Below are 72,089 nucleotides of genomic sequence, written 5' to 3' on the forward strand. Positions count from 1 at the left end.
AAATATAAAAACAAATAAAAATAAACACCCAATTTAATCCCTAAATTTGTAACCTTATGTTACTTCAGTATTTAGAATTAATGAAATTAAAAAAAAAATCCTCGAAATTGATCTGCATTCCTCAATTTAGTCCTCAAACGGATCTATATGTTACTTAACACCGTTAGCAATGCTTACTTGACCACATCACAGGCCCAAAACGAAAGGAAAAGAAAATGGTTGTTGAACCTCTTCAAGTCCATGACGACCCAACCATGAAAACCATCAACAAGGTTTGGAAGACTGTTGCTAGCAACCACACCCACAACACTGACAACTATGACAACAAATTGCATATTAGTTCTAATTAGGGAAAGTTTTACTTGTGCATGTTATTCACCATAAACCTTGGACCCTAGTTAGTGTGGGTTTGATTCGATGATGATAATCCTATTAGTACCTTAAATAACTTATAAAAGTAGTTCTCTTTTTTATGTTTCTCCATTTTGGATTTTACAATTCATTGTATAACCTGTGTTGGAGGAGGTGGCATGATAGTTTGAAAAATTGAAAGCAAATAATTTGTTTCAATTGAATAATGGTTTCTTTGTGTATGTTTGTGGATTGCATGATTTTTACAATTCATTGTATAAGTCAATCTCCGTCCCTAATACTAGTATCACTTAACAAAGGGATTAAACACTAAATTAGATATCATTTCGTATTTTCCGTTGATATTTCACGTCATATATATATATATATATATATATATATATATATATTATTGTTAATACAAGGTAATCATTGTCATAGTCCTTTTTATTTTATCTACAACTTGAAAAAGAAAAGAACAAAAGCAAATTAAAATAGGAATAATCAACGTTGAGTTAAGAAATAGCTAACCAAGTCATGAAAAGAAAATTTAGAAAATTTATTTTTGCTTAATATTTTTGTTCTTACCTTATTACGATTTTTAGTGATGGGTTATGTAGCTTTTGTGAGAATGTTAAAAAATTACAAGCTAGAAGCAACCTTCTATGGCACTTGTTGCCCAAAAATCAATTTGGGAGAAGGGGTCTAAAATACCTGAACTAGCTAGAGGACAGTTGATGAGGCTAAGGAACTAGAAGTTATGGCCTTCAATGAACATCAAGTAGATAATCGGAGGAATAATACCATCTAATTAAAAAAGTCTTAGAGTGTGTTTGATGATAAATTTAAATAGAGTAATTCATTCGTTTGAAGAATTTCAAATTCTTTAAGATGAAATACTTTGTTTGAATGAAGAATTTACAAAGAATTTGAAATCCAAGCATTTGTGAAATTTCTTGAAATAGTAAAATTTTAAATTCTTCCAAAAAAGTATGAATTTGAAATTTCTCATATATTTTTTCTTATTTCACTTATATATTTTATCTTATCTCTTATCTCTTCATGTTTTCAATTATTGAATATTCAAAAATACTTTTAAAATTATTAAATATTATCTAATATTAATTTTTAAAATTATTAAATATTTAAAAATTGGTTAATATTTATTTTTATAAAATTTTATTTAAAAATCTCAACATACAAATATATTTTTAAAATCAATTTTACCATGGTAGATTCAAATTATCATATCCAAACTAATAATTTAAAATTTAAGAAATTTGAATTGACTTATCCAAACAAACATTTTAATAATGATAGAAATTGAAATTAAAGTAATTCAAATACCAAGAATTTCAAATTTCTTGAATTTGTAAAATTTCTCATCCAAACACACCATTAATTTAAACCACAAAATGCCTTGCTTGCTTATAACAAGTTGATCCAAAATCAAGTAGAAACTCTCACTACATAGATGAACATTAATCTGCAACAAATTTCATTCATGCCCCTAACAAATATTCATCAAGTGTAGTTTATGTGGTGGCTATGTAATGGTCGATGTTAGGTTTCCCACAAAATAATGAGTGAATAAATTATATGAGAAATTTTATTAGACAATGAGGTAGGACTTGTTCTAATAATTATGAATTAATCTCTCTTGGAAGCAAGATGGATATGAATTCAATACTTGAGCTTAACCACCAACTCCACAAATGTCTAGTTAGAAACTACGTACCCTAAACTAATTAATCCAATTTACTTTCAAAAATCATGAAGCACCCATTAAAGACATGGAAAATTAAATAGAATAGTTTTCGAAGAGATTATTGTTGACATAGGAGAGGGATCATTTCTTGTAATAGCATTGATGATAATCCTAGAGAGACACTTTTTCTCACTCAATCTTCTTGAACATCAAAAAGTGAAACCCTATTTGAGAGGAAACCCATAGGTCATCTCAAAATTTGCAATACACATTGAAATTGTCAAATTGAGTTGACTCATCCCGTAGGAATTCCTTTTCTTAGGAACTTCAGTTTTTTGCTAGGATAGTTAATAAGTATGGATAATTACTTTAAATATTAAAAACAAACATTATGAACAAAAGAGATAAACAAAAACAAGCGAGCATGGGCTTTTAATTCATGATATGCCGATTGTCTCTTTACAATCAAAACCAGGCAATTTGTGAAGAAAAAAAAATGTGACATTGTACCACAACAAATAAGCGTGTAGCATAATGGCTAAAGTTGCATGCCAACGTGAGATGATGTGTTATGGAAAGACTTGAAAGTATTTTGAATTTGCTAACATTGCCCCCCATGATTTCTTATATTGCCCATATAAAAAAGAAAAAAAAAAGGATTAGATTAATTTATCTTAGTTCACGGGCTAGTAAATACTAAGCCCAAAAGAAATTGAGTCTATTTAGTTTGAGTTTTTTGCCCCTTTAAATTACAAGTTAAAGTTATTTTAAAAATAAGGTAATCCAATCTGACCAATACGTCAAAATACTAAATAACACGAGAAAGAAAAAAAAAAAGCTAGTGTAAAAAATAGTAGATAAACTCATTTCTCACAATTGACTGATGCTAATTTTCAACTCCAAAACATTTGCAGCTAGTCGTGGTTAACATTAAGGATGTGTTTGGAAATCAGTTGAGTTTGATTTAATTGAGATTGAAAAAAAGATAATACTTACAAATTTGTACTTTTTATTTATTTATTGGAATATGTGCTTTTCGTTGAATGTGATTTTAAACCAATATTCAAACATATATTAAATAATTAGCACTTAGTAGTAATGTAGGGATCCAAATGATCAAAGGAAAACACTTTTTAAGGTCATTTTCACCCATATCCATAGAGGCTGAAATGATCGATTCTAACACTTTGATTCATAGATCAAAATGATAGTTCATGCGAGGGGAAAACACTGTAAGATAAGATTAAACCTTCTATCAAATTCAGCATATCTATTTTTCTTTTAAATAATACAAGGAAACAATACTTAAAATGTGAAACGATTTTCATCATGTTGCAAAACCATATTATATACAAAAGTCAGTAAATTCCCAAAAATCATGGATGCAAACTAGACTAGGGTTTGAGACGCCTTCAATTCTCAAGCCGATGAGCAATTGTGTCAAGAGATGACGCAAGATAACATTGGGAGCTTAGCTTACGACAGAATAAAGAAGAGAAAAAAGAGCAAAAGTAAAAATACCAATACCATACAATATATGTTCATTCCAAACCTGAAAGAAATAACAAAGTACAAACAAATGCTGCATGTGAAAATGAAGCAGGAAGCAAAAGCTAAACACTTTCCATGAACTCTTTCTTTCTTTCTTTCCCTTGCACTCATTTTGTTTGTATGAAACTATGTCATTCAATCATCAGTATTCATCTAAGTAACTGTATAGCATGTCATCCTTCTTAGACTTGCGCCTGCTTAGCAAGGACTTGAGAAGACGCTTACTTTTACTGGGGTGGTGCTGTTCTACGTCTCTCTCAGCAGGTAATCGCATTGAAGCTGATTTCCGCGGCTCTGAAGCGTACTGATAATATATGGACAGAAACCATAAGTATTGGTGAAGTATACGAGAATATCAATGTCATATAAGATTTTCATAGTAGATATAAAAGTTTAGATACTTCATCGACATGTATCAGTGAAGTATCTTTGAGTATTAATATTGGATATAGATACTGAATTGCATTGGTGAAGTATCTAAGAGTACTGGTATTAGATGCAGTCTTATAGATAGGTGAAGTAAATTGAAGTATCAATTGTTCCATAGTTGGCATCATATTGCAAAAAGTGAATTGAATTCAGCTTAATAAATTAATTACCCTTAATCTTTCATCAGAAGGACTTGGTGTGGTGGGTCTCCTGGCTGAGTTTGGAGTAGTTGGTCTACTACTAGTCTTGGGTGTTGTAGGCCTACTTGATAGAGATCCAGTGCGTAAAAGTGGAAATCTGTATGGTGAAACTGTTCGCTTCTCTGCAAATTGCAGTTCAAATGCTAATAAGAACACACATAGATCTTTAACTTTCATGTTAAAATGGCAAAGAAATATTTGGTAGACCACATAATAGTTGAATGAATAATAAGATATCAAATGATTATTGAAGTTATTCCAAACCCCGCCTTAGTAGAAGCCTCTTTGAGACTATCTTAATTGCATACTTGATTCATGAAAAGTTGAACTTAGAATAAAAATTGAACTCAGTTTGATAAATGAGTTGAACTTAACAATGTATAATTCAAGTTGATATTAGACATGTTTAGTCTCATAAATTAAAGATACCATGAATGTTTATAAGCCATGGACAGTCATTTCCTTTTATGTTACCTAAATCTTTTTTTGTCATGGTTGAAGTGAATGAAAATGCTCCTGCTCTCTGAGGTTGCAAAGAAGGTGATGGGGAACTCCCTTTGCTGCATCAACATAAAGAGTTGTGTGAACATGATTTTGTGGCTAAGGAAACCTATGTTATCCTAGAATGTTACGCAGAATATGTAATCACCTCTCTGTAGATGTTGGCGTTTCTCGTATGGTGGCTCGAACAGCTTTGGTATGCAAATCAGAATAATATATATAAATATGTTAACTTATGTTTAAGATTTTAGAGTGAAAATAGGGGAGAGAAAAATGAGATACCATTTCTGAAGTGATGCCAGTCATCTTCATCATCTAGGCTGCATCCCATGTATTTTGATTTTGTTAAATTGGCACCACGTAGTGTCTCCCCAGCTGAAATGGGGTCAATATACATCACACACAAACACAAATTATATGAATAAATATCTTAGAGAGAAAATTATGTGGGGCTCATAATTTTTGTTATAACTTTCAAGAAATTTTAACCAAGAGGATAAATTATTAGATGGTCTCGGACGACATAATTTTTAATTAATCTTTACATGACATATAATTAAGTTTAATTAATTTTTTTCATAAATTTAAAAATAATAAAATGACACATAATGATTGATTGAGACTATGATCACTTGCTGATTCTAAATTACTTAATAATTTCTAAGACAAGAGGGTGTATTAGAAAAAAGTGTGTTAGATATTGTATTAATAGTATAAAGGGAGAAAAATAAAAGCTTTTCCTTAAGTGATCTTTGGATTGATGGAAAGGTTGGAATGGAGTGTAGTGGAATGAAATGGCACTAGGTTCTATTATTTGGATTGTTCAAAATAGGATAAAATAGAATGGAAGCCAATGACATGCATTTTATTCCATTTGAGGAACCAAATTTTTTTTTTTTTTTCTGTTTCATCATACAGATATCCAAAAAGAATTGTAATTAACTTTCATCCATTTCATTTTCAAATATAGCTTAAAATTTGAAGAGAGGTGAGGATAATGTTTTATAATCTTGCCTGGCAAAATATAACGTTTATGATATTTTGGAGCATCAATCACCGATGATTGCTGGGTACACCCCTCATGATCCATGAATGCTTGGCACGTCCTTATTCTCTAATAATGTTCCACATTAAGGAAAAACAATGTTAACAAGATTTGTTCCCCCGATTTGTGGATGATTCAAAGCTCTTCTATAACTATATTATGCTGAAATACTTCATAAATAAAATGTTCTCATTGATGAAGTACAACACGACTTACTGAAATTAAGATGTTTAGTAAACATGCTGTCACATAGTATTAGTCAACGAAAAAGATAAGATCATCCAAGTTTGTTGATGATTTCATTCAATAACTTGGTAGTAAATTAATCAATCGTTAATATTTGCAATTATATTATTTTCCTGAAGCGGAATGAAAAGGGTAAGTATACCTGTTGAATACATGATAAACGTAGCTCTGTCTCAGAAACTTCAACAATCTTTTCATCTAACAAGTCATTCACCTTATAGGTCACAGACCCTAAATGATCCACCGTATTTATAAGAGCTTTGATGGCATAATCCTTCAATGTTTCAATCACTCTGCAAACATGACAGAAAATTAAAAGTAATGAAGGGTATAAATGATCTATAATAATGTCAAAATAAGGTCCAGTTCAGCTAAATTTCTCTTAATAAGTGGAAAAAACAAGAAAGTTACATGAATTAAACTTGACCCATAAGTATGTGTACCTTTAAATATCATAAAACTAGAGATGTTTAAACTAATTAGGATCAGATGTAATCATGCTGGGATATTTAAAAATTATCTCCAAAAGAATATGAGATTTTAATACATCCAAATACATGTAAATAACCTCTTCCTAGTATTAAGAGGCCATAATTTATACATATTGAGTATTCTAATTCTAAACATAAATAATCTCTAGTTTTAAATGTTTTCCATCCCAGAATAATATGCATAAGTTAAAATTAACTTTTAAAGAAACTAAATAAGACAATATTTATAAATTAACTTATGGGTAAACTACTATAAATTTAATTCATCTTATCTTACTATTTTCTTCTCATGCTAATTGTAATTGAAAAATTTGTCTGAACAGGACCTAAATATAGACTAACTGAAGCAAAGAAGGTAACTCACATCTGTTTCTGGTCATCATTGGCGTAAGAGAGTTCAAAATATTCAGCTGCTGAGTATAATTGTGTTCTCAGATTTTTCAAATCCTTGTAATATATATGGAATATGGATATATCAAAAATACAACTTGAGAATTCTATCAGGTACAGAATATTAAAACAAAATAAAATGAGGCAATGTACCGAAGTTACCTTTAGACTATCATCAAAGAGCAAGCTCTGTTGCATGAAAACTTCATCATAATTTGAAGCCTCTCGAGATAAAGGTTGCATTGCGATCTTCCCCATGAATGAAAAAGATGGAAAATGGTACCTAGTTTTATCATAAATAAATAAAAAAAACAAAACAATTGATGCTTAAGAAAAATAGACACAATATGAATGACAATTTTGAAGAAACAAGAGAGTAAGGACTAATAAGATGATGAAAACACCAAAACTGATATTCTTTTCAAAACCATGCACTGCATTAAGAAATAATTAAGCAGAATATATGCAATATAACACAAAAAAAAAAAAAAACTCAAACAGATTCCATAACTTTGTCTGAATCTTGAGTCATGTATTGTAGTACAAAAACTTGAATCTCAAAAGTGAAACAAACATGACCCTAAACTACATCAAAAGTTGTAAAATTATAATCCCACTTAGAAAAAACAATAAGGAAAAGATGGTGATTACTGAATTAACAAGAGACTCTCACCCTTAACTACTTGTTGAGCTAAGTTGGAAATGAAATGTTATGAGAGAGATGAAATCAGTTGGCATTTGAAAATGTCAAAAAGAGAGTGAGAGAGCACGTTGTGGACCCTTTCTTTCACTCCAACACTTACCACTGTGGTTTGGTACCTAATTTTTTTCTAAGGTTGAGGAAAGTGATAGGTGAGACATTTTTTTTTTAACTACATTTGCGGAATCAAGAGAAGTAGAGATAACGACAACAGTACGAGAACTGAGAGCAAATCACGCTCGGATAGATCCTCGGAAACCAGAATGTCTGTTCCATTTTTTTCTTTTTTTTAATCATTCGAAAGATTTACAACAGTTCATGCAACTGAGTTAGACTTTTTTTGGTATATTCAATTTTGCTTAATAATCAATAAGTTTATTGGTGTATAAGTATGAGTTAGAATCTCATATTGAAAATAACTGAATAATGATAGCTTTAGATTAAAATGCAATGTTGATTTACTTGTGTATTATACTCATGATCAATGTAAATTGTGTGGTGAGAGCATACTATACATAAGAGATTCGCATATGATAAAAAGATTGTTGGTGTATGAATGAGAGATTTAAACCCAAAATAAACTATATAAGAATTCTCTATACACAACAAAAGTTAGTGACATTTTATCTTTTTTTTTTTTTCATTTCTTCAAATTTATTATTTGCTAATTTGGCCTTCCACTTTTTAATTAAGAAATTGTAATGCATTTATTAGTTTAATATTTAATATCTAACAAAAAAATATTGACATTACACTATTTTTTATTTATTAATTCATGAGAATCAAACTCAATATAAAAAATAATAATAATAACACTGAAGATACCAAAGGAAAAAAAAAAAAAACAGAAGAAGAAGAAAGAAACTTACCTCCAAATTATACTTTTAATATGGCCGATCTGATGACATGGAATTAATTAACTTTCTATTTATTCGCATTACCATGTAAAATCAGTGTCTTATTGAGTTAAATGACGAGTAGGGAGTCAAGAATCACAAAGAAAATGAGAAACGAAATTGAGCAAAATAAAAGGACAAAAGTGAAGCTAAGGATAATTAATAATTATAATTAATATAGGAACAAAGTTGTCTCGAGAGGCAAAAAGTAGGCACTTGTAATCATTGACCTCTTGTGGGTCTTGTTTTTCTAATGGCTTGTTTGATTTCTGAAAACGGAATGACGAATGAGTAGAATACACTAGTGTTTGCTTTTTACCTTTTTTGACTTCTTTTCAACAAGAGTGGAATGGGCAAAAGGGGCAACAATCATTCAAATAATAAATTATTTACATAAAGAAGAAAACTTGAAATTTGTTTACCCGCGTATTATTATTAATTTTTTTTAAAAAAATTAATCACTAAAAAAGTAGTTTATTTTCTTAAAATATCATTATGTTAATCTTTATGAAGTAATAATTGTTGGTACAAGGGATACCGATTAATTGTCCAGTTCTTGTTGATAAAAAAAAAAATAGAAGAAAAAAAAACGTCATCGTTTCATAATGTCGTTTTTCGTATTAATTAAAAATAAAAAAGATAATCAACAAAACAAATTAGAAGAGTAATTTGAGAATTAATCAAATTCTTGAGGAGCTGATTTCATAACAAGTTTTTTGAAAAGTCTATGTGATGATGATACTTATAATTTTAAATGATAGGCTTCAAGTTTACTCAAAATAAAAAAAGCAAAATATATTTTCTTCATAACATGTTTATTTCAAATATAGTCAAATTTTAAAAAATAAAAATACTAAAATTTAAGATAATAAAAAATGTAAGTATACTTTACTTAATATTTAAATATATTTTTAGTATTTTCAGACATTTTTCTATTGAACCTCTGTTTATGAAGTTTCTTCTTCTTCTTCTTTTTAATCCTTGGAATCTGCAATGCTCTTTTAAAATTAAATCTCAATCCACAATAAGAGATCACAATTTGGGCGACTTGTGACTGGCAATTTTTTTTCTTCTATTTTATATTTAAAAGTACAATTTCCTTGGAATAAAAAGAATCAAGTCAATTAAAAAAATTAAAAACCCATTAACCGCTTAATTTTTTTTTTTTTTGGAGTTGATTCTAACGATTTAAAATAACAAGAAATCATACTTTAAGATTTAAGATAGAAAATCAGTCACAAATTTTATGTCCTGTTTGGCTCCCACTGTGAGGAGGGACTAAAAGGAGCTTTCTATATATTTCATGAATAAAAAAAAACTTCAAATTTGAGACTAGAACATTGAAAAGACTAGAACATTGGTTGAACCCATTTTGCCACCTTTAAATAAAATAATATTTGAAATTAGAACATAACTATTTTTCAATTCTTAACAAGCATATGATAAAATACTAATTCCTCATCTAATAATAAAAATGTAATCTAAATTAAAGTAGCAAAGTTCGTTTTCAGAAGTCATGGAAAAGCATGAGAGCATCATCGAGTTTCATCAATGATGCTCCTAGGAGCAACCAGACATTTTGCAGCCGTTTGTATTTCTTCTGCAGTGGTCCTGGCTCCTTTAGCTTGTCTTTAGGAACATTTAAAAGCTGAAACAATTAGCAATAACATTTTAGTATGCAACAGTCCACAGATAATGAAACTCAAGGCAGCAAATGTAATCAAGAGAGAGAATCATTAAATACAGTATGAGACCCATTAAATTTTATGTTTTCCAATAGATTTTAATCAAGCAATGTGTGTTTGAAAGAGTGTGTAACAGAGTATTTTGCTAGCATTTCTCTTTGCAAGACATTAAAGACCAACAAACATACAATGATGATGACAAATCAATATACATATAAAACCCCATTAGAGGAAGGGGAACCACAACCACATCCTTGCCACATTGAGGATTGCACAACAAGCATAAGATATTATAAGCTAATCTTGCAAACCTATTTTAATTTGACGGAGGTCAATTTATAAACTTATATTACAAACCTCTTCATTCTTTTCCTGTTCATAAGCCATTCTTATGCTCAAATTTAAGGCAGCATGGTACATCTCGTCCAGTACATTTATCCAAAGCAGAGGCTGATTAACTTTCCACAAAAAAATATTTGATGGCTTGCCGACCATAACACTTGTCACTGTCTGCACGAACAATTAAGTTGTGGAAATATTAAATATCAAGACACAAATATCAACTGATTCCTAAAGTGTCTGTAAATATTGATAAGATTGCTCAACCTCCTTATGCAAGTAGTTATCATTCCATAACTGGTGTAGAAACTTTGAAGCTTTCTTTGGCTCAACGAGAGTACATGCTGCTATCTACAAATAAAAGAGAAGCACTTAAAGGTCATAACGTTCATATAGAATTTGAGTCCATTGACTTCCTTTATTCTTAGTTTTAGAAAAATGGAGGAATGTGTAATCATGAAATATCAGTTTAGCAATCTCCTTTATTAGATTTTGGAACATGTGAAGCATCATGGAGAACTGCCAATCTCTTAATAATAATCCATACTTCAGTTTCTCTTTGTCGCATGTTTCTCTGTTTTCTAATACACCATATCTTATTAGTCAAACTCAAGTTGCAAACAATTTTTAAAAAATTGTTGTACCTTAAAAAATCAACTTATAAGGTGAAGATTACTTCTCACATATATATATATATATACTATTATAATCTTATTTATATAAGATGTGGAATATCCAACACATACCCCTCACATCAAGGACTAGACATCTCAAACGTTAAGTTTGTTAGACTGGACATTCGTATATGGTCCAATAGCCGCCCAATAATGGATGACACAATAGATCTAACAATAATCAATAATCACTAGAATATAAACTCTGAAATGTTCTAATACCATCTTAAGAAAGTAGTTTGGAATGTAACTCAACCTTACAAAATTAGCTTGTAAGAGAAAGATTACTCTCCACTTATACAAACTATTATGGTTTTATCCCTAGTCGACGTGTGATCTCCAACAAAGTTATACATTCATTTCTTAAATTTTCAAAAATAAAAAATACACCAGTCAATTTTTCACTGCTTAAACTTTCACTTTTATGAAACGTACACTAAAATGTCATTAATAGTTTATTAGACTAGAATCTCAAACTGCCAACATGGGGTTAGTGTAGTGAACAATAACCCCATAGCATCGGAAGTTAATTAAACTAGAATCTCAAATTGCCAACATCAATGAACCAAGATTGATAGATAGAATGGAATCATTAGCAAAACTAATTTTTTACAACTTCATTGACCAGAATATATCACCTTATCTGTGTCGAGAAAACTACTATCCTTTGACAGTAGCCTGAACATTCTGTAGGCATCCTTTCCATACCTTTTCAACATAATTGACTCAACCTGCAACATACAAGTCAACACCAAACCAGAAAATTCTACACTAGTAAAATATGAATATGTGTGTGTATATGTTTGTGTGTGGTTTAATGACCATGCACCATAAGTGTAAAAAAATTTACACAGTCAACCAATAAGAAATCAAAATTGTACGACTTTTAAAGTAATTATTGTAAAAGTCAACAAAGTTACATTTATATAGAATTATAATTGGATGACAATGTAAAACTATTTTACACTGTTAATGCATGACTTGACTCATATATATATGATGTATCTATCATATAACCTCTTCATTTCGAGCCTGTTCAATAATTTTCTTCAAATCTGGAATAAAAAAGAGTTCTAAATTACAAACCATTATAGGAATCATAAACCAGAACTATGGAGGAGTAGTACAACATTTACAAATAAAAAAATAAAAATGGTGAATTTTTAAATCATAAGAATAGATATGAATTTTACCAATACTATATGAATCATCAATAATCGAAGAACCCGAACAACCCAACTGGCTAAGAGAGGCTCTAATACGATCTATGGTAAATGCTCGACCTATATCAGTCTTCATCACCTCCGTGGTAATTGTATCCAGTGACAAGGGAACTGAAACATAGGATAATATAGTACAAGTCAATAGAGAATGATGAGATAACAGTTGTGTCGTGGTGGAGGTCTTTCAATTCTTTTATGATGAAATACAAAATTCATTATTGTTGAGATATAATCAAAGTCTTACATCAATAGAATAAGAAGAAAAATAAGAGTTTATACAACACACTCATACTATATTATTCTATTGGTAAGAGACCTTTTGAATGATGATTAAAAGTAAAACCATGCTGATGTAAGTTCAAAGTGGACAATGTGGAGAGATATGTGTGAATACCAGACCCACAACAAGATAATAATGTTCCTCTTGAATAAAATATATTCCTCATACAAATAAAAACCCAATAACCCCATGAATTACAACAGAAAAATTGCAAAAGAGAAAGGAGGATAAGCATCCTTCTTAGGGAAAGAACAAATCAGAGAACCAGATAGAGAATCAATGGAACAAGCTGGCTGCACAATCCAATATATCTTTACTCCAAGGTCTTTCATGGTCTCCCTCTACCCTTTTTCATGACATAAAAAACCATCCTATTCCTATCTATTCTCCGTACTGGAGCCTTCAACTAGGAGTGGATTGATTATTAATAGGACACACCCAACTTTCACCAAAATGCTGAATAAGGAATTCTCTAGTCCTATGGTTGTTTGAATGTAAATAAAGAGGAAGGAAATGAGGAGGAATGAGATAAATTGAAAATACCAAATTTTCATTGCAAATTTTAGAGGAGAAATAGGAATTTTCTGATGAGTCTCATATTAAAGAATTTCCCCACCATAAAGTAGGGGGACCTGTTGCATTTGATAATTTTGTTTCTCTTTCTAGAAAAGTAAACAAATTATAACATAAAAAGAATAAATAATTTTAAGTTAAGAAAAAATAATATAGTAAAAACTTTAAATTTTTTAGCTAAATTTATTTATTTTTATTTAGTATATTTTCAGTCATCCTTACAAGTGCGAAGAAATTTCTTCACTTTTTCTCTTATTATATATCCAAAATAACATCTTTTCTATCTATTTCTTTTACTTCTATCTTTCCTATTTCTCTTCTCATTATTTCACTTATAATCCATACAGACCATAAAAAACCACAACAAAACAGTGTAATAACGGGTAAGGAACTGATTCTAACAAAGCATCATATATTACACATATCAAGGGAAGGAGCTGTATACATCATATGAACCAGAAATATGTCGGTATCTATTAAGTAATGCAGTCAAAATAAAAGACTTGACTAGTTTTGGATTTCTACAAAGGTTTATCAAGAAGAAAAGAAGCTTATTCAAAGAATGAGAAATTGGACAAAGGAGACTATGCTATTGCTAGGTCACCAATTGATACTTCCCTATGTTCCTCTTTAATTATTGGTTCTTAAGTAAAATTGTCTTCTTACATTTCTTGGTTTGCGTATAGAAATCTTAATTGAATATTAAAAAGGAATGGAGATAGTAGAAGATTAACCACTGGGTATTGCACTTCTCTTAGGAAAATCTCAGAACTTGGGGGACTATAAAATAAAATGTGGCAGCACAATCTAGTGCATATGCAGAATTTATAGCATTAGCTCAAGGTGAATGTGGACAAGTTTGGTTAAAAATCATTCTCAAAGATTTGAGGATCAAGTTGTTAGATAATCTTAAATTTTAGAGATATTCGAGTTAGTTATTCGGAATTATTTGTTTAGTCTGTTTTATCTTTTGAGTTATTTGTTTCAGTTTAGATAAGATAGTTTTTGATAAGTTTTGTTTAGATAAGATAGTTTTTGATAAGATTTGTTTTGATAAGATATTTTATTATCTTTTTGTTAATTCGGTACGTTGTACAATGGCTATTTAAAGGCCATCCCTTATTCAATGAAAAACACAGTGAGTTGCTACGTTCACCCACAACATTAGTATTACCTCGTCTCTCTTAGTTTTTCTACAAATTGGTATCAGAGCTTTATGCTCTGAGTGCCGAGTGTGAGAGGAAAATAGTGTGCGCCTGTGAAGGGGAGGAAAGAAGAAAGAGAGAGTAATGGCGAAGGTTGTTAATGGAATGACGGTACCACAACTGTCAAAGAAAACCAATTATGATAATTGGTGTTTACAGATGAAGACCCTGTTGGGTTCCCAAAGTCTATGGGATATAGTGGAGAAAGGGTTTCAAGAACCCGAGGAGGACGAAGACCAATCTGTGGCTCAGATTGCCGCATTGGAAAAGACACGAGTAAAGGACAAATCGGCTTTGTATTTTTTGTACAATGCCGTGGATGAGTCAGGCTTCGAGAAGATTGCAAACGCTGCATCTTCAAAGGAAGCATGGAAGATCTTGGAGGTTGCGCACAGAGGTAACCACCGTGTCAGACAGATCCGACTTCAAACTCTCCGAGGAGAGTTTGAGTGTTTGAAGATGGAGGATAAGGAACAAGTATCTGAGTACATAACTCGGGTGGAGAAGGTGGCTAACCAACTCAGAAGGAATGGGGAGCCAATGCCAGCAAGTAGAATTGTGGAGAAAATCTTGAGATCATTAACAGATGATTTCGAGAGTATTGCATGCGTAATTGAGGAGTCAAAGGACTTGTCAGTTCTCTCAGTGGAAGAGCTCGCTGGGTCACTCGAAGCCCACGAACAAAGGAGGAGGAAGATGAAGAATACACTTGATCAAGCATTACAGGCGCAACTTGATTTGAATGAAACTCGGAACACCCAGGGCCGAAGATCAAGTGGACAAGGACGAGGTGATCAAGGACGAGGTGATCAAGGACGAGGTGAACAAGGACGAGGTAGAGGACGAGGTGATCATGGAGGTGGACAAGGACGAGGTGATCGTAGCCAAGGAAGTCAGCCGAGGTCCGAGGTGGAATGTTATAAGTGTGGCAAACTCGGCCACTACGCAAAAGAATGCAGATCGGCAAATTGCTACAACTGTGGCAAATACGGTCACATAGCAAAGTATTGCCGAGCTAAAAGCCGAAGTGAAGAGAAAGAGAAGAATCTTCTCACAGAAGAAGAGGACGAGGAAGCAGGAATTTTGATGATGACGCAGAGCTCGGAGACCAAGCTACGTCCGAGTTGTGCTTCCGAGGTTCAGCTAAACTTGAGTTGCGTGGAGTGATCAGCAGTTGAGCTTCCAAGCTCAGATGAGAAGTCAGAAGCCGAGCTTGATTCGAGTTGCTTAAACAACTCGATCTGGTATTTGGACACTGGGGCGAGCAATCATATGTGTGGAGAAGAGAGTTTCTTCAACGAACTCATCAAGGTGAAGGTTGGATTCGTGTCATTTGGGGATGATTCCAAGGTGGCGGTAAAAGGGCGTGGAACCATCAAGTTTATGCAGAAGGATGGATGAGTTGGAGAAATAAGAAATGTCTACTACGTTCCCGAGCTTAAAAGCAACATCTTAAGCATGGGGCAGATGATGGAGAATGGCAACTCGGTTCTGATGAAGGATCGAGTGCTTTATTTGAAGGACAAGCATGATCGCTTAATAGGCCGAGTGGAGATGAAAAAGAATCGGATGTATAAACTGGAGCTGAACATCATTCAAAATAAGTGCTTAAAGCTGGATGTGAAGGATGAAGCCATGATGTGGCATTTTCGTTTTGGGCATTTAAACGTTGGAGGCTTGGCTTGCAAACTGTACAACCCTGTTACAGGCAAAATTCTGGTAAGTCGAGATGTCCAGGTAGACAAGGAAAGTGAGTGGAGAAACTCTGAAAAGACTTCGGGGAGTTCGAACTCTAAGAGGAAGAGCTCGGAGATGATAGGAAGAAGCTCGGATAGGACCAATGAGCATTCCGAGGAAGATGATGAACCTGAGCAGCTTAGAACTCGGAGCTTGCAAGACATCTACAACTCCACTGACGAGTTACATGTAGTATGTCTATTGACAGGAACATAAGATATAAAGTTTGAAGAGGCGGTACTTTATGAGAGATGGAAGAAAGCAATGGATGAGGAGATCAGATCAATTGAGAAGAGTGAGACGTGGAAGTTGACAGATTTACCCACAGGAGCTCGGCCAATTGGTTTGAAGTGGGTATACAAAAGGAAGACAAATGCAAATGGCGAAGTGGAGCGCTACAAAGCTCGTCTTGTGGCGAGGGGTTATAAACAGCAGAAAGGCATTGATTATGATGAATTCTTTGCACCCGTGACAAGGATGGAAACGATTCGATTATTACTGTCCTTAGCAGCATCTTGGAGTGTCCAACATGCAGTTTGGCTTAGAAACTTGCTAAGCAAACTGGAAATTATGAAAGCTGAGAAAGTGTTGATCCGAGTAGACAACAGGTCGGCAATCGAGCTAGCCAAGAATCCAATCAATCACGAAAGAAGTAAAGCTGAGCTAGTTGAGGAGTTTAAAGAAGTGATGAACAACAGGTATTTTTGTGTCCCAAAAGAGGCATCGGCCACCGCGACGCCGGGGGTGCTGGACGTCGCATGGCTCGCGGGGCCATGGTACGCGGAGGAGTATCGCGCTCTGGAAGAGGCATCGAAATGGAAAAAAAAATTTAAGCTTATGGGGGAGTTTTGTTAGATAATCTTAAATTTTAGAGATATTCGAGTTAGTTATTCGGAATTATTTGTTTAGTCTGTTTTATCTTTTGAGTTATTTGTTTCAGTTTAGATAAGATAGTTTTTGATAAGTTTTGTTTAGATAAGATAGTTTTTGATAAGATTTGTTTTGATAAGATATTTTATTATCTTTTTGTTAATTCGGTACGTTGTACAATGGCTATTTAAAGGCCATCCCTTATTCAATGAAAAACACAGTGAGTTGCTACGTTCACCCACAACATTAGTATTACCTCGTCTCTCTTAGTTTTTCTACACAAGTGTGGATTGGACCAATGAGACTTTACCACAAGAAGTCTTGCAATAAAAGATAATAGAACAAAGCACATTAAGGTTGACAGACACTTCATCAAAGAAAAATTGGAGTAGATTAATTTATATGTTGTGTGTCTAAACAAGCCAGCTTACAGATATCATGTACTTCCAAAAGGAGTGAGCATTCCAGCATTTTAGAATATTGTATCGGAGAATGCCTATTCACCATCTAAAGGTGGGGAACGTGGAAAAACTGCTTTAGTTATTTTATGAAATATTTTAACGAATTGTATCCCAAGAAGCAAGCTATTTGACTAGGATCTTTTACTTGGAAATCCCAAAAATCTGACATCGAACTCTAGTTTCTTTCCTTTTTTGTTAAGATAGTGGGTGTATATATCTATCCCATACGTATATCATCTTAATAAGAGTTTCCAAATTTATAAAGCAAGGAATGTGGTTCACCTGAATTCTGCATTTTCACTTTTTTCTCTACAGTTTTTGTTGCCTCCAATACTGCACGTAAGACAATAGCAGTTCCATCATCATGCTGAGTTCTAACATTCTCAATCAATACCTAGAATATGAATAGAATATTTAAGTGTAAGCTTCAAATAATAACATCCCGACAAAAGACCAAAAAATCATCTGAATCAATTAAACACGATAGCTTATAAATGGGACAACCATGAAAATTTTACCATCTTTTACTAATATGATTTAAAAGAAAACCAAAGAGCACAAAGACAGTAGTACAATCCCTGTTGCCACATTTGTCACACAAGGAAAATAAAATATAGTAGCATCAACAAGGAAAAGTAAGTGACAAACTGCTTTACAGGAAGCACTACATTATGATCCAGTGATGTAATCTCTCAAGTATGAACTCATTTATTATGAACCTGCTCAAGAAGCTAAGCCTAACACTGTCAACATAATTATAATATATTTATTTAAATGTTCACCAAGAGAATAGGGGTCATAATTTTAATTTATACTGAATTACACATTATTATTTATTGGAATATTTCATCTCTGTGCACATCTAATCAGTGATAACGTACATTTTCAATCAATAAGTAATCTGTGTGATTTCAATCAATTCCAACTATCATTGGCCATGTAGTAAGCTTTTACGACTCTAAAGTTCAATTCCCTTTCTCAGTTAGTTAAATCAAAAAGAATATGTACTAAGAAATGTAAAAATTCAAAGGAAAAAGAAAGTAGACTGAGTAATAATAGCACAATATTCAGGTAAGAAATTTAATATAAAATCAACCTTATGCCTAAGATGACGTATAAACTCCTCAAAATTTGCACGCCAAAGAATTTGTTCCTCTTCTGCTGCACCAAATTTTGTATCCAACTTCAAAAACTTATACTTGCATGAAAGATTTTGTTAACTGAAAACTACTAAATTGATTTGATCACGAGTCTTACCAACATTTTCTTCAACACTATTCATTTGGGCATCATCTGAATTTTTTTCTTCATCAACATTCAATCCCATATCTGCAGTGAGTGAAAATCTGATTGCATCCCTAGGCACTGCCGCTTCTAGAACACATTGTTCTAATGTCTTTGGAGCTACAAATATCTATAAGGTACATATTATCAAAAGAAAGTGTGTTGAGAAAATCCATATCCAGGTTACAGAAGTGAACACTCAACTTTAATAACAATGATAACATTGGATGATCATCAATTGTCCACTTTCTAGCACTTTTTTGACTGTAATCAGAAGCAATAATTGAAGGGTATTTGCAAATTCAGAATTCAATAATTAACCAGTAAAGTAATCTCACTGCTGACATTATCTTAACCTAACTTCCTTTCTATTTGATGTTACCATCAAATTGATCTCAAACTTGGATGATTAGTAAATAGCAGGGGCAATATAAATAAGTCACAAAAAGAATAAGCAGAAGGCTAAGTTAATCTCAATATAAATAAATAAATAATAATAATAGTAGTAGTAGCAATAATAGTAATATGATGGATAAATATAATAAGATGAAGTGAAAATTACGAAGTGAAGGAGGATAAGGAATCCTAAAAATTAAAAAAAGAAGAGATAACCAAAGGAACAAAGCTTCACAGTCACTCAAAATAGCTGTTAGTGAAACCCCATTAGAAATTATCTTGTGCTTTACACCAGAATAGACACCAAATGCATCTTAACCCAAAACATTAATGAAAGATTATCCAAGTTATCCAACTACCTAAAGAAATTGACCTGAGTGAACAATTAATTACCTTGGCAGACTTGGCACCCCGCTTCCTAATTGTAGTTTCTTTAAATGAAGTAGAAACAACCGGCTCAGGGGCAGGGCAGCGTTCAACAAATCGAGCTGTCAAAAGTTTACAGAGTAACTCTCGTACAACTTTAGAATCCACAGCATTTTCTGAAAGAAAAAGTACATGAGTTCAGATAGACTAATTTGAAAGGATTCATGATTTTTGGCAGATAGATGAGCTCAACCATGCGTTTAAATACAGTACTTTCAACATATTAATTATAGCCAATTATATGTTAGATTAAATTGAGTGTACTGCTGAAGTATAGGTCCAGTAATATGTTTCCCTTTAACATAATTTAGAAAGACTCGACAATTCTTTGACTGTATCATATCATTACCTCCAATTAAAACCAACTAACTCCTTTCCTTATGTACCACAAATTTAGCTAAGTTGTGTATGTTGTACCATTCCTATAACCCAACCCAAAGCAAACCACAACTAATACATGTACCTTAACCCACTCCAAAAATTATGATTAAACCACAAATAAATTATGATTAAATCACGTATGATTTAGTTGGTATGTTGCACAAGTCTTAAAAATAATATTTGTCAATTTGTGTAAAACAAACCATTTTTCAGAATTAAACTAATCCGTACTGGCAAAACAATATTTAATATGTATCACACATCATAACGAACCAACCTTTTCCTTGACTTGCTCTGTCAACCATTTGTTTCAGGGTAAGCCTGCCATCACGAAGTAATCCATCAAGAAGCTCCGCACACTGCAAAACCAAGTGGAACGCTCTTAGCATTTTAAGCCATACATAAATCAAAAAGCTTGAAATGAGAAACATAAGGATCAGATCAAGCTGACTTCTTCATCAAGCCTTTGCGACACAGTCTCCAAGAATTTGGGAAATCTCAGTCGGTGGATTATGTTATCAAACAATGCCACGTACTGCGTTCTAACTTTCAAATTGTTTACATCATCATCTACATTTACAATTAATCAGAACATCGAGTCATTTTATCAACTAATGAAGCTGCATTTCATAACAAATATTACATTAATCTATAAAAAATGATGCTCATTACAAATAGATAATTATAAAAAAAAATAATACAAAAAAGGAATTAGAGAAAATATTATTAGGCTTAAATACATTTTTAGTCTTTTATATTTAAAATTAATCTTTTTAGTCTCTGTAATATAAAAAATCATGTTTTAGGACAACTAGTAACATTACCAACATGACAGATTGAGATGGTTATGGAGTGTCAATTGAGTTTAACATAATGTTTTCACTAATACAGATATTGATAAGTTAATATTGTGCAACAAATTCAATAGTATATGAGATTTATTTGACAAATACACTACCAGCATGGACTAAAAAAATTAATTTTAAATTTGAGAAACAAAAACAAATTTACATAAGGGACTAAATACAGGTTTAGGCCATAATAGTACTAGTAATACCATCAGGAACAAATGGTTGAGCACAGTTGTGTTGAACCAAAACGAGTAAAGAGTTCTTGACTTGCTCCTTAGTAAGTTCCGTGTAGTGAATCAACTGATCCAACGTGAGGGGTCCACGGTGAAATAGGTTTTCGCATACTTTCTACACACACATGCAAAAATTGAATGTTAATGAACTGAATTGAATTAAAATCCGTGAAGAGAGAAAAACGAGTTACATACAGAGACGACATTGCCGAAGTGGTTGCTGATGAGGTGAACGGCGAATTTGATGCCGTACTGTGTCGCCATTTTCTTCAGAGAGAAAACGGCGAAGAAGCCTGTGAAAGAGAAAGATGAGTAAAAATAAAAGAGGATTAAATGTGTGTTTTTTCTTTGGTATTTGGAAACAACATTTATGACGTAAGGAGCACGTTAGAAAAGGTGAATGAATTGAAGCAAGGGAAATATAATGTAGAGTAGAATAAGAGAGAAAAGGAGTATACCTGAAACTGAGATCGGAGAATGGAGCGCAACAGCAACGGAGATATGAAAACGGCGGCGGCGCTAACGAGAAGTAACGAGAGAACCGATGACTAAGCCGGGTGAATAAAAATTCCTCAACTGCTGTTATCTATTATCTGGTAGGTAACATTTCATCACCTCTATTAAAAATAAATAAAATAAAAATAAAAATAAAAATAATAAAATATTAAATTAATTGATATTATAATTAATTTATTAATTTTAAATTCTTAAATTTAATTAAAAAAAATTTAAAATTTTTTTTAAATAAAAAGATATAATGATTAAAAAAAGTAAAGACCAAGGTGGTTAGTCAAAAAAATATTTAGTATAGATAATAATATAAAGGTTAAAAAAAAATCTTTTCCTCCAAAAGTTTCAACACTGCCCACATGATATATATTGAATATCAAGTTAATCTTAATTTTATTAGAAAGATAATATAATTATCTCTAATTTTTATGTTAATTTTAAGATCTAATTATGTCATTTAAAAAATACAAAATTCTAATGTTTTAACCTAAACTTAACAATTTGATTTTCATTTACTAATTTGATCATAATTTAAGTTATAAACATCTTTTTTAAGTAATTCCAATGACATTTGAAATCTAACATCTAAAGCTACAACTTTTATAAATATTATAAAACCTAATTATGTCATTTAAGTCTATTTGAAAGGCTTATAACATACACATATTTCATTTCACACATAAAGTAAGAGATTTATCTTTTAACTCACATAACTTGTTTAACATTTTTATGTGATTTTTGAGTGTAAACTATAACTCTAAATGTCTACTTTCTAATTCAATAATCAAAATTCAATTTTATTAATCGGGATATCAGATAAATACCAAGGTATGTTCATACTAGAATTTTTAGAATTTGACACAACTCATATCCAAACTCTCTCTCCCAATCCAATCGGTAAAAATCACGATTAAAGCTTAATATTACTCTATTTTATCATTAATTATTCAAATCCAACATCAATTTCATGTTCTAATTACATATTTCTATTAACTACTCACGCAAAAACCATTTAGGGTTTCCACAAAACCCACAAACAATCTAAACTTTACAATTATAAGTTCAATCATGAAATGGGAGACATATACAACTACATAATAACAAATAGAACAATAAAAAAATCCTATAGAAGACAAAAAAACACAATGCAATCAATTGGAAAAAACCCTTTCATTCAATACAAGAAATAGAGAAGGGATTGGGTCAATCCCACTACTCAACATATATTCCATGACTAAAGTGAGACTACTCACTCCCCTCTTACCTCGATGGATGCTTGATGAAAGACATAAATCTCCGAGATGTTCTCCTATGAGCTCTGTCTCTCCTTCCTATTCACCATAGGCAACACACACGAGTTAATGATAATATAAAGTGAGGTAACCCTAACTCTAATATCACATTTATAATTTATCGAAATCAATTAAATATGTCTTTGAAATAATAGGTAATAAACTATTAATAATATAAAGGGAATAAGTTCCACAAAAACTTCCTTCCCCCCAAAAGTTCCAACATTCTCTGTAACATTAACTACCCCCACATTATAACACATAATATATTGAATAATTGAATAGAGGAAGGATCCATTTACTCCAGGAGTAAGTCTACTTAGACTTACTCTGTTCAATAACTCATACTCTATATCAAATCTCAACGATCCAACTAAAGTATGAAATGGTTTTCAAATTTTTTTTAAAATTTGCAAATTTGATCTGTGTATTAAAAACTTTAAATTCAATAATTGAATCGTTGAGATTTGATATAGATCATGAGTTATTGAATGGATCCCTCCTTAATTGAATAACCTCAAATACAATAGATAAATTCAAAATCATACAGGTAGAATGAATTACATTTAGCAACTTCATTATTGTCATACATGAAGTCCTTAGATGTCATTATTATTAAGACATCTCAAATCATTGACAATTAACTTACATCATAACCTATTAATAATTATTTTCTACCATATTTCATAATTCATTATTCCTAAATATTGATATAAATATGTCAAATCATTTATAAAATCAAATATTTAAAAGATAAAGGTATTCATCATCCTTCTTACAAATTACATTTTCACAACTTAACCTTCTAATACATGGTGTGATCCAAATGTCCCATCTAAAGATATATATATATATAATCAAGTTGATTTTAATTTTATTAGAAACAGATAACCACAAGGATTAGTTTAGTGGTTGGGTGGGTACTACAAGAAAAATTGTTATTATCTACGGAATATTATCTACGAAAATTTTTTCGTAGATAACGTTTAATTATCTACGGAATATTATCTACGAAATTTTTTTCGTAGATAATATTTAATTTTCTACGGAATATTATCTACGGAATTTTTTCCGTAGATAATGCCCACTTATCTACAAAAATTTCCGTAGATAACTTATCGACGGATATTTCCGTAGATAAAATCCGTAGGTAAAACATATTTTTATTATCTTTTCTTTTTTATTTATTATAAAATAATTAGAATATTTAATTTAACATCAACAAAAAATAATCATTATAAAATTTATTCTTTTTTAGTTTAATTATTTATTATAATACTTTTTAGTTACCGTATTGACCAAAAAATTATTTTTAATTAAAATATATTTTAGAATTTTAGTTAATTCATTATCATTCACTCATTTTATTAAAAAGTGATAAAATATAATTAATTTTTAATTAATTTAATAAAATAAAAACTTCATAAAAAAAATCTAAAATCTGTGACAATTTCTTAAATACAAATATTTAATTAATTAATTTTAATATATACTAAATTTAATATTAGAAAATTTATAAATATTTTAGTTATAATTTTTATTATCTTTTGATTTAATATTAGATTTCTTTTGATTATGAAAGATAGTAAATAAAATCTAAAATCTGTATGAGTTTGTTTGATAAAAATGTTTAATTAATTTTAATATATGAGGACTTATGTTAAATTCTCATGTGACCATTTTTGTAATCTTTCATATCCTTACCAAAAGAATTTTATTAAAAAGATAAGACAATTATCTCTAATTTCTATCACGTTTCAACCTAAACTTGACAATTTGACCTCCATTCACTAATTTGATCATAATTTTAGTTTTATACCTCTTTTTTAAGTGATTCTAATGTTATTTGAAATCTAACATCTAAAGCTACAACTTTTATATAGATTATAAAACTTAATTTGTCATTTAAGTCTATTTGAAAGACTCAACATACACATATTTCATTTCGCCTACAAAATAAAAGGTTTATCTTTTAACTCACATAAATTGCTTAACATTTTTAAGTGATTTTTGAGTCTAAATTATATCTTTAAATGTCTATTTCCTAACTCAACAATCAAAAATCAATTTCATTAGTTAAGAAATTAGATAAATACCAAGGTATGTTTATACTAGAATTTTCAGAATCTGACACAACTCATATCCAAACTCTCTCTTCCAATCCAATCAGTAAAAATCACAATTAAAGCTTACTACTACTCTATTATATCAACAATTATTCAAATCGAACATCAATTTCATGTTCTAATTACATATTCCTATTAACTACTCACACAATAACCATTTAGGGTTTCCACAGGAAGCCACAAATAATCTAAACTTTACAATTATAGGCCCAATCATGAAATGGGAGACATATACAACTATACAATATCAAATAGAACAACAAAAAGTCCTATAGAAGACAAAAAAAAAACACAATGCAATTCATTGGAAAAAACCCCTTCATACAATACAAGAAATAGAGAAGGGATTAGGGTCAATCACATTACTCAACATATATCCCACAACCAAAGTTAGACTACTCACTTCGTTCTTACCTTGATGAAAGCTTGATGAAAGACATGAATCTCCGAGATGTTCTCCTATGAGCTCTGTCTCTTCTTCCTATTCTCCACAGGCAACACACACAAGTTAATGATAATGTAAAGTGAAGTAACCCTAACTCTAGTATGACATTTATAATTTATCAAAACAATTAAATATATCTTTGAAATAATAGATAATAAACTATTATCTTAAAATATCTCTCAAAATATATTATTATCCTAATTAATTATTTCTCACTATTTTGAAAATAAGTAAATAATAACTATTATTATTTCGAAATATCACTCAGAATATAATACTAACCCAATTAATCCATTCAAAATATTATATATAAATACAGAAGATAATATCTTTTCAAACAAATAATTTCAAGATCTTTATTTTCCTTTAAATATATAAGACAATATCTTTTCAAATAAATAATTTTAAAATCTTTATTTTTCTTTAAATACATAGGACAATATCTCTTCGAATAATATAATTTTAAAATCTTTATTTTTCTTATCTTAAAATATTCTTGTTTTTAAAATCTATAAAATAATCAAGTCATAATATCTAATCAAAATATGTTAGATAAAATATAATAATATACCTAATAATAACAAATAACTTTATAAATCTTTCTTTAATTAATAAAAGTAATCATAGCCATTTAAAAAATCTTTAATATAATTATAAAACCTATTTATTTATTTAAAATATCCTATTAATAATTTAGAAAACTTGAGATGTTACAATCTCTCATCCAAAACTTTTTCAAAATATTTTTTATATATAAAAATGTTAATAATAAAAATAAAATAAAGTAATATAAAACATATTATATGAAAATGTGTACCAAAATGAAAGAAAAAATTAGTATATAAATTGCTACTAAATATAAACTACAAAAATAAATATATAAAAAATATCAAAAATGAAAGAAAAAGAATCAATATATATCAAAATAAATAAATAAAATAATTGGATTAAAATATTTTAATAGTTTCTAATAATTACTATATTTTTGCCATAATATAAAATAAATTGCTACTAAATATAAATAAAAAAAATTCATAAAATAAAATATCAAAATAAAAGGATATATTTAATAATCACTAATCATTATTAATATTCTACAAAATTCAATTGTTCTACATTATAAAATGTATTTTTGTAAATTAAAAATTATATCATATTATGCATGAAAAAAAAAAGTAGAATAAACAAAATTTTCTCTATATTAATAATGAGACTAATTTAATGATTGATACGTGACGACTTACCATGGTTATCACATTGCGCAACACATAACTAAACCACACATATGCATATACTAAAGTAAGTATAAGATATATATACAATTCAAGTTGCTAAGCAAGCAACAATAAATATCTACAACTAATTATAGAATATCATACCACTAGGGTAGTCAACAAAATAAAACCATCTACCTTACCAAAGAATGGCCTTCATCCGCATCTCTCTAGCCTATCTCTACCCTGCTCGCATACAACATATAATCATCGCAGTCCAAATCACATGAAAACATGAAAGGGTAATCTAGGTAAAATAAACAACTCATATTATTAAATATGCAACACATCAACTATAAATTCATCTTCACATCCAACACATATCAACACAGTATCAACACATCAACACCTATGCATCAACACACATTTGAACTTAGAGATTTCCTACAACACTGGATAAGCAGTCTAAGTGACTAGGTCCCACCAAACCGACAACACAATGATCTTTTTGGGCTTACTAGATCAACAACAAATTGGATATCAATCCACAACACAATAACAGTTTCTTAGACTTTGCCACTTAAATAAGGAAGTATAGTACTATGTTAGGATAAAACAGTTGGGTCTAAGCCTACCACAACATTAGCTAGCTTAACTAAGTCATCTATGAGATTAGCCTACCGACTATCATCCAAATACTACAACCCTCTGATACTCAGTTAAGAATTAAGTTCTTGACTTTGTACTTTATTCGATTTGGCCACTTGTAATGAGTATAGCTCGACCTGGCCCCTATGCTATGGCCGCTTTATACACGTGTGCCTCAACTTTACCCACACACGATACCAACTAAGTCCTAGAGGAGAACAACACAATATCCACTCTAAGGGACAACTTTTCAAGGAGGATTTTTCAACAAACTGAACTTTTAGAGCACCACAACATTCTCAATCTGCACAATAGGATGAACAACTTTCAAAAACTTCTCCTTTAGTCTTAAGTGGTCAACACATCTCATCATCACAACACAGCTTATTAACTCATCAATTCATTCAACTTACAACTTTAACAACATAGTCAGCTCAACAACTTATATATGAACTCTACATATCTACACAACTTCACAATTTTATTACAACATACATCTTTTCAACTCATAATAAATTAACACACAACATATAAACAACTACAACAACACACAACATATTCAACACATGATAACAACTCATACCACATGTTTGAACTCCTTTTCATCATTACAACATATTATAACTTTTCATAGCAAAATAGAGCCACGCCCGACAAAATTACTATTTTGCCTGACATGGATTCAAGCAGAGAACTTCAAGTTCGCTCACGCCTGACGTGAAGGAAATCTCGTCCGGTGCAAGTCTGGAAGAGACTCTCCCAAAGGAATCTTGCTCGGCACGGGAATGACCCTGTCCGACAAAGTTGAACTCGAGAGAACCAGGGTCCTCTTATGCCCAACACGAGTCATCTCGCTTGGTGCTAAGCCAGGCAAAGAGCACCCTTGGTGAATCACTCCCATGGTGTGGTCACCTTGTGCCCGACCTCACATTAGTAGAGGCACAAGCATTCCAAATTATAATATTGCGCATGGTGCTATCCCTTCCACACCTAACGCCATTCATCCAGAGACCTCAATCCCACTTCACGTGTGAGACCCCTTTCCTTTTTCTTTTATTCCCCCAAACTCTCTTCTCACTCACTTTTGTTGATTCACTCTCTTCTTCCCTCTCAAACTCTCACTTCTCCTCTTTTGCTTGGATTCAAGGTGCTGAGTAGGTATTGATTTTCTTGTCAAGCCATGTGGATTTGAGCTGTTTCCCTTCTTCTCCATCACTGTTCTCCTTCGTTCGTCCTTTGTCTCTTCCAAGAAGCTCGGATTCCTTGCACCGAGGTAAGGGAAGCTAGTTTATGGCTGTGTTTTGTTGAAAATGAGTTCATAAACTCATTTGTGGGCTGATGGTTTGATGATTTCAGGCTGAGATTGAAGAAATTTGTTTTCGGGTTTTTCGGGGTTTAGGTGAAAATTTGGGGTTTTGCTTGTTTGATGGTTGCATGCTGAAAATGAGGTGTTTTTCGTGATGTTTGATGAAAATGTGGGCTTTTGGATGGATTGCATGTTGGTTTTCTGGTTGATTTTGCAGGATTTGGTGAAGATTTTCGAAAGTTATGGGTTGCTGCTGAGCTTCGCGCTGAGCGCCGTTCTTTGCACCGGGCGCGTGACCACCTGGAGGTTCCATTTAGGCAAGCCCGTCGGGTGCAAAGATGTGTGCGCCGGGAGAGTTTGGGAATATGAGCCTCTGGATGGCCCACGCCAAGCGCGGCTTGGACTACACCGGGCGCGATACCAGTAGGTGACAAGATTTTGGGTTTCTGGCATGGCGCCAGGCGCGACCATTGTCGCGCTGGGCGTGGGGACTCTTTGGGAGTCTCTGCCATGGGGGCGCTGGGCGCAATTTGATTTGTGCTGGGCGTGAAACCTTGGGAGGTCTCTGCCTTCCTTGTGCTGGGCGCGGGTTTGGGCACGCCGGGCGTGTGAGACTTCTTAGAGTCTCTTCCTGGGTTTGCGCTGGGCGCAATTTGTATTGCGCCAGGTGCGAGGGAGCCTTGGGCTCTCTGGATGGGTCACGCCAGGCGCGAGCACTCTTGCGCTGGGCGCGCTGGCCCCTGGTGCTCTCTGGTTGAGCCGCGCTGGGCACGACCATGAGTGCGCCGGGCGTGGAGGTGATGTCTAGCCGTATGCTGTTAGATGTTGTGAAATGTTGAGAAAAGTTATTTTATGCTGAGCTGAGCCGTTAATGATGAATGTCGATAGTGCTGAATTATAATATTGCTGTTCTGTAAGTTGTGTTAGCTGAGCTGTAAGTTATTTAGTTGTGCTGTGCTGGGTTGTGAGTTGTTTGGTTGTGCTGTTAAATGTTGAGTTGTATGTTGTTATTGCCGCTTTGCGGTGCTGTTATAGCCACTAGTGTGGTGCTGTTATTGTCGCTACGCGGTGCTGTTATAGCCACTAGTGTGGTGTTGTTATTGCCGCTACGCGGTGCTGTTATAGCCAGTAGTGTGGTGCTGTTATTGCTGCTATGCAGTGCCGATATTGCCGCTTTGCGGTGCTGATATTGCTGAATGTTGTGATGTAGTATAACCTGGTTGATGTGCTGATAGTTGTAGCTGTTTACCATTCATATTGTTATATATGTATGTTGATTTCTTTTCACTAGCTTACCCTTTGTTGTTTCCATGTATTTGGACTGCGATGATCATATTGTTGTATGGGAGCAGAGCAGGGATAGGTTGGTGGCTGGTGGTAAGTCTGCAGCTGGCAGATAGAGCTGATCCTCTTGAGTGTTTTGTTGTTTTAGCTACTTGGTGTAGTAGCGATTGATGTATTTTGTACACTTTGACTCTAGCCAAACTTGGACCTTGTATATATATATATATATATATATATATATATATATTCTAGATACTATATGTATACACTTGTTCCTTTTTGTGTGGTGTTCTGGTGTGCTGTGCTGTGTGTAGTGACCAGTCGGGTCGTTACATCACGCCCAGCACAACCCACTTCGCACCCGACATGAATGTGAAACTCAAGCCTTTGATGAATGCCCGCCCGACACCATGCCCGATGCGAAGGCAACCAGTAGCACATCCAAGTTCAAAAATTCACTTAATCTATCACATCTATGAAAACCAAGCACATGCATTTACACAATTTCAACATCAAAATGAAAATGCAACTCATAAACTACAAGAATAACCACATGCAACTTCAAAATCAACACAAATCAGCATTTTTGCAAAGCCACTCAAAACCCCAAACTTTTAACTCAAAACCCCTCAATTCACCCCCATTCATTCAACCCTTAAATAGCACAACATTCATGCTACAATCAGTAATCAATAAGTTTCTAGCTTTCCTTACCTCAAATTAGAATGAAAATCGAGCTTTGAGCCAACGAGAAGGAAGAAGAAGGAGAGAAACTGGGAAATCTGACATCGAAGCTTCAAAGCTTCCTTGCTCCTCTACTGATCAGCAGCTTGAGAAATCAAAAAATGAGAGAGTGTAAGAGTGTGAGAATGAGAAAAGACTTACAATAGAACAAAGAGAGGGAGAAGGCTTGCAAGTCTTATAGATAATGATAATAATTACTATATAGATATATGTTAATGAAATTAAACTATTATAATTATTATAAAAACAAATAATTAAAATTTTAAGTGATTAATAAAAAATTAAATATATGTTATAACAAACAAAATAAATAATTAATAAAATATTTTTAATAGTATAAGCATTATAATATGATAAATATACGTTTTCCTTATATTACTGTCATTTGATTAACATCATAATTATTTTCATATAAATAAAACAAACAACTACTTAAAATAATTAAATCAAAAGAAGAGTAAAAAATAAATAAAAATATGTTAATAATTACTAATCATTTTTAAATTTTTACAAAAATTCAATTGTTATATATATATATATATATATATATATATATATTATAACACGTATATTCATAAATTAAAAATTGCATCGTATTATACATGACAAAAAAATAGAATAAACAAAATTTTCTCTATAATAATAATCAGACTATTTTAATGACTAGTAATTACCTTATTAATTAATGTTAATAAAAGAAATATAATTATTATAAAAATAAATAATTAAGATTTTAACAGATTAATAAAAGATTAAATGTACGTTATAACTGGTAAAACAAATAATTAATAAAATATTTTAAAAGTATAACCGTTATAATTTGATAAATATTCATTTTCAAATGGTAAAAATCTTATAATCATGACCTAAGTATCTTTTGATAATATACATTTTATTAAAATAGTCGAGTTTTATATTTTGTTCAATATATTAAAAACCCTAAATATAGTAAATAGGTATACTACTTTTTTTTATTCCCCTCCTCTCCCTCTCTCTCTCTCTCTCTCTCTATATATATATATATATATATATATATATATATATATATATATATTATATATATATATATATTCTACATAAAAATTTTAAACATTATATTAGTATTAAGTATTAAATATTAATATTAACAGTATTTTCCGTCCAAGATACTATTTTTATAAAATTAAATTTAAATTTTAATAATTATGCATTAACACATTAATATAGTAAAATGTAACGGCATCAGAAAACAATAATTATAATTATTACTAAATTTTAAAGTAAATATAAATAAAAATTCATATAAAAACAATAATTATAAAATTATTTGTTATTTATTTTACAAATAATTAAATAATAAAAAAGGAAAAAATAGATAAAAATATTTTAATATTAGTAATCATTACTAAATTTTTACAAAATTCAATTGTTATATATTATAAAACGTATATTTATAAATTAAAAATTACATCGTATTATTATACATGACAAAAAATATAATAAACAAATTTTTCTCTATTTTAATAATAAGATTAATTTAATGGCTGGTAATTGAAAATAATTATCTTATTAATTAATGTTAATGAAAGAAAACTATTATAATTATTATAAAAATAAATAATTAAGATTTTAACTAATGAATAAAAAATTAAATGTACTTTATAACTGGTAAAACAAATAATTAATTAAATATTTTAATATTATAGTCATTATAATCCGATAAATATTCGTTATCAAATGATAAAAATCTTATAATCATGGAGTATATCTTTTGATAATATACATTTTATTAAAATAGTTGAGTTTTATATTTCGTTCAATATATTAAAAACCCTAAACATAGTAAATAGGTATACTATATTTATTTTTTACTGTAATATTATTATATTGACAATACACAATTTGTAAATCAATAAAATCAATTTTAATTATTATTAATAATAAAAGTATTTTCCTTCCAAAATACTATTTTTATAAACTTAAATTTTAAATTTTATTAGTTATGCCATAACATATTAATATAGTAAAATGTAATGACATCACAAAACAATAATTATAATTATTAATAAATTTTAAAGTAAATATAAATAAAAATTCATATAAAAATATTAATTATAAAATTATTTATTATTCATTTTACAAATTTCTCATCTTCCTCTTCTATTCATTTTATATATAACTGAGATTATAAATTAATTTTATTTAAAATCTTGACAAAGATTTTCATTCCACGTCATATTCTTTCATATAGGTCACTTTTTTTAGTTATTTCTTTTTGTACTACATGTTATCGTTTCAGAATGCTCACTCAAGTATCTTAGTCTCTCTTCTTATGTCTGAATCATTTGTGTATCAACACCAATATGAATACGCGAATTGTTCTTTCATGTTTAATTTTAGTTGAACAAACTTCAATTATATATTAAGATATTTTGTCAAAATTTTATTTATATCTCAAATGAAAGATAATTGTACCAACGATTAATTAAGATATGTTTATAATCGTAAATGTAACATCCTATTTTTCATAAAATAGTATTATTTATAAAATTATATTTTTATTATATTTTTAGGGATATAGAGATATAATTATTATTATTTTGTTTATTAAAGAGAAATATATTTTATATTATTTATTTCATAATTGTTTTGGAAAGGAATGAGAAACAGGTTGGAATTGAGTTGGGTTGGGTTGACCTAGCCCAAGGGAATGAAAAGGAAGGGTTAGCAGATTAATCCCATCAGTTCTTATTTTTGACATTCTGAAGGAGTAAGAAGAGAAGAAAGAATATACAAAAGCTTTGAGGAGGAAAACTCCGAAACAACTTTAGATTTCACCACGACTATCAGATTCGCATCATCAAGTGTGGGGGAAAGGGGAGATTTATGTGTAAAGTCACATGGGGGAATAAGTGGAGAAGAGTTCCCTTGTAATTTTTAATAATTTTATAATTGTTTCTGTTTGGAGAATTATTGGTATTAGGAGATTCTGTATATGTTTAGGATTATGAATATGTGAAGAATTGTTAAAATTGATGTTTTAGGAGAAAGATCGAATCATTGACAATGTGCTTGTGAGTTAGGGTTCATAAGGGAAACTAGAATATTGGATTTTGGTTGAATCATTGAATTATTGAATATATTAAAATTTTATTATTAATAAAACCTCTGAAATCTGCAATTGTGGGGATGGATTCAAGGGGTCGCATGGTGATTTTTTTGAGTTTCAGGTGTGGAGGCTCGCTGTCATCAAATGGCTCAACCGTTTGAAAGGGCTGAGCCCTTTGGGGGCCGTGTGACAAGGAAGGATCTTTGGTAGAGCTGTCAAAACGGGCCAATCTGTCCCATGTGGGCCGGCCCACCTTGACCCACTTTAAAAATGAGCCAAACCAACTCGGCCCACTTTTGATTTTCTCAAAAAAAAAAATTTGGCCCGGCCCGACCCATCACGGGTTGGTGGGTTATACGGGCCAGCCCACCAGCCCACCAAAAATTAAAAAAAAATTATCAACAAAATTCAAAATTTTAAATTAATTATAAATTAACATAATAGTCATAAAATTAGCATCATTAATAGTCATAAGTCATAACTCATCATACAAAATTAAATACAAATCATGATAAAAGTCCAAAATTAAAATTTTCAATATCCCATCATACAAAATTAACTACAAATCATACATAAATTTTTATGGCAAAAAAAATTTGGTGGCTTGGTGGGCTACCCGGCCAACCACGGGTTCAGCCCGGGTGGGCCGGGTCAAAGTGGGCTGGGTTGAGATATATCCACCTACTATAAAACTTCAATTTTTTTTTTGGCCTAGTCTGGCCCATTTTCAAGGTGGGCCAGGTTGGCCCACGGGTCCCAACCCACTTTGATGGCTCTAATCCTTGGAGACAAAGGGGAGCCGTTGAAAAGGGTTGAACATTTTTGAAAGGGCTGAACCCTTCGGAGGCCGTGTGGCAAAGGAAAATTGTTGGAGGTAAAGCGTTGAGCGCTTTGGAAGGCGCCAAGCGGTTTGGTGCTTTCCATATTAGACTTTGATAAAAATTGTATCCTTGGATGTTAGCGTTCTAATAGAGTTAGAATCATCTAGAAAGGAGGTCTAGAACTCTAGTTATGGTTGTTTTAGTGAACAGGGTTCAAGCTATCAACATTGATTATATCTGTTGCGATTTTTGACATTTTTAGCTAAATAGATGATTTTTTTTTGAATTTCATGCTTTCATAAGAATTGTAGATTATCCTCTTATGTTTCTTTTGAGATATGTTTGAGCTTATTTGGATGAGTATAACTCTTTGTGTGTTGTTTTCTTTGACAATTGTCAAAGGGAGACATGCTACTTCGATGTTCTAAGGTGTTATTAATTAATGATTTAATTATGATTCTAGTATGTTGGTATGAATTGAATATGATGTGATTGTGGATATCCTCACACTTATGTTGGCGTGGCATGACCCTGGGCATGAAAAGCTACAGGGGTGGTGTGAGCATGTAGTGTGGGATGTGTGAGACAAGTAACACGTAAGTTAGCGTGGCACGACCTTGGGAAAGAGATGCTACAGAGGTGGTGTGAGCATGGCATAATGTTAATTACAAGATTTGTGTGTGGCAATTAGTACTTATGTTGGCGTGGCAAGACCTTCGGCATGGGATGCTATAGGGGTGGCATGAGCTTAACATAGTACAAATTATATGATGTGATGGATTGATGTGATTGAGAATTGTGATGTAAAGATGATGCATGATTGATAGAATTATATAGAAATGGTTGTAAATATTTCATTATGTAATGAGTTATCATGAGATTATGTCGTGGCTTTTCCTTGTGTGTTTTACATCACTACAAGAAAATCCGCTATTACAGACGACCAGAATCCGTGGGAAATGCCAAAAATTCGTTGGTAATAGTGCATTTCCCACGGATTACCGACGGACACTAATCCGTCAGTAAATTGCTCGTCTGAAATATTTACCAACAGATTTTTATCCGTGGGTAACTTTCTGACGAATTTTTCCACGGATTTATCTGTGGGTAATTACCCACGGATAAATCCGTGGGTAATTACCCACGGATTTACCCACAGATATATCCGTGGGAAATTTCCCACGGATTTATCCGTGGGAAATTAGTAAATTACCCTGAAAGAATTTTTCGTCAAAAATTATAATTTTTTTTTAAATTTTAATAAATTTATTAATATAACAACTCTCATATTTGGCCTCTTAAGGGTTCTATTTCACGATATTTCATTGTTTAGCGTGTTTTATCCTTACTTGTGCAATTTCTGGGAAACTTCCCAGAAAGTCACCCATTCCTGTACTACTCAAGGTCAAGCACGCTTAACTATGAAGTTCTGATGAGTAAGCTACCGAAATGTATATGTATGTTGTCAGTATAACTTGTACAAATTAATTCATTTAAGTCATCCTCAAATATACAATCTCATATTTGTACTATAATAATAATATATAATAATTTTATTATAAATAATAATAATTAATAATAATAATAATAATAATATTTAATTATTATTTATTTATATGTACTTACTTTTATAATTAACATATACTTATTTTTATTTAAAATTATAATTTAAATCATTTAATTTTATAATTTATAATGATAATATAATTTATAAAATTATAAATATTTATTTATTACATACTTATAAAATAAAATTTAATATTTTAAATATATTATTAATTAATTTAATATATTTATTTACCTTAAATCAAACATATAAAATTCAAAAAATGTATTTATCCTTTTTTTTTCTTCTAATTATCAACTATTAATAAAATACTAACTTAAAATCTTATCTAATTATATATAATATTCTCATATCAAATTTAAAACCAGATATTAGTTATACAAAAATATTAAGATCATATAGTAAATTGTCAATAAGATTTTAGTTAAATAATTTAAAATAATTAATGTTTAAATTATATTGTTAATTAGTAAATAATTTATTCCAAAACTAATTAAATTTTTATATTAATTATTAGTAAAATTTAATAACTTTTAATTTAACAATTAATTGGATCGATAAAATTCAAGACACGCCATGAGTTATTGAGCGGAATAACTTTACCAAGAGTTATTTTGTAAGTTATCTTAAATCAAACATATAAAATTCAAAAAATGTATTTATCGTTGTTTTATTTTTTAATTATCAACCATTAATAAAATAATAACTTAAAATCTTATCTAATAATATCATAATATTTTCATATCAAATTTAAAACTAGTTCTTACATTTTCGACAAATATAAATTTGTCTGAAATATTTCATCAATAATATAGTTTTTCCTATAAAAATTTTCTCATCGAAAATATAAATTTTCCAACAGATTTAATTTTTTGTTATAAGAAATCATCTTCGATTAATATAACATTTTGTATATATGATTTAAGAGTAAAAGATTTTTAATTTAACAGTTAAATTTACAAAATTCACATTTAATATAAAGTTATATGTTATCTTGTAACTGATTTTGTCTAAAAAATAATAGATAATCATACCCTTAACTGATTTTTATTTTATATATTCTAATTTTATTTGCAATAATATGATTATATATTTAAATAGTTCAATTTTAATAAATTTTTTAAGTATATTTTTGTCTTTTCACTTAAAATATTTGAATTTCTATATTTTAATTTGAATTATTTTTTAAGTATATGTTTGTCTTTTTGTCTTAAATTTTTGAATTTCTATATTGTAATTTTAATAATTTTTTATTTCTATTATTTATTAATTCTTTTCTTTTTTAATGTTTTATAACATTATTCAAATTTTATAATTTTAATCTCTCTAATTTTATCTTACTTTTTATTTTATAAATATAATTTGGATTATTCATTTTATAATTAAATTAATTTTTTAAATTTTTTATGAGTTTACATTCTAAGAATGTATTGAAATCCCTCAATCTTTGATTATTAGATAGCAACAACATGGATATACTGATTATTAGACATTATGTTATAATTCTACTAATCGTACTATATGTTATTTTTAAATTTGAACTCCTAAACTTTATTTGTTATGTATGACATTTTATTTTGTATGAATGAACTTGTTTTGATTTACATAATTATGATTGATTTAAAATATTTAAATAAGATAATTTTTTAAATTTTAAAAAAATAATTTTTCACAGAATTTCCCACGAATTTATCCGTGGGTAATTTCCCACGGACTAATCCGTGGGAAATTAGCCACGGATAAATCCGTGGGAAATTCTGTAAAAAATTATCTTTTTTTTAAAATTCAAAATTGTATTAAATGATTATCCTATTTAAAGATATTAAATCAATTATAATTATGTAAATGAAAACAAGTTCATTCATGCAAAATAAAATATCATACATAACAAATAAAGTTTAGGAGTTCAAATTTAAAAATAATATATAGTACGATCAGTATAATTATAACATAATGTCTAATAATCAGAATATTCATGTTGTTGCTATCTAATAATCAAAGATTGAGGGGTTTCAATACATTCTTAGAATGTAAACTCATAAAAAATTTAAAAAAATTAATTTATAAAATGAATAATCCAAATTATATTTATAAAATAAAAAAGTAAGATAAAATTATAGGGATTAAAATTATAAAATTTTAATAATGTTATAAAACATTAAAAAAGAAAAGAATTAATAAATAATAGAAATAAAAAATTATTAAAATTAAAATATAGAAATTCAAAAATTTAAGACAAAAAGACAAAAATATACTTAAAAAATAATTCAAATTCAAATATAGAAATTCAAATATTTTAAGTGAAAAGACAAAAATATACTTAAAAAATTATTAAAATTAAACTATTTAAATATATAATCATATTATTACAAATAAAATTAGAATATATAAAATAAAAATCAATTAAGGGTATGATTATCTATTATTTTTTAGACAAAATTAGTTACAATATGACGTATATTTCCCTTTATCTATTACTATAAATAATCAAAAAACTATATATTTAACTATTTTTCTTCCTTTCATTTTCTTTGTCTTTATCTCTACTTTCTATATATAGATTCATTGAAGTTTTAAATACTCATATTTATACTCGTTACTTTGTATTTTACTGATTTACTTAAATATAAAATTCAGAAATCAATAAAATGTAACTTTAAGAAATTACTACAACTTGAAGAGAGATTTTTAAATCAATAAGTTATTAGGAACTGTAACGACCCGGCTAGTCACTACACACGGCATCGTACACTAGAAACTCCAGACAGATAGAACAAGTATATAAATATAGGATCTAGAATATATAAATATACAAAGTTCTGGTCTGACTAGGGTTAAAGTGCACCAAAGAAAATTACAACCAAATGCTACTATCCCAAGTAGCTACAAGCAAAATATCCACACAAGTAAAACAGCTCCAAGGTCCGCCGGAGACTCATCCCAAGACGCCTACCTATTCCTGTTCTGCTCCCATACATAGTATGATCATCGCAGTCCAACAACATGGAAAACAGCAAAGGGTAAGCTAGTATACTTTAAAAATCAACCTATAATTAAATGCATAGTAATATGATTAAGTCCGTCGTCATATTTAATAGCACATTTGCACAGCTCATACTATTCAGCAATATCAGCACCGTGATGCGGCTACATCGACACTGCTTAGCAGCAGCAACAGCAACAGCAACAGCAACAGCAACAGCAACAGCAACAGCAACAGCAACAGCAACAGCAACAGCAACAGCAACAGCAACAGCAACAGCAACAACAACAACACCACCTCAAGTGGTTATAATGGCCCCTCAATTAGGCACATATCAGCACCAGCTAGCGGTTATTACAGCACCACGTATGTGGCAAACAACAGCACCGACTTAACGGCTACAGCACCACACCATTCAGCATAGTACAGCATGGCATATTACAGCACAGCACAACATTTCAACACATCATACAACTCAGCTTGGCTCAACAACATTAATCAATATTAGTCAGCATAAATCAGCATATTCAAAAAAAAAAACACATCCAAAACAACCTTCAACTTATCATAATCACTCATTGTAAAACGACAACCATTACTAATTATAGAATATCTTGAGTCATAATGCTCCTATCATGTTCATCCTTATATCATATTAATGATAAGAAAATTTCCTACACCTCTCAGGAAGACCCCAAATCCTAATTCCTTCATCTACCATGTGAAAAATTTTAAAAACCGAAACAGCTATAACTAATGCTGATAGCTTGACCCCTCTTCCCTAAAACGGCCATATCTGGAGTTCTAAAACTCCTTTTTGAGTGATTCCAGCGCCATTGGAAAGCTAACATCCAAGGCTACAACTTTCATGAAGACTACAAAGTCCAATTCTGAAAGTACAAAGGCGCTCAGCGCCTCCAAAGCACTCAGCGCTTTGCCTCCAGAGATTCTCCTCTAGCTCTCTGCCTCTAAAGCGCTCAGCGGTTTAAAACGGCTCAGCCGTTTGGCTCCAGGGGGCTCTCTGCCCCCAAAGCGCTCAGCGCCTTAAAACGGCTCAGCCGTTTGGTTCCAGGGGCTCTCTGCCCCCAAAGCGCTCAGCGCCTTTAAACGGCTCAGCCGTTTGCGACAGCGAACACAATCCCTCCACCATTTTTGAACAACAATCCTGCAGATCTTAACAGAAAATTAACATGCAAATGGATCAAAATGTCACATTTTTATCAAGGAGTTCAAAGATACCAGCTTTATATGCATGCAACCACAAATCAGAGAAAATCAAACTTTGGATTCAAGACCACAAAACCCCCAAAGTTTCAGCAGCTCAGCCAATAAAATCACTCATTTTCAACCACCAAAGAGTTCGTAGAACTCGTTTCAACCCCAGAAGAACCAAATGTCTAGCTTCCCTTACCTCAAAATGAAGATCGCAACTTCCGGGAATGAGAAAAGGAGAAGAAGGGGAAAAGCTCCACGAAGAAGAAAGTGACCCACGCCTCAGTTAGTCCTCAACACCCGAAACAACACCTTGAATTCACACCCCAAGGAGAAAGATTAGTGAAGTGAGGAGGGACGAGTAAGGAGAGTAAGGGTGAAGGGAAATGGAGAGTGAGTGGGAGAGGGGGGTGTCGGGGAGAGAAAAAAAAATTGAATAGGGGAAGTAGGGTCTCACAGGAACAAAAATAAATTTTTACTGTAATTATTTTAACTTTAATGTTTTAAGTTTTAAATAAAGAAGATTTAATCTAGAAAAAATTTCATTAACCCCTACTTGAAGTTTTTCTCAATAACGTCATATGTATATCTCTTCTCAAATTTTTAAGTGAGTATTAATTTTCTTATTTATTTATTTAAGTGGCACATAAAGATAATACTATTTATATACTAATAAGAGAAAATAATTTATTAATACAAATATCATTAATTAAATGAGATTTGATCTCTTATTTCATTATTTCAAATTTTTTGAAATTTATTTTAAATATCATGCACACTGTGATTTAAAAAATATTTTAAATTTAAGTAATAATTTTGAAAATGAATTGAAAAAAATCTTATTTTCAAAATTGAAGATTAATGAAAGTTTTCATGAAAATGACATGCATAGTATTGGATGTAATTTAGAAATAAATGATAGATACATAAATAATGTTATTTTTAAAGAGATGAGTGATTTTTAATAATTAAAGAAAAGATATGGTATTCTTAAATTTGGACGTCATGTGTTGGTATTTTTCAAGATAAGTAAAAAAAACTCATTTATGCTAATTATTTTATAATTTATAATAACCTAAACATATAATTATATATAGTTAATATAAGTCATACCTCACACACTTTGATTTATATTTATCTTATTTATATTTTGAAAATACCCATATAATAATGAAAATATTATATAGTGCATTGTTGTGTGTATCGATGCGATCAGGATTGGTTGCATTTGAAAAATAATTGGCTTAAATTTTATTTAATAATTTCATACGGATTCAACTACGTGGGAAACTCCATCGAAAATTTCAGACGGATTTAAATTCGTGAGAAATTCTGTCAGAAATTTCAGACGGATTTAAATCCGTGGGAAATTTCGTCAAAATTTTTAGACGGATTTAAATCCGTCGAAAATTCCGTCGAAAATTTCAGACGGATTTAAATATGTGGGAAATTTCATCAAAAATTTCAGACGGAATTAAATCCATCGAAAATTCCGTCGAAAATTTCCCACGGATTTAAATCCGTCGGAAATTTCATCATCTAAAACTCCGTCGGAAATTCCGTCAGAAATTTCTCACGGATCTAAATCCGTGGGAAATTTCCGACGGATTTTTGTCCGTGGGAAATTATCCGTGGGAAATCTAACTTTTTCTTGTAGTGCATATAGATGTGTTCTTTTCTCACCGTACAATTTGTAGATGTTTTAGATGAAGAAGATCCGGCTGTGAGTGGCATGCAGAATGCCAACAATTAAGTTATGGGTGTGCTATGATATTGTGACATTGGGGCAGGGTGTTAGAAAAGAATGGCACAATCCAAGAGGGGAGGTGAATTGGATTCTATATGCTTTCTTGATTACAAAACAATGAGGTTCAAAGTTAACACCAATATGTAATGCTTTAATTCAGTTTAAACCAACATTATTCATGCACACATGTTAATCAAGAATCATCTTATTTAATGTACAATCAAGATATTACACAAAGTAAAAGATAAGAGTAAGAGAAGATTGCACAAGTCTTTTATCCTAGTTCAGCCACTCCACATGTGACCTACATCCAATCCTCAATCAGATTTTAACAATCCAACCAATGAATAAAAAGTTTTTAATGCATAAATTAAGTTAGTAATTTTTTAAAAGAATAAGAATTATTTGACTTGATCTATGCATTAAGAACTTTTAATTTAACGGTTTGATAGTTAAATTTGATGTAACATGAGTAATTGAATGGAGTAAGTTTAGATAAACTTACTCTTGAAGTAATTGGATCCCTCCTCCCTTTCTCTCTCTCTCTCTTTCTCTCTCTCTCTCTCTATATATATATATATATGTATATATATATATATGGAGGGATCAAATGACTTTGAGAGTAACTCTTGGTAAAATTACTCAATTCAAAAACTCATTATATATGTTGAATTATAATGATCCAATTGTTAAATTAATATTTTTAAAACATAGAGCAAGTTTAATTTTTTTTTAAAAAAATTAAATATTATTAAAAACTTTTAATTTAATGGTTGAATTGTTATAAATCAACAATTCAATATATACAATGAGTTATTGATTGACGTAATTTTACCAAGAGCTACTCTCAAAGTTATTTGATCTCTCCTCTCTCTCTCTATATCTCTCTCTCTCTCTCTCTATATATATATATATATATATGTATGTATATGTGTGTATATATATTTTATAAAAGGGATAAAATTATTCCAAGATAACTTTTGGTAAAGTTATTTTACCCAATAACTCATGATGTCCATTAAATTTTAACAATTCAACCCTTTAAATTAAATGTTCTTGATGTATAAATCAAATTTACAAATTTTTACTAAATTTAAAAATTATTTGATACTTCATTTCATTAATTCAAATTGAATAATCATAAAAGTATTTTATATATTGATTTGAATTTATATAATAAAGTATCATATGATTTTTAAATTTATTAAAAATTTATAGACTTTATTTATATTTATACTTTAAGAACTTTTAATTGAATTATTAGATCATAAAATCCAACATATACGGTGAGTTTTTTTTATTGAAATAACTTTACTAAGAGTTGCTCTTAGATTTGAACTCTGATATATGTGTATATATATATATATATATATATATATATATATATATATATATATATATATATATATATATATATATATATATATATAGATAAATAGATAGAGAGAGAGAGAGCGAGAGGGAGGAGGATCAAAGGGCTCTAGGAGTAATTCTTGGTAAAATTACTTCACTCAATAATTCATGGTATCTATTTAATTTCAACTATCAAACTGTTAAATTAAAAGTTCTTAATGTATAAATTAAGTATCAAGTTTACCAACTATTTAAAAATTTGAAAATAGTTTGATACTTTAATTCTTAATTCAAATTGACAAATAATCATAAAATTATTTTATATGTTGATTTGAATCTATATAATGAAGTATTATATAATTTTTAATTTTTTCTAGAATATGTAAACTTGATTTATATATTAAAAACTTTTAATTTAACGGTTAGATCATTGAGATTTAACACACATCATAAGTTATTGAATGAATTAATTTTACCAAAAGTTATTCTTGGAGACATTTGATCTCTCTTCTCTTTCTATTTCTCTCTTTATGTAAAATAAGAAGTTATTAATATATAAATTAAGTTTATAAAATTTTAAAGTTTGAAAACTATTTAATACTCTATTTCATTGATAGATAATCATAAATATTTTATATGTTGATTTAAATCTATATAATAAAATATCATATAATTTTTATTTTTATTTTTAAAATTTAATATACAATATGAATTATTAAATAAAATAAAATTATCAAAATAAACGGGTATTATTAAAAAAATATTAGTCAATAATATTTCAATTATGTTGTTTGTATATTTAATTTTACATTCAGTTTAAATCAAAGCACAAATAAAATTAAAAATTGTCGAGTGTATAATTATTTTAAAAAAAAATAAACTGATAAACTTATTATAACATACTTCATATTAGACACATGTTGCTTCTCATATGAAATTTTTAGGGAATTAAAAGACGACCTATACATTTTAGGGAATTAAAAGACAACCTAATAGGCTTATCATCATTTAAAGCTTTAAGGATTTAAAACACAACATATACTTTTAGGGAATTAAAAGACAACTTAACTGACATAAAATAAATTACATTAGAGAGGAAGCACTTTATTTCTTCTCCACTGTAACACTGTTTCTGCTTTCACTATCACTGCCCACTGTCAAACTGTTTCCGCTTTCACTATCACTGCAGCCACCACTCTCCATCTTGTTCCCATCACTGTCACTTATCGCACCACTCTCACTCTCACCACTGCCACTGTAACCCTCTAAATCTGAACATTGAAATTTTCCATCCTTGTAAATCCACCCAGGTGGATGCAACTCTTTCTCGGTCCGTACTCCACCAACCTCCCCTCCTTGTTCAGATATAGGTTGGGTTGTCCTTCCAGCTGTTTCTTCATTTCCAGGAGTCTCTCTTTCTTTTTCTGTTGTGCTTTCAGGAGGAGAATCTTTGCCTTACTAGCGTTACTATTCTTATCTAAAAGATTCACATTTCCAAGCTGTTCTTTCTTGCATCACCAAACTAGAAATCTTATCCCATTTTTCTAAATCTTTGTTGATTAAGTCCTTAATGTAATCCATTTTATTAAACTTACTGTTTTCATCGTCACTCATCTTTATAGAGCTGTGATTAAATATGATGAAATGAAACGAATGCATCACATACTCAATGAAAAATCAAACATAATAATTAGAAGAAATTAAAATAAAACTAAATTTTTTATTAAAAAAAATATAACAAAAAAAATTGTAACCTGAATTTGAGCAAATTAAGTAACAGATAATGTGGTGATTTTTCTTCTCTAAATTACCTCTATAAATAGAGCTGAATGAAGTTTGAAGTGAAGCTAGAGAGTGCAGGTAGTAAACATAACTCACCTTTTTTGTTATCTACATAAAAAACAAAATACAAATAAGATAATTTTGCATGACCCCATCAAAGAAGCAAAAAAACCCATGCATTGCTTGAAACACACCCAGGACCACACAAAAAAAAAAAAAAAAAAACCTCTCCTCATAGATTGCATCCAAACACACAAATAGCATGACTTTATCCTTGATCACATGAAATGTACAGAGATTCCTAATCGATCAGGAGTTAAAACTAGAAGTTTCAAATCATGCTTGTAAGGAATATTGATCAGACTTTAGGTTTTGTGTAGTGGAACCAGATTATTAGTGAATGAGTTGTACAAAAATGTTATAAGGGCAACCGTTATAACTAGAAAAAATATTGGTCAAAAAAATAATAATGAAACAGAATTATTATTTTTACAAGTGTGCCACAAAGTTCAAGATACCACATTGATCAGACATCAAAACAATAAGATTCACTAGTACATAATATACATTCTATGTCAGTTATTTTAGGGGTTTTACATCGGAAAAACTTCCGACGTCGAAGCAGGAGACGTAAATTTACGTCAGTTGCGAAAACCGACGTAAATTTACGTCGGACATGACAAGGTCCGACATAAAAAGTTGTAAAAATATTTATATAAAAAAGAAAAAAGAAAAATGACTGCAAGCAGAATGGACCGTTCTGGTTGGAGAACGGCCCGTTGTCTAAGCAGAACGGCCTGTTCTGCAACCCGGACTTAGCCACTTCCTTCTCCAGCTTAAAAAACTCGGAATACAACGCAAACATCACCTTCCTATTCCCGTGAACACACTCAGCAGAAGACGCTACCTCATAGAACCTCCCAGAAAAATCCATGACCAACGCAACCGTCCGAAGAAGAAGAACATCATCACGCGAATCAACCTCTTCCCTAACTTTCCTAAGCTCCAGAGGAGGTAGAACTTGTCGAGGCGGAGGGCGTTGATGCCGGACCACTCGCGGTGTATGGTGGCTCCGACTGCGAGGACAGCCACGATTTGAGGAGGAGGCGGAGGGATTTCTCGCGTGTGGCCTCCATTGCACAACGGGCAGGAGAAGGAAGTTTTTGAAATCTCCAGCTAGTGTAAACCTTCTTTTAATGGGCGGTCCTGTGGATTATTTACGTCGGCTCTAGTAGGGTCCGACGTAAATTTTAACATCTACGTCGGACACAATGCATAGTCAACATAGATGTTAAAATTTACGTCGGACCCTAGGAGGTCCGACGTAAATAATTTAACTAAAATTACGAAACATGCCACTGCATTTTTATTACGTCGGGTGTTTGTATGTCCGACGTAAAATAGGTGACGTGGTATACTAAATTTTCACTAGTGATTATAGTACAACATAAGCATATAACAATTGTTTTGACATTTTGAAAGAACTTTAAATAGGCACAACGAGGAATACTATTTTTTCTTATTATTTTATCTAGTATAGACTATGATTCTTAATAACCAATACCTAGAAAAAAAAACGAGAGAATATAACATTGGAAAGAAAAAAAAACGGGTAAAGAAAGAAGAACAAACATAAAATCTCTGAAATGTGCAGAAATTGGAAATAGGCAGATATCTTATAACTTAGATGAGAGAGTAGCGGGGTAGTAGGTAACAACGATATCCCTGAAATTTTAGATTAATTACAAGATACATTCGGGAATCAACTTCCCCGATCCTGTAATAGAAAAGGGTTCAACATGGGATATTTCTTTCCAATAATTATTTAATTTACTACCTCTATGCAAATATGAAAATAATGTATTTTATCGAAGTTCCTAAACTTAATCACTTATCTACAGTCATTTTGAACTTTAGATATATGCTAATATTTTTTTATTTGTAGATATACATTAATATTATAACTTAAGTCACACATATTTTTTTAAAATTTTTTTGTACTATTGTGTTTGACAAAATACTCACTAAAGGATTTATTATTATTATTATTATTATTTTCCAGTATGGGAACTCTTGTTAGAGAATCCTTAACAAAATATTCACCAAGAGAACCTAACAATTATCCTAACCCAGAATATCCAATAAGTGTCATATGCCCAAACTGCCCTTATACCTTGGGTTCCTATATATATATATATATATATATATATATATATATATATATATATATATATATATATATATATATATATATATATATATATATATATATATATATAGTCCCTAGTTAAACCCTAAATCTAGAAAGTCCAGTTTATCCTTTGGTCCTATCAATAATATTATATCTTTGTTTCGGTATAGAAACTATGATAGTTTTATCCAGAGTATAAAAGTGATTGCAGATGAAAAACCTACCTATCTTTGCTTAGTCTCCACATTATATAATAGAATAATTATATCTTTTGATCCTATTAAGTCGGATCTATCTTTATCTTTTAGCATATTTATCTTATATTTTCATAAAATTATTTATCATGCATGACATATGTTATTCTTTCTAGTCTATTTGGATTGATGCTCTTAATGATAAGTATATCATTTGATAGTTTCATCAGTCAAGTATGTAAATTCAGAAATGGGTAGATTATTTGTATTTTTCATTAAGATGATCGGCCTAAAGTAGATTGACCATGAGCCTAGCAAGGTACACTTTAAGTTGATACTTTGAATGATAACTATCATTTTGTAATCTAGTAGGATAAGCCCATAAGCTGTAGAAAGAGATTATGTTTAATTGGCACTAGTAGAAAAAAGACTTTTAAGATCGGTTATTTTTTACTTTGAAGATCAATTAAACAACCGATCTTAAAAGCTGAACTTTTAAGATCGGTTATTTAATCGATCTTAAAAGTCCAGCTTTTAAGATATGTTATAAAATAACTGATCTTAAAAGTATCAGGTTTAATTTTAATAAATTTATTAATGTAACAAACCTCATATTTGGCCTCTCAAAGATGCTATTTCACGACACTTCACTTTTCAACGTGTTTTGTCCTTACTGCACATTTTTTGGGAAACTTCCCAGAAGGTCACCTATCCCTATATTACTCCAAATCAAGCACGCTTAACTGTGAATTTCTGATGAGATAAGTTACCGAAAAATAAATGCATGTTGTTAGTATAAGTAGTACAAATTAATTCATTTAAGTCATCCTCAACTATACAATCTCATACTTATACTATTTTGGGATCCCTCTCATTTTAGTGTGTTTAGACCGCTATAAAAATATGAAAATTATATAATAATTATATTACCAATAATAATAATCATATTATATTTAATTGATCTTTATTTATATATATATATATATATATATATACTTACTTGTATAATTAACAACCTACTTATTTCTATTTAAAATTAATATTATGATACAATTTAAATTATTTATTATAAATTTAAAAGTTTAAATAATAATTTATATATTTTAAAATGATAAGGGTTATAATAACACCGGTGTAACTTTTACTAAGTATTACACCGCTCAATAACTTTATATTAAATGTGAATTTTGTAAATCCAACCGTTAGATTGAAAGTTCATATCACTTTATATGTTTATAGCAAATTTTGTTAAAATTGAATGAACAACAACTTGAAGGTAATCAAAGTGTTCATATTTTAGTATATTTTGAAATGTATATATTACGTCAATTTTGTTTTATAAGAATGAAGTATCAAATCATCTTGAATTAATATAAAATTTTGTATATATGAGCTAAGAGTAAAAAACTTTCAATCTAACGGTTGAATTTATAAAATTCACATTTAATATCACTACAAGAAAAATCAGCATTATCTACGGAATTTTTCCGTAGATAATGATGAAAATCCGTAGATAACTGATAATTATCTACGGATTATCTACGGAAAAAAATCCGTAGATAATAAGGTCGTAGATAACATTATCTACGGAAATTTTTCCGTAGATAACGTTATCTACGGATTTTATCTACGGATGCGTTTATCTACGGAATATATCTACGGATGCAGTTATCTACAGAAATTTTTGTAGATAACTTATCTACGGAAATTTCCGTAGGTAAGTTATCTACGGAAATTCCGTAGATAAGTTACCTACGGAAATTTCTGTAGGTAACTTATCTACGGAATTTCCATAGATAACTTACCTACGGAAATTTCCGTAGATAAGTTATCTACGAAAATTTTCGTAGATAACTTTCTGTAGGTAACTTATCTACGAAATTTCCGTAGATAACTTACCTACGAAAATTTCTGTAGGTAACTTATCTACGGAATTTCCGTAGGTAATTTATCTACGGAAATTTCCGTAGGTAACTAATTTCAACATTGCATGAATTATTTTGTTTACCTTTCCACACCAATCTTTATAAATAGTTTTACCTGGTCATAAATATTAATAAAATCACTTATCAGGTTTCTTTAAATATCTTATAACCACAATATGAAATCAAACATCTTTAAAATCTAAATACTCATAGCAATTATGCATAATTAGTTTCCATGTCATAGTGTAAAATAAGACTATTTTTGCATAAAATTATACATAATAAGGATCCAGCCACCAAAAACACCATTGTTTCCCACAGATAAGGATCCTTAGGGATCTTTAAAATCAACACAACTACACAAGCACCAGCAACACAACTCGAAAACAAGATCCAATCAGAAAATAAAATGTAACAAAAAACTGCATAACAATAATAAAAAATGAAAACCAGCACCAAAATATCTAATAGCAACTCAGATTCAAAACAGTCAAACAACTATTCTATATTAACAGCTGAAATCACCAAAAAATAATGTTTAACACTATACTACCATGATCTAAAAGAACTTAAGATCATTTCCGGTTAGATGCCTCAATCAAATTAACAAATTGGGAATGGAAATTTTACATACCAAAAGTTGGTATTCTGTTTGAGAAATCCTGCGACCTCCTTTTATTGCAAAGTGAGCACAACTACAATACTTTCCTTTTCTTCAGTACAGATCAAGGTACAGATATCCTAAGTCACCCTGAAATGATTTTGAGTCTCTGTGAGAAATGATTAATAAAAAAAAAGAAACATTATTGGTTCCAATCATCATTATCAGAATTACAGAGAAGCATTGATTGTGATTGCAGTTTTGATTCCAATCGTGAACCACCAGCTGAATCAGAGAGAAGCATTGATTGTGATTGCAGTTTTTATACGGTCTGTCATGTTGTGAAGATGTATGTATGACTACCAAATTATTTCATATCTCTTTTCTGAAGTTATTGGGCTATGTGTTTTTGTGGTGTTGTCTCTTAAATTTCCTAATTCAGTTATCTAAATCCACATATAAGTAATGTCCAAATAAATTTGCAAGAAGTGTATGAGCAACTTAATGAATCCCCTTTAAGATTGATGAACTGTTTCTGTGTTTTAGGAGTCTCAAGCGCCTTAGTCTACCTAGCATACTCCCACCTCAACTCGCTAAGCTACCTTTTCTCCAAGAAGTGTATGAGCAACTTAAATACGTTACTTATAGTTTCTTACTGAAAAAAAATTGTAATGAGTTTTCACAAATTGATTTGGTTTCTTTCCAGATATAAACATTTTAAATAGTTCAGTGACTCTTTGATTTTAGAAATTCCAAAAAATTTCCTTATGTGGACAGAGATTTTGCATACAATTGGTTCACTGGTTCTATTCCAAATGAATGGGCTTCAATGAAATTAGCTTCAATGTGAGTTTGAATCTTTTCCAACTACTGCAAGCATTTAATAAATTCTTATAATTATTTAAAAAATAAGTATAAATGATTTTTACATTACATACTTTTTACTTTTATTTCCTTAACTCATTTTAGGAGTACTTATTAGCATTTTGCTTTGTATATCATGGATTCTTCAAGAATTGGAGCAGTACAAATTAAGGGAATGATTGAGTTATAAAAATTGAAAGAGAACAAAATAACTAATAAGGACAAATGAACTGCTTCAAAATAGTTCCAAAAAACAGTAGCAGACAAGATAAACATCAAAATTCAATTTGATTCTGTTCATACAAGATAAAACTGTCCTACCACAAGTAATTATAGTGTAATTGAATTTCCTGAACATAAAAGTATCTTCACAAACTTACCTTGCATTTTTGCTTGTTCAGCATATAAGTTCCACCGTACACACCACTCAAACGTGCAAATGCCTTAAGGAAATCAAAGAATAAGTTAGTTCCTGAGGGTGATGATTCCATACTTTTAGCTTAATGGCTTTGAACTAGAAAATTAAGTATGAAATTACAATTTTAATTAAGTATTAAGTATTAAGTGAATTGGATAGGAGACATAGTGCAGAAAGAACAAAAGAACAGAAATTTCGTCGGAAATTAATATTTTAAATTTTATATAAATTTCTTAATATAACTAACTGACATTGATTAGCCTACGCAGTGCTCATTTTGTTTTAGCCTTGCCTTGCAGCCTTTTCAAAAGGTTCTGCAACTGTTATGTCTTTTATTATAGATTATACCCACTTAAATAACTTATATTTGTTATGAACGATGATTCAGATAGTTTCTCTCAAGGTTTACTTAGTAGTTTTAGAAAAAATTTCTGTTTCCATCAACAAAAAATATCTGTCTATTTTTTCCATTTCAAGAACAAATTCTCTTCAGCAATTACAGTATGATTAGTTAAATATTAAAGAAGATGGATCTTTTTACTCTAAGAGTTACATAGACTTACTCCGTTCAATAACTCATTTTCTCTATGAAATTTCAATTATCTAACCGTTCAATTTAAAGTTCTTAATGCATAGATCAAATATGTAAATTGTTAGAAAATTTAAAAATCATTTGATACTTCGTTTCATTAATTTTAATCAATGTATAAAATGATTCTATGATTATCCGTCAATTTGAATTAATGAAATGAAGTATCAAATAATTTTTAAATTTTTTACAAATTTGTAAATTTGATCTATGCATTAAAATTTTTAAATTGAACAGTTTGATCGTTAATAATAATTAAAAATTATTTATTTATTTAGGTTATCACATACCATTATACATTTCATGTCTTTAAATCTTTTAATAAAAAGTTAAATTAATAACTAAAAATTATTTATTTATTTCTTAAGAATTGAGGGTATATAATTATCCATTATTTTGGAGACAAAAATTAGTTACAAGATGACGTATATATATTTCCCTTTATCTATTACTATATACATATAATCAAACAACTATATGTTTAACTATTTTTCTTCCATTCATTTTCGCAGTCTCTCTGTCTCTGTCTCTATATATATATATAGACAAACAGGTTATACTAACAGTAATACCGGGTGTAACTTTTATTAAGTATTACACACCACTCGATAATTAATTATTATATTATGAATAATAATAATATATATATTTAATTCATCTTTAAAAATAATTGAAGTTAAAAGGAAAAGAAATTTGATTAAATTAATATATTTTAAAAAATTAAAGACTCAATTGAGTATTTTCAAAATAAATTTAATATTTACATAAGAAAATTAATTATTGAATCTTTTAAAAATAAGATAATCAAATTTAACTTAAAAAATATTAAATAAATTATATGAATTATTATATAATATAAGAAATATTTATAATTAATATAAATAGAAATATAAATTATTAATTGTTATATTAATTTTTATTTGTTAAAAAAATTCAATCTTTAATTTGTTTCTTACGTTTAATAAAGTAAAACTGAATTCATCTTTTCTTTATGTTTTCCATTAAATATGGTACACAAAAGTTAAAGCTATTCATTATTCTAAATTATATTTTAAATAAAAATAATTTTTTAGTAAATAAAAAGTATTATAATAAATAATTAAACTAAAAAAAATAAATTATATAATAATTAATTTTTTTAATAATGTTAAATTAAATATTTTAATTATTTTATAAAAAAATGTTTTACCTACGGAATATTATCTACGGAATTTTTTCCGTAGATAATTTCCAGTTATCTACGGAAATATCCGTAGATAAGTTATCTACGGATATTTCCGTAGATAACTGGAAATTATCTACGGAAAAAATTCCGTAGATAATATTCCGTAGAAAATTAAATATTATCTACGGAAAATATTCCGTAGATAATATTCCGTAGATAATTAAATGTTATCTACGGAAAAATTTCCGTAGATAATATTCCGTAGATAATATCAATTTTTCTTGTAGTGTATAAAGTTATTGAGCTGTATAATACTTAGTAAAAGTTACACCGGTGTTATTATAACTCTTCTCTTTTAAAATATTATTCTTATAAATTAAATTTTAACATTTTAAATAAATTATTAATTAACTTAATATATTTATTCATCTTAAAATATGACTAAGGGCGCATGCGAGGAAGAATGACTAAGGGGCGTTGCATTTTTTAAATAGTTACAATACTTTTAAGATCGGTTAAATTTTAACCGATCTTAAAAGTACTTTTAAGATCGGTTCTTCTATAACCGATCTTATAAGGTATACCTGACACAACTTTTAAGACCGGTTACAAAAGAACCGATCTTAAAATCATTTTTAAGATTGGTTCTTTTGTAACTGATCTTAAAAGTTGTGTTAGACATACCTTTTAAGATCGGTCATAGAAGAACCGATCTTAAAAGTAATTTTAAGATCGGTTAAAATTTAATTGATCTTAAAAGTGTTTCTATTATTTACAAAATTGCCACTGCGTCACTTTTAAGATCGGTCACCTTTTAACCGATCTTAAAACCCCGATTTTAAAACTAATTTTTGCACTAGTGTGATATTTAGATGATTTGCGAAACGTGAATTAGCTTGAGATAGATCGACCATGGGCCTATGACGGTCCATAAATGATTTCCAAAACGTGAATCAACCCGACTTAGATCGACCATAGACCTATGATGGTCCACACCCCTTCAAGTTAAGCACAATAGTGCATAAAGACTAAGTAAATAAATTAAAAAGCACAATAGTGCATAAAGACTAAGTAAATAAATTAAAGAATGCTTGACCCAAGGTCGATCGATATGGACCTATAATAGTCCACAACCCTTCAGGTCTAAGTACAATAGCGTGTAAAGACTAAGTAGATAAATTAAAGAATGTTAGGCACAAGTTAGATCGACCTATCGATCAAAAGTGTGTCAAGCTTAGCTTTGTGTAAAATGTTTTATTATTATGAATGGGATAAGAAAGACTATATTTCATTCATTTAATATAAATATGCATCTATATATTTAGGTTCATCAATGCGCATTAAATGTGATGCACTTCCTCTCACAAATTTCCATTTTAACGCACCACGTGTTGATCCCATATTCGCAAATTTTTTTGGGCACATTTTCTATCTTCAGCTCATGTCTCTTCGTGTCTTTCTCTATTCAATTTTGCAATTATGATATCATTTCATGTTGTGCTTGTTGGTTTATAAATAAAACATGAAAACAAATTATTGTCTTCCTAATAGAGCGATGGCAATTTCTAGTGTAGTATCATTGAGGATTTTAAAAGTAGTGATATGGTTTTTGGAGCGACAGAGCTTCCCAACTTCTTCTAACAAAATTTCTTATTTGAAGGTACATTCAAACCATCATTGCCTACTTACTTTATTGTCTCTATTTGTGAGGGCTTGAGTTGTGTTGATGGAGGAAAAGATACCATATGCATGGGTGAAGCATGAACACTACAAGAAAAATCAAGATTATCTACGGAAAAATCCGTAGATAAACATAAAAATCCGTAGATAAATGTCAATTATCTACGGATTATCTACGGAAAAAAATCCGTAGATAAAATGGTCGTAGATAACGTTATCTACGGAATTTTCCGTAGATAACATTATCTACGGAACATTATCTACGGAATTTTCCGTAGATAATGTTATCTACGGATTTTTCCGTAGATAATGTTATCTACGGAATTTTCCGTAGATAACCTGTTTTAGGAAATTTTTATTTAATTTTAATAAATTTATTAAAGTAATAACCCTCATATTTGGCCTCTCAAGGATGCTATTTCATTACACTTCACTTTTCAACATGTTTTGTCCTTATTGCACATTTTCTGGGAAACTTCCCAGAAGGTCACCCATCCCTATACTACTCCAGGTCAAGCACGCTTAACTGTGGAGTTCTTATGAGATAGGCTACAGAAGAGCTAATGCATGTTATCAGTATAAGTAGTGCAAATTAATTCATTTAAGTACAATCTCATACTTATACTATTTTTGGATCCCTCTCATTTTGGTATGTTCAGGCCGCTATAAAAATATAAAAATATATATAATAATTATATTACCAATAATAATAATAATTATATTATATTTAATTAATATTTATTTATAAATATACTTACTTGTATAATTAACAATTTACTTATTTCTATTTAAAAATAATATTATGATACAATTTAAATTAATTATTATAAATTTAAAAGTTTAAATAATAATTTATATATTTTAAAATTATAATCTTAAATTTTCAATCATTAATAAAATACTAATTTAAAATCTTATCTAATTATATCCTAATATTTTCATATCAAATTTAAAACCATATATTAGTATGTTATTTTTTTTATCATCAATTAATTTAAAATATTATAATGAATTAAATAAAATTTTAAAATATATTTTAATCATAAATAATTTTAAAATGTATTTTAATCAAAAATATATTTTTTGGTCAATACGATAACTAAAAGTATTATGATAAATAATTAAATTAAAAAAATTAAATCTTATAATGATTATTTTTTTAATGATGCTAAATTAAATATTCTAATTATTTTACAATAAATTAAAATGAAAAGATAATAAAATATGTTAATTGATGTTTCAAATATGTAACCTAAGAAATTTATTTACGGGTGAAGTTATCTACGAAAATTTCCGTAGATAACTTATCTACGGAATAATCCGTCCGTAGATAACTTATCTACAGAAAAATCCATAGATAAATTATCTATGGAAATTTCCATAGATAACTTATCTACAGAAATTTCTGTAGATAACTTATCTAATAACAATTTTAAAAATATTTATTTTAAAATATTATAATGAATTAACTAAATTTTAAAATATATTTTAATCAAAAATATATTTTTTGGTCGATACAGTGACTAAAAGTATTATAATAAATAATTAAATTTTAAAAAAACTAAATCTTATAATGATTATTTTTTTAATGATGCTAAATTAAATATTTTAATTATTTTACAATAAATTAAAATGAAACGATAATAAAATATGTTAATTGATATTTCAAATAAAATGTTTTACCTACGAAATTCATCTATGGCTGAAGTTATCTACGGAAATTTTCGTAGATAAGTTATCTACGGAAATTTTCGTAGATAAGTTATCTACGGAAATTTCTGTAGATAACTTATCTACGGAAATTTCCATAGATAACTTATCTACGGAAAAATCCATAGATAAGTTACCTACGGAAAAATCCGTAGATAAGTTACCTACGGATTTTTCCATAGATAACTTATCTAATATCAATTTTAAAAATATTTATTTTAAAATATTATAATGAATTAACAAAATTTTAAAATATATTTTAACCAAAAATATATTTTTTGGTCGATACGGTGACTAAAAGTATTATAATAAATAATTAAATTTTAAAAAAATTAAATCTTATAATGATTATTTTTTTAATGATGCTAAATTAAATATTTTAATTATTTTACAATAAATTAAAATGAAACAATAATAAAATATGTTAATTGATATTTCAAATAAAATGTTTTACCTACGAAATTTATCTATGGGTGAAGTTATCTACGGAAATTTCCGTAGATAACTTATCTACGGAAAAATCCGTAGATAACTTATCTACGGAAATTTCCGTACATAACTTATCTACGGAAAAATCCGTAGATAAGTTACCTACGGAAAAATCCGTAGATAAGTTACCTACGGAAAAATCCGTAGATAAGTTACCTACGGATTTTTCCATAGATAACTTATCTAATAACAATTTTAAAAATATTTATTTTAAAATATTATAATGAATTAACTAAATTTTAAAATATATTTTAACCAAAAATATATTTTTTGGTCGATACAGTGACTAAAAGTATTATAATAAATAATTAAATTTTAAAAAAATTAAATCTTATAATGATTATTTTTTTAATGATGCTAAATTAAATATTTTAATTATTTTACAATAAATTAAAATGAAACGATAATAAAATATGTTAATTGATATTTCAAATAAAATGTTTTACCTACGAAATTTATCTATGGATGAAGTTATCTACGGAAATTTCCGTAGATAACTTATCTAATAACAATTTTAAAAATATTTATTTTAAAATATTATAATGAATTATCTAAATTTTAAAATATATTTTTTGGTCGATACTGTGACTAAAAGTATTATAATAAATAATTAAATTTTAAAAAAATTAAATCTTATAATGATTATTTTTTTAATGATGCTAAATTAAATATTTTAATTATTTTACAATAAATTAAAATGAAACGATAATAAAAAATGTTAATTGATATTTCAAATAAAATGTTTTACCTATGAAATTTATCTATGGGTGAAGTTATCTACGGAAATTTTCGTAGATAAATTATCTACGGAAAAATCCGTAGATAAGTTATCTACGGAAATTTCCGTAGATAACTAAATATTATCTACGGAAATAATTCCGTAGGTAATATTCCGTAGATAACTAAAAATTATCTACGGAAAAAATTCCGTAGATAATATTCCGTAGATAACTAAACATTATCTACGGAAAAAATTCCGTAGATAATATTCCGTAGATAATAATCATTTTTCTTGTAGTGGAAGTTCGAAATGTTGAGCCGATATATACTAAATGGTCATCTGTAAATGATCTTAGGTGTGACCAAGCTTTCACTTTTAATGGTGTGGAAGCTGATGTATGTAATAGTTGAGCCATGCTTAGGAGGAGAAGATGCTTGTCATGGGCAAGAAGGAAATGAAAAGGTTTTTTGTTTCTTTTATACAATAGTTGTCTCGAAGTTTAGAGTTAGATTTCCCTTAACTATTTTTCAAAGGGATGTACTAAATGGAGTAATTCATTTATTTGCCTCCTACGAATGGGATGATTGTCAAAAGTTAGATACACTTATAATGTGTTTGGATAATAAATTTAAATGAAGTAATTCATTTATTTGAAGAATTTCAAATTCTTTGAAGTGAAATACCTTGTTTGGATGGAGAATTTATAAAGAATTTGAAATTTAAGCAATTGTAAAATTCCTTGAAATAGTAGAATTTCAAATTCTCCAAAAAAAGAATTTGAAATTCCTCATATTTTTTCCCTTCTTATTTCACTTATATATTTTATCTCATCTCTTATCTCTTCATATTTTAATTATTAAAAATATTCAAAAATATTTTTAAAATTATTAAATATTATCTAATATTATTTTTAAAATTATTAAATATTTAAAAATTAACTAATATTTATTTTTATAAAATTTAATTTAAAAATCTCAACATATAAATATATTTTTAAAATTAATTTTATCATTGTGGAATCAAATTATCATATCCAACCTAATAACTTAAAATTTTAAAAATTTCAAATTGACTTATCCAAACAAAATATTTTAAGAATGCTAGAAATTGAAATCAAACTAATTCAAATACCAAGAATTTCAAATTCCTTGAATTTGTAAAATTCTTCATCCAAACACACTATTAATGTAATTTTTTACACTAGGTGATTATTGGAGCTTGAATTCTAAAGTGTCGATTTGAAATTATACATTGGTACCTACATTTTCCTATTACTATATATTTCTTGCTATGTTTCGTAGTTGTTTGGTATACTTATATTTTTGTGTAGAGTCTACGATGGCTATGTCAAAAAAAGAAATGGCTAAGTTGCATAAAGCTCAAACACAAGGAGATGTTATTGGTGGTACAAGTGGTGGGGTTGAGGCACAAGAGGAGCAACCAATTTTTGAATGAATCCTACATCATTGAAAGAGAACTCGGAAGGACCTTCAAAAAGCTACAACTATTGTAGTAGAGCAAAGGGTACACCATGAATAGTCGATTGATGTTGAAGTATCTTCCTATTTTGGAACTCAAGGTGGTACTAGGATTGTAATTGGTGACAGTTGGGGAACCATGGATGTAGTGACTGAAACTAGAGAAGGCAAATCTTTATAGGATGTGGGTTTTTCTCATACAGCCTATATTCAGACCCATAACCTTTCTAATGTTGATGCTCAAAGGGTACATAACCTAAATTTTTGTGATGCTTCAAATGGTTTGCAAGCCATTCTAAATTGAGTTGGTGTTCTTGTTATAACAACTGAGGATTGTTATAGAATATTGAATAGAGAAAAGAAAAAGGTTGAGAAAGAGAAGGTCGACTTGCAATTTAAAGTAAATCGTCTTTAAGTCAAAATTATTAATTTTACTATCGAAAAGGAAAATTTTCTTGAACAAAAATTTAAGATAGAAAAGGATCTAGCTACTTTGGACATAAAGGAAACTGTGATAGTGGTTGAGATGGAACAACTTTAAAAGGAGAAAATTGAATTTGTTCAACAGTCTACAAACCTTCAAAATAAAGTAAACAAGTTTATTGAGCAAGTCAAAAATTTAGAAGTTGAACTTGCTAAAATCAAGCTTGTTAGTGCTCAACAGTATATGTTAGGCTTTGACGATGCTATTAAACAAGCTAAGGCATTTTCCCAGAGCTGATTTTTGAATTACTGATCCCTTTAAGGAAGTGATCAATGGCAAGATTGTTGAATTGGTTGAGGAGAAAGAAGAAGAATCTTAAGTTTCTTATCATTTATGTTTTGCTTTGTTTAGTAATGATATATGCTCTTTAAACTATTTTTGATGTTTTAATGTTTGTTCTTAGTTCATCTTATAATCAATCGTAATTTGAGATATCAATTAGATTATCTATGCATTGATTGTGACAAATTTTTGAATTGTGGTTGTCTTGACAAGTTTGTTCTATTTTAGTGCTAAAGAACTTAAAAATAAATTTTTTAATTATTTTAGGTGAATGTTTGATTTACTCATGTAATTCGTTCATATGTATGTAGATCATTCTATGGTAGATCGAGTAACTAAAAATGAAGCCATAATTGTCTTGGTAAGTTTACATATTTTATTCATGTAAATTTGTTTATATGTATGTAGATCATCTTCTTGTAGACACTAGATTATTAAAACAAGTTGTATAATGATTGTTTTAAATCATTCATTATATATCTTCTTCATGTAGAGAAGATCATTTTTTTTTAGATACAAGAAGGCTTAAATTTAATAAGTTTGAAGGTTTTTGATCTTTTGTTATACATATTTTTCAAGTAGAAAAGGTAGTATTTTTGTAGATCATTCTCTTGTAGACATAAGAAGGTTAAACTTTTTATAATTTTGAACATTTTAAATCATTTGTTGTAAATCTTCTTCAGGTAGGAAAGATAATTCTTTTGTAAATCATCTTATATACAAAATTAGGCTTAAATGTTTAACTTTGAACACTTTAAATTGTTCGTTGTAGTTTTTTTTCATGTAGCAAAATTAGTACTTTTGTAGATCGTCCACCTTTAGACATAATTTTGAACATTTAAAATCGTTCGTTGCAGGTCTTTTCCATGTAGAGAAGATGATAGAGGATCATCCTTGGAGCTTCATGTGGAACCCATCACTAGGTCCATGGTTAGAAGATTGGAAGAGGATAGGGGAGCTAACACCCCTAAAGACATGCTTCTCATAGCTAAGGAATAGTGATCATTCTCTTAAGCCTTGTTAGCATAGAATTTATTTTTATTCCTATTTTGCCCTTGTTTTTAATTTTCCATTTTTTACCCTTTTATTTTGGGTATCTTAGACATAGGATTTATTTTACTTGTATTTCCCATTTTACCCTTGTATTTTGGGGTATCTTAGTCATAGGATTTATTTTACTTGTATTTCTCATTTTACCCTTATATCATGGGGTGCTTTAGGTCATAGGATTTATTTTGGACTAGGGTATTTTATTAGGGTTAGAAATAATCCTAGACGTAAATTTTGTTGATCATTGGATCTATTTTTGGACTTGGAAAGACTTAGGCCTAAGTGGAGGGCAAGTAGGTTGCATGGTCTTATCATGCATCTAGATGTAGCTTAACCAAACCCAAAAATTTCATCATCGGCCACCAAGTAACATTTAGGGTTAATTTAGGTTGCATTTGGAGTGCATGTGGCTTGCATTTCACGGCCATGCACCTCCTTGTAACCCTAAATTCCCTTCCTTCCCTTATAAATACCCTAAACCTTGCACCTTGTAAATAATTTGGATTATATGAATTTGAGAGAGCATTTTTGCCTCAAATTCTTTCCATAGTGACTAGGTCTACACGGCCTACCTCTCCTATCTCCACCCTTGAGTGAGTTTAAGGTTTATTGAGTGGCCTTCACCCCCACATAGTAAAGTGAGCCAACCTAGAACCATCCAAGAGACTTTCCCTTCCATTTTCTCCTATTCGCCCAAGTTCCCACCTTTCACGCCCAACTTCACTTTGCCTCACCCTTGAAGGAACATCCACCCCATAAGGTCATCATCTTGGCCTTGGCAAGGAGCTCCTCTTCACCATTGAACGTCTTGGTCATCCCTTGGTGGAAGGAGTCCATCATTTGGTATCATGAGCTTTGGTTATCTTCAAGGGTAACTAGCTTCCTTTTTCATCTCTTTGAGTCTTTATCTATTTTAAGTCTTGATTTGCGTCTTCTTTGAGTCTTGTGTCATCCATGAAAACCTTGTTATAAATGTCTTTTATGTTACTCCATGGTTCATTACTTATTCATGAGCCTCCTTTTGTGTTTTAGGGTTTTTCTTGAGTCTTAGGTCTTGTGTGCCATTTTTTTGCTTTTGCTCTTAAGTGCTGGAAAAATATATTATGAACATCAAGAACATCTCTTGCATCTCTTTTTGATCTTTTTACCTTTTAAGTTTTATCAAAAGTGTGTTTCTCTCACCCACCTCAAAAAGACAAATACCTATATGTATGATGCACCTATTTGATGTATGAGAAAATGAAAATATGTGATGTATGTGTCTTTCCATGAGGTGGCCGAAATTTTACTGCACCATCTAGAAGTCATTCATGCATGTTGATTAGTCCTTGGCATGCTCCAAATGTGTATTGAAATCTATGTGTTATTTGCTTCCTACACATACATGATTGGCCATCTTTCCATGATCATCATTACATGATTATTCCTTTGTCCTTTGTGCACATGTGTGAGTGATAAATTTTGTGTGTGAGTGTTGGAATCTTTGACAAAAAATCTGCACCAAAAAGAAAATAGTACAAGACACACTCCACTCACAAAATGCTTCTATACCCACTCATGTGCTGCCACTTGTCTCTCTATTTTTGACTCCTTATATGTGCTGCATTTTTAATCACCCAAAGTGTAAAAACCAAGCAAAATTTTAAAAGAAAAATAGAAACAAAATCTGGATAGAAAATTGAAAAAAAAAACGTGACCAAAAAGGCCAAAAGAAAACAAAAGAACAAAAAAAATAAAAGGACTTATTGCTAGACTTGTGGACGTTGGACCAAATTACCTTTGCACATTGGAGTTGGAATTGGATTGAATTTTTGGACCTAATTTGAGACTCAAAAATGTGGCTGGACTTTACCAAAAAGGACTTAAAATATACAAGTGCTAAACCATTAAGTTTCAATTCCATTCTAGTGCCATTCTAGGATCTTCCTTTTGAGTGCTAGCCTTTTTAATGTGTCTTAATTTTTGCTTGTCTTCTTTGGAATTCTTATGTTTGTATCATTAATCTCTCCTTGAGTTTAGCTTTTTAATTGAGCATTTTCAGTTTTATTCCTTTTGGCCTCCTTCTTGCTCTTGGTTGGTTTGTTGTCTTTGGGTGTAGGTGAAGCACTACCTCAAAACCCCTTAGCAAAATTCTTTGGGGGGATTGAGAGGTTTTTAAATCCGTGAAGGTCCCAAGTACTTTGGAAAGGTCACCATATCTCAAGGAGTACAAACACTAAAGGAGAGGACTAACCAAGTTTTTTCTTTGTGAAGGAAGCCTAATTGGAGGAGTTGAAGACTTAATTTTCCTTTCTCTTGTTCTTGCTCATTTTCTTTTAGGCCACTTGTATTTGGGCCTTGTTTCTTTTATTTTAGGTTGTAATTTGGCCTCTTTAAATATCATAGTCTTAGGGTAATTCGAGTAGTTCTTGTGGGAGTGGCTTGAATACCACCAAGGTCACTTTAAGCTCCCACCCTAGGGAATCCGACTAGCACATGCTTTAAGTTGTTTTCTTTGCATGTTTTAAAGCTTTGGTAGTATAATTGCTTAGGTTCTTTATCTTACTTGTTTTGTTTTTGAAGGCTACAAGTTTCCTACTAGGGGGTCGTGCACACACACACACACGCTTAACTTTGTGCAAAAATTGTTTTGTAAGAAAAGTGTGAAAAGGCTTAGTGATTTCTACTTGAAAAGGCTTGGTTTTTAAGTGATTCTTAGTAGCCCACCTCCCTTGATAGTTCACTTATTACACTTAAGCCTTTTTATACCATTCTTACACCTTAAAAACTTTTTGTGAAAATCTTTTCATCATTCAATCTTTCTGAAAACCTTTTTTGCCAACCTTTTTGAAATACATTTGTGAAAACCTTTTTGATCAAAGATGAGTGATCACTTTAGTGTACATGGTCATAATTCTTGTAGTACTAGGTCTAGTGTTAGGGATGAACTTAGAAAGTTAAAAGAGTATTTGAGAAAAAAGAGAGGAGGAAAATATAAAAAGAGAGGAAGAATTGAGAAAAAGAGAAAAAGAGAATGCTAAAAATAATGAAGAAATAAAGAAACTTCTTGCAAGGTTAGTTATGGGAGGGGAAGCTAGTGGATCCAAACCAAGGGTCTCTCCACCTCGGTCCCCAAGAGGCAAAGGGGTTAGAATCCCTTCAAGTGTGCATGAGGAGGAAGGGCATCATACCCAACCTCCAAGTGAAAGCCTCTATAGTAGTCATCACAATGATGATTACTATCAAAGACCCCCAAGACAACCTAGACATAGGGAGTCTTCCACTAAGGAACCCAACATCACTCTTCCCCCATTCCATGGCAAAGACAACGTTGAAACCTATTTAGATTGGGAAATGAAAGTTGAACAACTTTTCTCTTGCCATGGACTGAGTGAAGAAATGAAGGTTTCTTTGGAAACCCTTAGCTTCCAAGGGCATGCCATGTATTGGTGGACCTCCTTAGAAAAAGAAAGGAGAATAAATCATAAGCCCCCAATCCAATATTGGAATGATCTCCATAGTGCCTTGAGAAGGAGGCATATTCCTCCATACTATGACCGAGAACTTAGGGATAAACTTCAAAGATTAAAACAAGGGTCATCTAGTGTGGAAAAATATAGGCAATCTATGGAGTTACTAATAATGAGGGCTGGGATTAGGGAGGAAGAGAGGATCACAATCTCGAGATTTCAAAGTGGTCTTAATCTTGAGATAAGAGACAAAGTTGAACTTTTTCCTTATAGAGATTTGAATGAACTTGTTCAACTTTGCTCAAGGCACTAGTGGAAAAAAGGCTTTAAAAATCGATTATTTTTAACTTTTAAAATCGATTCCGTAATCGATTTTAAAAGAGTCAATTTTAAAAGTTAGACTTTTAAAATCAGTTAAATAACTAATTTTAAAAGTTAACTTTTAAGATCGGTTGTTTTATAACCGATCTTAAAAGTCCTAACTGCAAAAAAAATTAAACTGGAACAGACCGTTCCAAAACTGGAACGGGCCGTTCTAGGTTGTTAAAAAGGTCTAAACTGGAACGGATATCAAAACGGGTCGTTCTCCTTGCAGAACGGGCCGTTCTCCTTGAAGAACGGGACGTTCTCCTTGCAGAACAGGTCATTCTCCTTTCAGAACGGGCCGTTCTCCTTGCAGAACGGGTCGTTCTCCTTAAAGAACGGGCCGTTCCAGATTCAAAATTTACCCAAAATGAACCTACAACGAAAATAGAGACAAGAGAAGAGCATGAGAAAACGAAAAGAGACACAAGAAGAGCATGAGAAGACGAAAACAAAAACGAAAATGACAACGAAATTTACCTTATTGGAGACTTTAGAAAATGAGAGCGCGAGAGAGTAAAAAAGGGAATGGAGGGAAAGATTAAAGAGAATGAGAATGGAGGGAAATATAAAAGGTTTCTGACGATACTCTCGGTTATTTAAGAACTGATTTTGTATACTACATACAAATTATCAGTTCTGAAATAACCGACTTTAAAAGTAGCACTTTTAAAATCGATCATAAAATAACCGATCTTAAAAGTACTTTTAAGATCGGTTAAATTTTAACCGATCTTAAAAGTGTTCATATTATTTACAAAATTGCCACCGCGTCACTTTTAAGATCGGTTACCTTGTAACCGATCTTAAAACTCCGATTTTAAATCCAATTTTTGCACTAGTGAGGGTAGAACATCAACTAAAAAGAAAATCTTTTCGAAAAGACTCCACTCCCTCTTATTCCAAGAGTTTTAAGAAAGAGGGTCACTCTTCCCAACCTTATCTCAAAGAAGAAAAAGAAAAATAAAAAAAAAAGAAAAATCATCTTTCAAAGCACCTTCCAAAGAGTCTAACTCAAATGACATCCAATGCTTCAAGTGTCTTGGAAGAGGACATATTGCTTCTCAATGTCCTACAAAGAAAACTATGATTTTAAAAGCCCAAGATTGAAGTTAGCGGAAATACACACAGAAAGGGTGTTGAATGTGTGTGTTCGTATTCGAAGGAAAATTTTAGAGTTATTTCACAAGATTACTATTGCCAATTTTAATTAGAATCTTCGTCTAGTGATTTCTGTTTTAACAAAACTAATTTTCAATGTAGAAGATGAAGTAAACTGGTTTTTAGTTTGGAAAACGTTATCGTTTGATAAAATAGTTTCAACAAGGTCAAATAAGTTTTCGTCCAAAGCTTTGTTGAAAAACGAAGTAGATCAGGTGCAAAGTATGTAATTCTGAAAAGTAAAGAGAATGCACAAACAGTTATACCGGTTCACTCAATCTGAGCTACGTTCAGTTTCCTTCCGCAGAAGGGTTCCACTAATCACAAAAAATTACAAGTATTCTCATCCACTTTTGGCTCGTCAACTAGACGCTAGTATTCTTAACCACTTATGATTCTACAAGTAGTCTCGACCACTCCTGGCCCGTCGGCTTCACTCACCAACAAGCAAGCATACCAATCTCCATTGGTTAATATAAAGAAGAATTTTTGTGTGACATAATACCATTGGAGGCTAGTCATGTCTTGCTTGGGACGCCATGGAAATTTGACAAGAAAACAATCCATGATGGCCTCACAAATAAAATAAGTTTCTAACACTTGGGCAAGAAATTTGTGTGGTGTCCTCTATCACCTTTCTTAAAGCGCATTCGCAATTCCCACGGGGGTTTTGAATATGAAAAATATAATACATATTGCTATTACTAACATGTGTATTAGTGTTTTAGATGAATACCAATAAATTCTGGAAAAATAAAGGACAAATATGATCAAGCATAATCGAATTGAACAAGACATTAGACGTTAGCAAAACTTGTATCAAGACTAAGGTTGATCAATGCCTAAGTCGAATAGAAGATAAGATGAATCTATTAGCTGGAGCTTGAGAAATCAGATGCAAGACCAAAACAGGCATCATATGAGATGGAAGTCGGCTAAACATCAACATGAGTTTGGAAAATCATCAGATAGAGCCAAACGAACAAGCAGACGAAGTCGCCACTACCAGACAAAGAAATCAAAACTAAAATATGTATCCAGACACAGTAAAAAAAAATGAAGCACGTCTAAAGTCTACTAATCACATTGAGTGAAATCATACAAGAAACACAAAAGGAAATCAAACGTGAATACAAAAATAAGAAAGATAGGAAAGCGTGGATTCACAAGTTAAAGTTGTGTGCGTCAGAAAAAGGACACCTATTTTTCAGAAAAAGACAGCACCTCAGCAGCTAAATTGATGAGAAAAGTAGAAATATGCCTAGATCATGATTGAAGTCAGACATTGGAGTAATCAACTACACAAAAATACTTCACATATACCAGCAAACATTTAATGCAAGATCAAATGCACTAATCACAGAGGATTACAAGTATTCTAACCACTTCTGGCTCGTCAACTTGTCGACACTAGTATTCTTAACCACTTATGGTTCTCCAAGTATTCTTGACCACTTCTGGCCTGCTAGCTTCACTTATTAGCGCTAGTATTCTTAACCACTTCTGCTTCACAAGTATTCTTTCTACCAGCCTCTTCAGGCTTTACAGCAAATGAGGGTGTTGAGTGTGTTTGCAACTCTCACAGAAAGGATAAGATAGTTTCTACACTCACTAAGGTGCGTAACCTTAGTTTTACAGGAATAAGTGTCTAAGTGTTGTGTTTATTCTCATAAAGAGGATAGGATATTAACAACACTCACTGAGATAGGCTATCTTAGTTTTTACACAAATATACAAGAAATTCTTTGAGAAGAAAAATGTAGCTTATACTATTTTGCTTTCTTTTTCTTATTGCACGTTTTTTCTCTTCTCTTTTTTTTTCTCTGCCTTGATACTTATAGCTCTTTTTGGTGAATTTGCCCGTTGCTTGGATTCAAATTTTTCCATTGGAGCAGAGCTTTATGTCGTTGCAGATGGAGACATAGCTTAGATTGAGTGAACCAGTATAAACATCTGTGCATACCTATTTTTTATACTCACTTCGTTTTCATCCATTTTTTTTCAACAAACTGTTAGACGAAAACACAACTGCTTATCTTGTTTAAGAAACAATTCTTTTCATCAGACGATAAAACCTTTCAAACAGAAAACAAACTCACCCAACTTGTTTCTTGAAGTAGACGATCAATTTGTTAGACAAAATTTTTAGTCAGACAAGCCTGCACAAGTTTTCAATCATGATTGAACACTATTCAAAAAATATTGTTGCAAAGCAACTTTGAAAAATCTACCTTCAAAACACGCACTCACACATTCAACCCCCCTTCTGTTTGTATTTTCACTAAATTGATTTGGTATCAGAGCTTGACCCCTTGGGTTGAGCATCTAACACTACAGGGGTAATGATCATCAAAAATGAAGGACAAGCCGTGAACTGCCCACCCCTCTTCAGAGGGACAAAATATGACTACTGGAAACAAAGAATGATTACATTCTTTGATGCTTGTCATATAGACATGTGGGACATTGTCGAACAAGGAAACTACATCCCACTAGATCAAGCTGGTAACGAGATACCCAAAGCACAATAGAGTGAAGAGCAAAAACAAAGATTTGTGTTGAACTCCAAAGCACGCAACGCACTCATGTGTGCACTGTCCGAGGAAGAGTACACTAAAGTTCACAGCTTCAGAAGTGCCAAAAAGATTTGGGACACTCTAGCTTTGACCTATGAAGGGTCCTTAGAGGTAAAACGCAACAAGCTAAGCTTGTTGGCATGTAAGTATGAACTCTTTGAGATGGAAGAAAGTGAATCTATACAAACTATGTTTGGGAGATTCCAAACCATTGTTAACGAACTTTCATTCCTAGGTAGAACTTATGATAACTTTTATCATATTGACAAATTACTTCGAAGTTTACCTAGGAGATGGAGACCACAGGTTACTACTCTGAGAGCGTCCAAGAATCTGGAAAACTCTCTCTAGAGGAACTCATTGGATTGCTTAAAGTTCATGAGTTAGAACTGCAACAAGACGACACTAGGAGAAAACAAAAGTCTATTGTGCTAAATGTGCAAAAGACGAAACCTACACCATCTTCCTCAAAAGCTCTAAAGGCAGATGATACGTCTTATGGAAGCTACAGTGAAGGGACCTGCGACACAAACGATGAAGTATCTTTCCTATCAAGGAAGATTCATTCAATAATGAAGATAAAAGGAGGAATACAATGGAGAAAATACAGCAGAACTTCCAGAGAAAGGGCACAGCCATATTGTGCTATGAGTGTAAGAAACCTGGACATTACAAAATAGAATGTCCAGAACTTGAAAAAGAAAAGGAAAGGGAAAAAGAAAAAGAAAAGAAGAAGTTGATCTCCTACAAAAAGGAGAAAGCCATGATGGCCACCTGGGAGAACCTCGACACAACATCTAAAGATGACGAAAAAGCAAATATCTGTCTCATGGCAGACACAAACTCATCATCAGGATCTGATATTGAGGAGGTAATTGAATCTGACTTTAAAATTCTTGAGCATGCATACAATCAACTTCTATCAGATTCAGGAAAAATTTCTACTACTTATAAAGATCAAAAGAAAAGAATTTTGGAACTACTTGAAGAAAACCGTTTACTGAAAAATGAAAATGCAAAAATTTTAGAAAAGACAAAAAAAGATTTTTCAACTTCAGAAGAAGTAATTAAGCTTAACAAAGAGATTGATCTATTAAAAATGGATCTATTAAAATTCACACTCGGAACCAAAAATCTTGAGTATCTTCTAAAACACTCTAGGAGTGGGCAAAATAGATGAGGACTAGGATATGTTGAATCTAATTCAGATGTTAAAATAGGAACATATGCATCTTCTTCGTACAAACATAATGGACATTTTACGTCCAAGTGCAGTCACATGCATAAGAAGAGGGATTCCAAAACCTCCAGTACTAACACTCATGGACCCAAATCCATTTGGGTACCAAAGACTAAAATAGTGCCTATTGCAGATCTGTTCAACAAGAACAAAAAATTTCCAGTCATGGTACCTGGACAGTGGCTGCTCGCGACATATGACGGGCGAAAGGTTTATGTTCCGAGACCTCAAGTCCAAGAAAGGAGGGCAAGTCACATTTGGAGGAGGACAAAAAGGACTTATCATGGGAATAGATAAAATAAGTATCAAATCCTCTATATCCATTGATAATTTTCTGTATGTTAAAGGACTAACACATAATCTAGTAAGCATAAGTCAATTGTGTGATAGTGGTTATGAGGTATCCTTCAACAAAAATAAATGTACTGTTAGTCAACCTGATTCATCTATATTATTTACAACTAACAGATGCAACAACCTGTATAAAATTATGCTTAATGAACTAAAAAAATAGAATGTTGATTGTCTAGTTGCATATGAAAATCAGTGGATATGGCACAAGAAACTTGGTCATGCAAGCCAGAGATTAATCTCAAAGCTGAAAAAGCATAACCTCGTAAGAGGATTACCAAATCTTGTACATCAGACGAACAATATATGTGAAGCATGTCAAAAAGGGAAACAAATTAAAAGTTCTTTCCAAAGTAAAAATCATGTTTCCACCTCAAGACCTCTTGAACTGCTCCACATAGACTTATTTGGCCCCACTAGGACATCATCTGTAAGTGGTAAAAGATATGGATTGGTTATTGTGGATGACTACACTAGATGGACATGGGTGTTGTTCATAACTCACAAGGATGAGTCTGTTAAGGTATTCCATGTAGTCTATAAAAGAGTTCAAAATGAAAAAGGAATATCAATTGTTTCTATCAAAAGTGATCATGGGGGAGAATTTGAAAATGATCAATTTCAGGAATTTTGTGAAGAAAATGGAATTAAACACAATTTTTCAACACCTAGAACTCCACAGAAAAATGGGGTTGTAGAAAGAAAGAATCGATCGTTACAAGAAATGGAAAGAACTTTACTAAACGATTTCTTCACCCCAAACATTTATGGACAGAAGTAGTTAATACTTCCCGCTATATTCAAAATAGAATATATATTAGGCCTTTGCTGAAGAAGACTCCTTATGAATTATGGAAGAGACGAGCACCCAACATATCATATTTTCATCCGTATGGATGCAAATGTTTTATTTTGAATACCAAAGACAATTTAGGAAAATTTGACTCAAAAATCGACGAAGGTATTCTACTTGGATATTTTGAAAGGTCAAGAGCCTATAGGGTGTTCAACAATAGAAATAAAACTGTTGAGGAAGCCATTCACATTAAATTTGATGAAAATAAGCCTGATAAAGAAATATCAGAGCTGGGAAATTTCTTCGAGAACATGCAGGTGAATAACAACCAGACGCGAAAGCCTGAGTTTGAAGAAATAGCAACACAACAAGACGAAAGAGAGGAAAAAGAACCAGTCAGTTGCAACTGGCAGATAAAAGCTCATCACCCACAAGAACAAATCATTGGAGAAGTAAAGGATGCAGTAAGAACTAGAAGTTCATTCAAAACATAAGCACAAATCACACTGTTATCCCGAGCTAAGCCAAGAACCACGGACGAAGCCCTGTCAGACAAAAGCTGGGTTTAGGCCATGCAAGAAGAGTTAAGTCAATTCCAGAAGAATGACGTCTAGAAACTTGTTCCAATGCCTGAGAACAGGATGATCATAGGAACAAAATGGGTGTGCAAAAATAAATTGGACGAATCAGGGAACGTTGTAAGGAACAAAGCAAGGTTAGTTGAAAAAGGGTACTCTTAGTAGGAAGGTATAGATTTTACTGAAACTTTTGCATCTGTTGCCAGAATAGAAGCCATTAGAATTTTACTTGCTTTTGCTGCATGTACTGGCATGAAATTATATCAGATGGATGTTAAAAGCGCATTTTTAAATGGAACAATCTCAGAAGAGGTTTACGTATGTCAACCTTCGGGATTTGAAAATGAACTATTATCATCTCATGTTTTCAAACTAAACAAAGCCCCGTATGGACTAAAATAGGCACCACGTGCATGGTATGAAAAATTAAGCTCTTTTCTAACAAATAATAATTTTATAAGAGGTAAAATTGACAGCACCTTGTGT

The 72,089-nt window shown here is 30.6% G+C and overlaps 2 protein-coding genes across 3 annotated transcripts; both read right to left on the reverse strand.

Annotated features, from left to right (window-relative positions):
• Positions 1-3,364: 3,364 nt before the first annotated feature.
• Positions 3,365-7,813, reverse strand: LOC109792532 (protein ABIL2). The gene is made up of 10 exons (XM_020351951.3): positions 7,586-7,813; positions 7,075-7,195; positions 6,887-6,969; positions 6,174-6,324; positions 5,755-5,854; positions 5,023-5,115; positions 4,889-4,931; positions 4,714-4,799; positions 4,210-4,361; positions 3,365-3,914 (listed from the first exon to the last, which is right to left on the reverse strand). Exons 2-10 carry the CDS (start codon positions 7,168-7,170, stop codon positions 3,753-3,755), a joined length of 966 nt encoding a protein of 321 aa, XP_020207540.2. The 5' UTR covers positions 7,171-7,195; positions 7,586-7,813; the 3' UTR covers positions 3,365-3,752.
• A 2,052-nt stretch (positions 7,814-9,865) lies between these two features.
• On the reverse strand, positions 9,866-21,735 carry LOC109792531 (uncharacterized). 2 transcript variants are annotated; one of them, XM_020351950.3, is made up of 15 exons: positions 21,585-21,735; positions 21,322-21,419; positions 21,100-21,241; positions 20,494-20,612; positions 20,320-20,401; positions 19,629-19,777; positions 18,813-18,969; positions 18,652-18,713; positions 17,838-17,949; positions 12,400-12,540; positions 12,224-12,261; positions 11,845-11,937; positions 10,800-10,883; positions 10,551-10,703; positions 9,866-10,156 (listed from the first exon to the last, which is right to left on the reverse strand). In XM_020351950.3, the coding sequence occupies exons 2-15, from the start codon at positions 21,388-21,390 to the stop codon at positions 10,016-10,018; spliced, it is 1,542 nt and encodes a 513-aa protein (XP_020207539.2). In that variant the 5' UTR covers positions 21,391-21,419; positions 21,585-21,735; the 3' UTR covers positions 9,866-10,015. The 2 variants fall into 2 exon arrangements, with proteins under 2 accessions (XP_020207539.2, XP_020207538.2); XM_020351949.3 differs by having other exon boundaries at positions 18,652-18,716.
• Between the last annotated feature and the right edge of the window lie 50,354 nt (positions 21,736-72,089).

Source organism: Cajanus cajan, chromosome 2 (genome assembly GCF_000230855.2).
Source record: "Cajanus cajan strain Asha chromosome 2, NIPB_CcT2T_4, whole genome shotgun sequence".
Taxonomy (NCBI): Eukaryota; Viridiplantae; Streptophyta; class Magnoliopsida; order Fabales; family Fabaceae; genus Cajanus; species Cajanus cajan.

What these genes read in the sequence shown, in the direction of transcription:
- LOC109792532 (XM_020351951.3), bottom strand. Translation starts at nt 7,170, where the DNA reads ATGGGGAAGATCGCAATGCAACCTTTATCTCGAGAGGCTTCAAATTAT. An exon ending in CTGGCATCACTTCAGAAATG is followed by an intron (nt 4,932 to 5,022) that starts GTATCTCATTTT and finishes TGCATACCAAAG; the next exon opens with CTGTTCGAGCCACCATACGA. An exon ending in CTTCTGATGAAAGATTAAGG is followed by an intron (nt 3,915 to 4,209) that starts GTAATTAATTTA and finishes ATATATTATCAG; the next exon opens with TACGCTTCAGAGCCGCGGAA.
- LOC109792531 (XM_020351949.3), bottom strand. Translation starts at nt 21,390, where the DNA reads ATGGCGACACAGTACGGCATCAAATTCGCCGTTCACCTCATCAGCAAC. An exon ending in TACGTCATCTTAGGCATAAG is followed by an intron (nt 17,950 to 18,651) that starts GTTGATTTTATA and finishes TTCATATTCTAG; the next exon opens with GTATTGATTGAGAATGTTAG. An exon ending in AACAGGCTCGAAATGAAGAG is followed by an intron (nt 11,938 to 12,223) that starts GTTATATGATAG and finishes TGTATGTTGCAG; the next exon opens with GTTGAGTCAATTATGTTGAA.